Source organism: Cannabis sativa, chromosome 4, assembly GCF_029168945.1.
Source record: "Cannabis sativa cultivar Pink pepper isolate KNU-18-1 chromosome 4, ASM2916894v1, whole genome shotgun sequence".
Taxonomy (NCBI): Eukaryota; Viridiplantae; Streptophyta; class Magnoliopsida; order Rosales; family Cannabaceae; genus Cannabis; species Cannabis sativa.
The window spans coordinates 78,592,210-78,664,119 of NC_083604.1; the positions used below are offsets into that span (position 1 = coordinate 78,592,210).

Genomic DNA, 71,910 nt, shown 5'->3' on the forward strand with positions numbered 1-71,910 from the left:
CATATTGATCTACCCAGTCTCCATCTTGATGACTACTCGAAGCCATAGCAAAAACTCGAAACAACAACGTCAAGGACAAAGATACTCTCAAAACATGTCAAAAGACAAGACTTAGTAAAGAAATTTTGACTTTATTTTAATTAGGTGCATTGTAAGCCTTATGTATTTAATACTTTGTTTAATACATAATTGGTTAGAACAAAATGTGTTATATGATTTATGAAGATGAAAGGCAAAGCAATTAAGCCAAGGCTCATTATTAATGAATCACTGAGGAGCCAAAGCCATGCATTGCTCATGACTCATGCTCATGATATTTAAGAAATTTTTTGTCTTACTTGGTAAGGTTTTCACATGGCTGCATGTGAAGAGTTCTATACAAAAAATTTTTGTGTTTGTTATTTTTTTTTTTTTAAAAAAAAATGTAATAAAATAAATGCACTCTCAAGAGACATGATTTTGCTATCAACTACATCTTGTATTCAATTCCGCCGACTTACCAAAACAAATGGAGAAAAATCATATTATTTATTTATGATTTATGACCATGAATATTTCTATGCCACAACTTATTTTATTTTCAATTTTTAATTTTTAAAATTTTAATTTTTTTGGGTGACAAATGTAGGGAAGGACAATAAACAAATGGGGTATGTTAGAGATGGAGCAAAGTAACTATACTACATGGGAATTGAAACTTGAATATCTCTCTTCCATGCCTAAGACTTGATTTCATGTCGGTTTGTTTCTTTAATAAACTACATGTTGTAGGAGGTAATCTTAACTTGTTTAAAATCAACCAATAGGAATTCAACATGTCACATTATAATACCAAGTAACAAACAAACAAGTAGTTCAAAACTTGACCTTTTAAATAAGAAAAATAGACATGTTTTGAAATAGTAAATGTGTATTTATTAAGCCTTGTAATTACATTATATTTTTGTATTAGTACAAAGTGTTTAAATATGAAATGATAATTATATATAAATTTATATTTAATTAAATAGTTAGTAATTAGTTAGGAAAATATTTTTTTTAATTAATATTTACAATAGAAAGTTTTAGGAATTACATAGTGTAGTTACAATCATTTTTCATAGAGTGTGTAATTGGATCCGTATATTCGTATATTACCTCAAATTATAAAATTACGGTATAATTATATAGTCAAATAAACACATCAAATTATATAATTATATTTCCAATTATACTAAAATTTAATTTCTCATGGCTCTCCAAATGTAAGAGATACGTGTCAAGCACTACAAGAGTAATATATTATTATTGGTGTATTTTAATCTCGCTAACTATTATAAATTGACACTTAGATATGATGTTTAAAATTCAAAGTGTCAAATCTGAATGCTCTTTAAATAAATTAATTAAAAAGTGTATTTTAAAAATTAAAGAAAAAACAGAAAAAGCATAAACGATGGTATATTTACTTAGTTATTTATCTATGAATTGAAGAGGCAATTAAGTGCACATGAATTTCTACATCCAAACACAACCACACTCCACACACTAGCTTAATGAGAATTTTAACAACACAAAAATTCCCACATTTTCTTCAATAATTTTGTTAAAAACATACGTTTTATGTATTTTTCTTCATTTCTTTTACAATATGGCAAAAATCAGTCCATACATTACACTATATGCAAATTGTGGGGGTAAGTTGAAAAATACCACTTTTATTAATCAATTAATCAAATTTGGCTCTAATTTTATATTTATTTGAAACATACCTCTTTTTATATGTATTGTACCTAAAATACTCTGACATAAGAGAGTCACATGGAGAGTATTTTGAAGTGACAATGACAAAATTGGTACAATATTTAAAAAAAAAAAGGTAAAAATGATAGACTTTAAAAAAGAGGGTAAAAATAAGATAGGACAATATAAAAAGGGTATAGAGTCTAATTTCCTCCAAATTGTGCTTCTTACAATTACAACACCATATTCATTTCATCAGAGGCCCAGGCCCAAGGCCAAGCCCAAGCCCAAAGAGTTTTTGTTTTATTTTTCTTTAAAAGAAAAAAGAAAAGAAAAAAATTGTTTCCCTCCTATGTGTTTCTCTCTCTGATATCTTATTCAAACTAGCATATGAAAACTTTGGCAAGTGTAAAAAACTCCTTATGTGAAAATGAAAAGAGCTCTTCTTTTCATTCTCTCTTCAAACCAAAATAAAAAAAGACACTAAAACTTTTGTGTTTGTGCACAAAATGATATATCAATATCAACAACGAGCATCAAGTGTAGAAGTTTGATCAATCTCTTGAATACCCTTTTTCTTGTTGTGAAACAACCATCCAATTATAGGCACTAATGGCTTTCTCTTATTCTTCTTCATAGAAGGAGATCTTCTATCACCACCAAACTCATTACTTGTAACAATAACTTGAGCTAGTGAAGGTGGACTTGCAAACTTCACATTTCTCTTCCTATTATGATCAAAATATCCCTTACCATCATCATCATCATCATCATCTTCACTCTTTTCGGTTTTGATTTCGATTCTTTTCGGGGTTTCTATGAATTTGAGATCTTCAATGTCAGGATTAACTGCCTTTAACTTTTGTAGTTCTCTTTTTGCTTCTTGTAACTCTTCTCTTAATGTGTTTATGCAATATGCCATTAAATTGGTCTCTTCTTTAGCTTTTTCAAGACTTTGTTTTGTGTTCTCAAGCTCTAATGTTAAAGCTCCAATTCTTGATTGACCATTTCCTTTCTCAGCTTCCTCGGCTTTAATCTACACACATCAAAATTGCATATTATTTCCATTACAATAAATAGTTGTTAGTATCATTTTTTTTCCATGCATAAAAAACCCATTACAAATTACAAATATGAGAAAATCAATTCAACATATTTGTCCTACTTGACTTGTACATTTTCATGTCAAATATTCCTAGTGTTGAAAATGAAAATATCCCAATTTGAACTTTCAAACACAAATTAAGATACAAGAAAAGAAAAATAACCTCTTTGAGTTTGTTTGCATATATTTCACCAACCAAAACTTTTTCTCCAAATAGAGCAACTGCTTCTCTAACGGACTTGAAAGGCGCTCTAGTGTCAATCTCGGCGCGCCCAATGACAACTAGGTTGCCCTCTTGCTCATGCTCTTGGTGTTGATGATATTCTCCGTCCATTATTTTTGCTAAGAAGTTTAGTGTAGAAAATTTTGTCAAACACTTGAAGAGCACAAACTATTAATAGAGAACCAAAAAGAAAAACAAAGAAGGAATGATTGTAAAGAAGGTGACAAGAATGTCCCCTTTTAAATAAAAGAGGGGTTTGTTGCTAATGGGATTTGTTTCATTTGATTTTTGCTTTTTTATGATGTTAAGAAAAGGGTTGTTAATAAAATCATGTTGGAGAAAATTAATCTTTTGTGTTTTTCTTTGCGTCCACTACACTTGAATTTTGTTAATTGAAGTTGACATATAATGAGTTGGGTTGGTTTGGTTGGACCATCTTGATCAAAGATTGTTTTTTTGGGGTTAGTTATAATTGAAAATGCATTCCTTCTTCTCTTGATTATGACCTCTTTATTTTTTTTTTTATTTAATTATTATTGTATATTTATCTAAATATACTTTCTTCATGGACCCCAGCTTCCATTTCAGCACTGGTGGAGCCCAATTGACACTTGGAAATAGCAATTCCATCATGAAACCATGTCTTATGCATACCAAAACTAAAAGCACGATTGAATTTATGGAGTGATCTTTGTTACATTACATGTGTATTTTAATTAATATTTTAAATTAATTTTATAAATATTATTGTTTAAAATAAGCAATGGTGATATGACATTATTTAATTTTTTCTTTTAAAGTTACTTTATTAATAAAGAGTATATGTTATTATAAAATTTAATTAAAAAATAGTATATTAGATTATGGTGGATAATTTTTAGAGTTGTTTATAATTTTTGTAAAAAAGTGTGTCAAATCTTATGTGAATAGGAGAGAAAATAAAAAAAAAAATATATATATATATATATATATTAGGATAATATGTGTATTTTGATAATTATAGGTGTTGTCTCCCATTAGAGATGCTAAAAAAATTTGGAGAATGCTTATTGAGGTGAATAATTTAGTTGGCAAAATATAAAGGTACTATAATATTGGAAAGAAATAAATGTCATTCTAAAAATTTAGATTGATGCCAAATAGTGGCATTGATACACTATTTTTTTTTTTCATTTAAATAAAAAATTATGAAGTTGATGTAATACTACACTAAAATAGGGATTTAGAATTTAGTAACATTTATAAATGTTATTATTGCTTAATTTTAGTAACATTTATGGATTTAGTGACATTTTCTAAAAATGTAAGATATAACGGTGTGAGCAAAGATACAAATGTTACTATAATCTCTTTGGTGTCATTTGAAAAAATGTCACTAAAAATAATTAAAAAATATTTTAAAATATTATTAAATTATATATTCTTTATTTTTTAAATTAAAAAATTAATTTTAATATAATTTAGAAAAATGTACTAGATGATATTTTAGAAAATGGAATTTTTAAAAATTTATAATTGTCGACATATTCATAAAATAAAATTTATAAATATTTTCATTAATTGAAACAGATTAACATTACAATAAAATGTCATATGTATAAAAAAACATCCCCAATAAACACATAAATTTATTATATTACAAAAAAAAAAAAAAAAACTAAAACCAAATACTAAGGGCTCGTTTGGAACGCCGTATTAGGTCGTATTGTATTGTATTGTATTATATTGAATTGTATTTTATGCAATATTTTTATGTAAAACTATATGTGGTAATAATTTTTATGGACACCTAAATATATAATATTTTAGTATAAATTAAAGTTTAACATAGTATTATATAAAAATATGATATATAATCCAATTCAATATAATACAATACATGTTAGAGATTTTATAACAATGGAAGAAAATCAAGACATTACAACACTATTGCAATATAATACAAGGATCAACAAAGAGATTAAATAAATGTTACAATACATAATATACAATATATATAGATATTATATATATATATATATGAAAGGTAGAAGAGAAGATAGATTACACAATATTATATAACACATACATATATATAATATGAAGAAGAAAAAGAAGATCACTCACTCACAACCTTGAGTGTAGATTAGTGGGGATCACCATGGCTTGAACAAGGTATTACACCTTTGTCCAAAAGCTTATTTCCCCCTATCTCTAAGCACTAAGGGAACTCTCTAGGAAATAGCTTTGGGAATTATCAAGCATTTTAGGGTTTTCTAGCAAAGTGCTTTCTTGATAGAAAACTTCCTCTCCAAAATGAGCACCTTAGACCTCTTTATATAGTGTTTAGGATATCACCATTTGAAATTCAAACTCATAACCCCTATAGATGTTATGGACTCAAATGTAACTCTTACACACACCATAACTCCTATAGCATTAAGAATTTCAAATAAAGGTGTGTAACATCTTTTACACTCTTAATGTTGGTGATAATGGTGGAGGTTACTCATAGTAACAACTCCCCAAATGTTACAAAAAGATGACAACTAATATAGTCATATGTTACATATTATTAGTTTATTACACATATTTAATCTATATATTATATTATTATAAATAATATAACAATCCCCCACTAGATTAAATATTATCTCTTTAGTAACAAACTTGTAACATTTGTAACATTTATTTAATCAATAAAAAATATTATATCAAAATATAACATTCCCCCACTTTGATTGACTAAATACACACTTCTAAAGAAATCTTGCTTAGGTGCATTAGGTAAAATGTCTTTCGACTTGAATTTTACCTTAGTGTAGTTACCACAAAGTTTGATGAAATTTTGGTTGTCGTAGCATTGAACCATTATTCCTTTAATACAAACCGGTGATAACACACACACCCTCGCTAATGCTCACTTGAGACCGCATGTCTCGCTCTTGCACCGTTAATGGCCATGTGCAAAATTCCAATTCATGGACTCTCTAGAGAATAACTCCCAATTCTCATAAGAGGCGGCACCACCTCTAGTCCATATAGGTGGAGTTTTAGTGTCTCACCACTCTTTAGACACTTCTTAAGCTTAAGTGAGTTTTCTTAAGCTTAAGCTCCATTAAAAAACTTTTCGATTTTAACCCTCAATTTTCACCACATGTACTCATCCATAGATGGGACAATTGAGTACCATATTCACTCTATTGACTTGTTAGTACCTATTGAACTTAAGACTAGATGTTTACTAGTGTTAAGATAGGTTACTATCAATGAGCAAAACACTAAGGGAGTTTAGGTCCCATCCCTCGAAAATTCATGCTTTAATCTTATACGGAGATTAAGCGATTTGTTATAACCTCTCACTATTGATTCCATGTGAATCATGCATGCCGAAATATAGTGTTCACTTTGTGACCACTTTTCTCCTTAAGTACTTAAGCTTTGAAAATTCAATCATAAAAGATTAATTTTCACACAACTCAAATTCTCAATAATTTTGATACCAAACATATCAAAAATACACCAATTTAGACACCAAACATGTCTAAATTCTCATTCTATTTTTAGACACCAAGTTTGTCTAAACTTTCTCATATTAGAGTATACACCCCCACACTTTCACATTTCATTATCAAGACAATATCTTGATTTTAAAATATAGAAGACCACTTTGTCTCTATAACTCTTTTAATTAATTTCCTTCTTGAAATTATTTTCACTTAACTTTGACACCAAAATATGTCAAAATTTTACATATACACATAGCCAAATTTGATTTAGAATTTGAATTCAAAATCAAATAAATTAATCAATAATGTCTCAACATATTTTGATTAAATTTGTGGCTCACCCCCACATTTTTACCATAAAGTGTATATAAAATATCACTTTTGTGCATTTTCCTCTTCAAATGACTCTTTAAGGCCACTTTAAAAATACCATTTGATATTTTTAGTTTTCTCAACAAAACTAAAATACCAAACTCACATTACTACTCATAAAATAATGTGATTATTTTTACTCATAATTTTAAGGTTATCTCCTTATTGAGATTAGCCCAAAATTATACCAAAGTTAACAAAATTCTCATCAATTTTGTTCACAACTTTGATATTTAAGATTCAAAATTGCTTCTCCAATTTTGTTATCTTTTCACTATTTTTGAATCCACATTGATTCATTTACTTTTGAGTCCAAAATTGCTCTTCCAATTTATGGCTCATTTCACAAGTTTGGATTCACTTTTAATCCATTTGTTCTTGCTTATGACAATGCAAGTCCAATAAAAGTGTAACTCTCATAGTCCACTTTTCCTTATCTCAAATATGAGATGCTTATCTCTTATAACCCAATAAAAGATGTAACTTCTCAAAAGTCATCTTTTATTATCTCATAAAGTGAGATGTTCACTACCAAATTGAAAAAGAATTTAAAATATTCTTTATTCACAAAATAGATGATAATAATTTCCACATCAATAGCAATAAAAAAATATTATATTATTACTATCAACATTATTATCATACTATATAACTCATACATTAATATATTATGTATGTTACTAATCAACATCTTATATGTAACATACACATGAGATCAATATTAAATTTATAATATATATGTTACATATCTCATATATATAACATATATACTATAATATACATATATATCATATACACATAATATATACATTAATTACACAACTATATATGTTACATACCTCACACATATATAACATATATATACACATTAATATACATGATATATATTATATACACATATATAACATATATTATGTATGCATGTCTCATATAAATACATAAAAATAATTATTTCTACATATTTAATCTCACTAATATATATTATATCACATGCTCTACATATATATAATATATATTACTCATATATATGTTAGACTTTTATTTGGGCTTACATTAAATTTTATTGGTTTTATTAAAACTTGGGTTGATTGGATAGTTCTTTGCTGAGTTAGCCCATGTTGTTGGTGATCAATTGTTAATGGGCTTAGCATCTGTGTGTAAAGTCTAGGTGAAGCAGAAGTGTGGGCTTTTCTAGTTGACTGAAGCCTTTGATGAGCAGGCCCAGCCCAACTAGGGTTTTGTAGCTAAGTCCCCTCCCTAACTCTATAAATACATATTGTCTCATCACAATTGTATACCTTTTGATAATCAGAGAAAATAAACTGCTTCTGATTTAGAGATCTAGGGAGGAAGACTTAGTTGATAGTATTGCACTATCAAATTGGAGTAACTGTTGTGGATCAATCAGAGATAATTGCTATGGATCAATCAGGTACACATACCTAATTATTATATCTTATTATTGTGTTCTATGTTATATACAAATAGATCTTGGGTTAATTGTTAATTTATATAACATGTGGTATCAGATTGCCTATTGTATATGATTTAGAACCTATAATTTTTTATAACAATTAATATGTATATGTTATTTTTTTTCCAATTACATATTAATTTCGTTATTATTTTATGTTGAATTTTTTATTTTTCGATCTTAAAAGTTTAGGGGTTTTATTCCTCATTAAATTCTCTTTCTTTTGATATATTACTTGCATAAAATCATTGAGTAACTTAGGAGAATTTTAAGATTAATTTTTTTTTTAGGGTTTATGTATTTTTCTTTATGAAATTCAATTTGGGTTTTTTGATTCTATTGTTTATACATTAAAATTGATGGTGCAAATCTCATTACCAACTAATTTACAATGTTTCTACATCGTTTAATTTGAATTCGGCTGCAACAAAATCAAAATCGGGAATTTTTTTTTTTTTTTTGTTCTTAGTTTTCGGATTGAAAACAATCCGATCGAGACCCATATCGTTATTTATACCCGAAATTAATACAATAGATCAACTAGAAATTTCATCCCGAGCAAAACCCATCAAAAATCGCAAGTTTTCGTCGTGGTTTTTGCCCGGAATTCGTCCAGACCCGACTGCGCTGGAACCGGGTCGCGCGACCCGCCTGGAGATCCGGCTGGAGGAAGAAGATGGAGTCCAGCCGCAACGCCCACTCGCACAGCCGGCGCGTGGGGGCGCGTGCGGCACCGCCAGGTGTCGTTTTTCGACGTTTTTTTTTCCAGCGTCCTTAAAATTTAATTTCTGATTTTTCTATGATTTTTAATTAATTTTTTGACTCCGTTTAATAATTATTATTATTTTAATGATAATTATGTAGTTAAAAAATTATTAAAAATAATTTTTGATGATTTTTTAAAATCCGTCAATCATAGAAATTTTTTGGGTTTCTTCTCGTTCCATATGACATAGTCACTCTCTTATTTAATTTATTTTGACTATGTAGTCTCCACCAATTTTCTCATTAATCACATCTTTTGATTATTTGTTGTTCTAAAATTATAAAACTTGGTTGTTTGATACAAAAATAATGTGTTATGGTGGACACTTTATTTTTTTTATTATCAATATATTACAAGCAATTTATATATAACTTCTTGGAAATTTGGTTGAAAATTATTAAATTTTTAATGATTATATTATTACCAAATTTCATATGTTATAGAAAATATTTATTTTGGTTGGCTATATGTGTAATTACTTGCCCAAAGGTAGTAGTTATACATATTAGTTCACATTCCATGAAGTGAGTTAATATTAAATGTGTATATTTTAATTATTTGCCCAAAGGTAATAATTTAAATATATATATTTATTATTATTTTTTGATTGAATTAATATATATTATTTAAGAAATTTATTTGCCCAAAGGTAATAAATTCTTAATTGATATGTATTTTTTTTCTTTATTGTTAACTTCATGAAGGTAGATCATGTGTGTGTTATATTCTCACCCCAAAGGGGAGTTTATAATGACCAGTTGACTCTACAATATTTTCTAATTGCTTGGCTCATATGGCTTGATCAAGTTTTAATTTTTGGATTTTTCGGTCTCCTTTCTGCGAACAACAATAACGTTTTCATCTGAATTCTGAATGCTTCAACTTTAAGACATGGAAACGAGATGTGAAAATTGCTTTAGGCATAATAGATTTGGACTTATGCTTTCGAGAAGAAAAATCTGCTGATCTTATTCTAATATCAGAATTGTTGCCCAAAAAAAAAAAAAAAAATTCTTCATGCACATTGGAAAAATTCAAATCATCTTAGTCTCATTGCTATGAACCGTTTAATTCCTGAACATCTTTTGATGGTTTGCCAAACACCACAAATGCTAATGAATATTTCAAAACTATTTCACACTGGTGAAAACGCTGAAGCTGGACATCTTATGGATGAAATGACAACCATTAAGTATGATGAATTAAAAGGAGTGCGAGATTTTATTCTGAAATTGGTGAATGTTCAGTACAAGTTGAAAGATTATAATATTCCTCTTCCCGACTTTTTCATTATTCATCAAGCTCTTCATGCACTTTCTGCCTCTTTCAGTCTTATCAAGACAGCCTACAACACTTATAATAAAACATGGAGTTTTAGTGATCTAATTTCTCAGTGTGTAGCTGAAACAAGCAAGCTAACAAAATGAAAAGAATGAGTCTTCTCACTTTGTTTCTCAACTCAAGCCCAACAAAGGATAAAGAAAATATGAAGAGAAACAACAACAACCAGAGGCTAAGGGATTTCAAGAAGATAAGTGAGAAGGAGTCAAAGCTTAAAGTGGCACTTATGTTGGAGTTGATGTAATCTATATTGGCACACTTATTCTTGAATTACAGTTTAGTGTTCAGATTGTTTTGAACAGTACTTTCTTGATTCCTACTTTTAAAGTAATTCAGTTTCGCTTCCGCCTTTAGTTAAACAATGATTTTCTTTTTTTGTTTTGCCAATTATAGTGTTGACATTATGTTTGACTCCGAATAATTGGAAACTGTTTTTACTCTGATATTCTTTTCAAATTATCATTGACTTCCTTAGCTTCCTTTTTCAATATTGTGAATATTGTGAATAAGAAATCTTATATTAAGATAACATCCTTATTATTTTGGCACGATAAATCGGGTCATATTTCTAAAGAAAGAATTGATCGATTACTTCTAGCTAAAATTCTTTCTCCTATTGATGTTTCTGGTTGTGATACTTGTGCTGATTGTACTGGTGAAAAATTGACTAAAATAAGAAAGAAGACTGCAAACCGCAGTCAATCTTTATTGGAAATTATCCACACAGACATCAGTGGTCCTTATTCCACCACGTTGTGCAGAAACAAGTATTTTATCACTTTTATCGATGATTTTTCTCGTTATGGATTCACCTATTTAATCAAAGAAAAATCTGACGCCCTTGATAAACTCAAAATTTTTCGAAATGAGGTTGAGAAACAATTAGGAAGAGTCATCAAAGTTGTTCATTCTGATCGTGGAGGAGAATATTATGGTCGTTATACAGAATCTGGACAACACATGGGGTTTTTTGCAGAGTACTTACAAGAAAATGGTATAGTTGCTCAATACACTATGCCTGGTTCACCTGAGCAAAATGGCGTTGCTGAAAAGAGAAATCGCACTCTCATGGATATGGTTAGAAGTATGATGAGTAGAACAAATCTTCCAGAGTTTTTATGGGGTGAAGCACTTATGACTGCAACTTATATTTTAAATCGTGTTCCCAGTAAATCTGTTCCCAAGACCCCTTTTGAGTTGTGGACTGGGCGGAAGCCTAGTCTTAATCATCTTCGAGTATGGGGTTGTCCAGCTGAAGTAAAGATTTATGATCCTAATTTGAAAAAGTTAGATCCGAGAACAAATCGCTGTTATTTCATTGGTTATCCAATGCGCTCAAAAGGCTATCGCTTTTACTGTCCTACTCGTGGTATGCGAATTGTTGAATCTCAGACTGCTAAATTTCTGGAATTTGACGTTGCTGAAAAAATTCCTTCAACATCTCTTGAAATGGGGGAGTCATCTAAAGGAATTTGTATTCCTATGTCATTTTCAAGAGATGATTATAGTAGTCTCCATCCTACTCCAGTTGGTAATGCTCCCATTGTTGATGAATACGTTGCTCCCGATATCGAAGATGATGAAGGTCCTATTATTGATGAAGGGCCTATTAATGATGAAGCTCCTATTGCTAATGAAGATCCTGTTATTGAAGAAGGTTTTGTTGTTGATGAGGGTCAGAGAAATCTAATTGTGGAATATGCCATTCAAAATGATGGTCAACAAATAGAGGTTATTCCAGAAGTACCTCCTATATGGAGATCTCAAAGACAAAAGATGTCAATAACGTGTGATGATAATTTTATTTACCTTGGAGAAGGAGAATATGATACTGATCATTTTGTGGATTTTGTCACTTTTAGTGAAGCACTTAATAGTCCACATTCTTCAAAATAGATAAAAGCTATAGATGGTGAGTTTAAGTTCATGGACAAAAATAATGTATGGGAGTTTGTTCTATTACTTGATGGTTTTAAACCAATAGGTTGTAAGTGGATTTTAAAGACTAAAAGGGATAAAAAGGGACAGATTGAAAGGTTTAAAGCGCATTTAGTGGCTAAAGGCTTTACTCAAAGAGAAGGTATTGATTACACTCAAAATTTTCTCACCTGTTTCCACTAAAGATTCATTCAGAATTATTATGGATTTAGTTGTGCACTCTGATTCAGAGTTGCATCAAATGATTGTTAAAACTGTTGTTCTGAATGGAGAATTGAGTGAGCAAGTCTATATGTCTCAACCTGAAGGCTTCGAGGAAAATGGAAATGACAACTTGGTTTGCAAGTTAAAACGATCCATTTATGGTCTCAAACAGGCATCTCACCAGTGGTACTTGAAGTTTGACAAGGTTGTGACATCGTTTGGTTTCGTAGAGAACAAGTTTGATCAGTGTATTTATATGAAGATCAGTGGGAGTCGTTATATTTTTCTTGTTCTTTATGTAGACGACATTTTACTTGCCAGCAGTGATTTGTCATTACTAAATGAGACCAAAAATTTTCTGTCTTCCAATTTTGATATGAAAGATCTTGGAGAGGCATCCTATGTTTTGGGGATTGAGATCCATCGTGACAGGAATCGAAAAGCTCTTGGCTTATCTCAAGAAGCTTACATTAATCGTGTGCTCAAAAGGTTCAACATGGATTTGTGTAAAGCTGGTTCTGTTCCTATTCTGAAAAGGGACAAGTTCACTAAGCAACAATGTCCTAAGAACGACTTAAAAGAGAAGCAATGAAGAATATCCCATATGCAAGTGCAGTAGGGAGTTTGATGTATGCTTAGGTTTGCACTAGACCTGATATTGCTTTCATGGTCGATGTTCTTAGGAGATATTTATCTGATCCTGGCCATGATCATTGGGTTGCAGCCAATAAAGTTTTGAGATATTTGCATAGAACGAAGAGTTTTATGCTTGTGTATAAGCATGTCAACAATCTTTAAGTTGTTGGTTATTCAGATTCAGATTTTGGTGGTTATGTAGATGATTTAAAGTCAACTTCTGGCTATATTTTCACTTTTGTTGGTGCTGCTATTTCTTGAAAAAGTGTTAAATAGACTTTAATCGTATCATCTACTATATATGTTGAATTTGTCGTATGTTATGGTGCATCTTTGCAAGCTCTATGGTTAAAGAATTTTGTTTTTAGAGATACGACTAGTTGATCCTATTTCCTCTCCTATACTAATTTATTGTGATGATAATATTGTTGTTTTCTTTTCAAAGAATAATGAGATTAGTAGTGCTTCTAAATATAAGGAAATAAAGTATCTCACTATTAAAGACTTGGCTAAGAAATGAGACATTGTGATAGAATATTGAAAGACCAAGTTGATGTTTGCAGATCCTCTAACCAAAGGATTAAGTGCCATATTGTTTGATAAACATGTTTTTGATATAGGCATTTTATAATCTTTTGCTCCTTTGGGTTAGTGGGAGTTTCTTGCTTTATCTTTTGAGATTACATTTATATGTAATTTACTTGTTGATGTTATGAACTACTTTGTGGGCCAATACTTTTTTTGATTATTGGATGTTTATGCTTTCAGTTAGGCTTTGTTATATTCTCGAGAATAATTGAATTGAAAGCATGTAGTTCATATCTTATTGTGATCATTGTATTTTAAGTATATTTACTAAATGACAATGATATTTTGTTGGCTTAATGTTTTAAGCAAGTATAGTGACACTTACTTATTTTAAGTGGTGTATGATGAATTTCACTGGCTTATTTATTAAGCATCACGGTATCAGTGAAATTGAGGACTGATAAGGATATTATGTTATTTTAAATTGATCACATGTTGAACATAATTCCTTACCACACTACTAGACTTATTGACCATGTCGATTTAATACTTTGGTATTTGTGATTATGAATGTCTTTTGTTGATTTAAAAACAATATGACTGTCATAGTTCATTATCAAAGGTTAAATTGGACCGGTATGTTGAGATGCTATCAGAGAACTATCATTTTTTAAAGTGGCCACAAATGTTTTCCTGTTGTTCAACCCATGAGTCGTTTTCAAACAAAATTATTTTGATATATAATATATATGTATTAAAATCAATGTAGCCCAAGTGGGAGAATGTTAGACTTTTATTTGGGCTTACATTAAATTTTATTGGTTTTATTAAAACTTGGGTTGATTGGATAGTTCTTTGCTGAGTTAGCCCATGTTGTTGGTGATCAATTGTTAATGGGCTTAGCATCTGTGTGTAAAGTCTAGGTGAAGCAGAAGTGTGGGCTTTTCTAGTTGACTGAAGCCTTTGATGAGCAGGCCCAGCCCAACTAGGGTTTTGTAGCTAAGTCCCCTCCCTAACTCTATAAATACATATTGTCTCATCACAATTGTATACCTTTTGATAATCAGAGAAAATAAACTGCTTCTGATTTAGAGATCTAGGGAGGAAGACTTAGTTGATAGTATTGCACTATCAAATTGGAGTAACTGTTGTGGATCAATCAGAGATAATTGCTATGGATCAATCAGGTACACATACCTAATTATTATATCTTATTATTGTGTTCTATGTTATATACAAATAGATCTTGGGTTAATTGTTAATTTATATAACAATATATACATGTTATATATTATATATCTCACATATATACATAAAATAACATGATATAAATTTCAAATATCATATATATAATATGATATAAACACATGATCACATATATATATAACTCATATATATATAATATATATTACTGTTATATAAAATATAGTAAATCACATAATATACACCCCCATGCTCACCCATGAATGGTTTTTACATAAAATCTCATATCCTTGTATTCTCACAATCTTGATTTATCACCTCTTCCATTGAAAAGGGATAAGCTTTTGATTGTTAGAGATTTTATAACAATGGAAGAAAATCAAGACATTACAACACTATTGCAATATAATACAAGGATCAACAAAGAGATTGAATAAATGTTACAATACATAATATACAATATATATAGATATTATATATATATGAAAGGTAGAAGAGAAGATAGATTACACAATATTATATAACACATACATATATATAATATGAAGAAGAAAAAGAAGATCACTCACTCACAACCTTGAGTGTAGATTAGTGGGGATCACCATGGCTTGAACAAGGTATTACACCTTTGTCCAAAAGCTTATTTCCCCCTATCTCTAAGCACTAAGGGAACTCTCTAGGAAATAGCTTTGGGAATTATCAAGCCTTTTAGGGTTTTCTAGCAAAGTGCTTTCTTGATAGAAAACTTCCTCTCCAAAATGAGCACCTTAGACCTCTTTATATAGTGTTTAGGATATCACCATTTGAAATTCAAACTCATAACCCCTATAGATGTTATGGACTCAAATGTAACTCTTACACACACCATAACTCCTATAGCATTAAGAATTTCAAATAAAGGTGTGTAACATCTTTTACACTCTTAATGTTGGTGATAATGGTGGAGGTTACTCATAGTAACAACTCCCCAAATGCTACAAAAAGATGACAACTAATATAGTCATATGTTACATATTATTAGTTTATTACACATATTTAATCTATATATTATATTATTATAAATAATATAACAATACAATACAATACAATACAACCTAATACGGCGTTCCAAACGAACCCTAAATGTATTATACAAATTTTCTTTCTTCTCCAATTTCTTTCATTTCTTCAAAGAAGTCTTCCAAGCTCTTCATTTTGAGTTATAATCTGCATAGCTCAAAATATATTTGGGTATGCTCTCTAATCTAGCCAGGTATATCTGAAGATGCCATCCTTGCATCACTATAATGAAACAATGTTTGCAAGCCTCCAAATAATAAATCAAAATGAGATGCCTACAAAGTACAAATCCAATCAAAATGAGGATGTTACAGTAAACATTATATTCATACACTGAAAGAAAGATTATAAGTCCATGCATGCTCTTTTACACTTTGAGCTAGCTATATCAACCCAACATGTTCTATATCAACCTCACTATTTCTTGAACACAATGCAATTTCAAAGGACTAGTGGAGCTCCTAGTGTCACTATATCATTTTTTCAAGTAAAAAATCTAATACAAGTGTGTCCATATACTTTTCTCTAAAATAAGTATAATTAGCTTAAGAATTTGGTCAAATGTCCATAAATACAATAAAACAATGACACACTAACTTAATTACTCTCGGAGTCTATTATTCTAAATAAATAATTACAAATTAGTCATTTTCGAGAGAGTCTAGTTGGATAAAGAATATCCTTTATATTTTCTTCTTCGCAAGTGAAGTTGACCCGAAGAAGGGCAGGGGAGGACTGACGGAGTTAAGCACACTACTTGAGGAAAAAAATATTGTGCACACATTTAATGCGACATGGGGAAAAGCATCTGACAACTTACGCTGAACATATGTGTTTAAGGGTTAAACCCATAATTTTTTGATTTCACGAGACCCTATATATCAATTGACATTGACTATTGCATAAATGAGTTATCAAGTCATAAATAAGGGATAAGTCAAATCCCACCAAACGTCTATAGACCACCCAAATACATTATAAAAGTAGGCAATCATGCCCTAAGATCAATTTTACGAAATTGTGCAAAGCATAGTTCATACAAACACAACAATAGTGGCCTTTTTTCACCATAATGAGCCTATAAATACCCTAATGATGTATAAAAAAGGGGATCGGTTGAAAAACATTGGTTGTCGAAAATTTTAGTCAATATTTTGGTGCTTTCAATGAAAGTTGTAGGAAGCTTGCCTAAAAAGAAGATCATTAATAACCACATGGTACAATGGTGATGACAAGGAACATTTCACGTCCACAACAACCTAACGACCTAGAAGAAGAAGAGGTAGCGTCTAGGGTGGGTGTTGAAAGAGGAGGAAATACTGATGACCCCGACAATACAAACCAAGAAGAGTATGAAGAATACGATGAAGACAACTATACATAGCTAGTTCAGCTAAGGCAAAAGGTTGTTGACCATGAGGCTGAGTTGGCAGAACAAAAAAAGCAAAAAAGAGAATGCAAGAAATATTGATTGCCATAAAAAGAGCAATGGAAAATGCGGGCATCTAAGTGGATCCAACTATAGTTTTGTTTGTACAAGAAAAGACTGGGGAAAAGCCCTCGCAACCCGAAGAAGGCCAAAAATAAAAGAATAGGGAGCCTAGTCCCACCATATACCCTCTAGAGAGGCCTGCCCCAAAGGAAAATCCCACAACTGTGTTTGGAAAGAACAAAAAGGCCTGTGATCCATGAAAGTTTGCTTTGATCTCCCAAAAGAGAAAGATCTGCAGGGGTAGATTTCCCAAAGGAAATAACTAGCCCTTAGGACTGTGGAGACTAGAGGAGCGTACCTATGCATTAAGAGCCAAAAAAAATAAAAGGAGTCTGCTAGGAAAAATCTCTAGGTCGATTTACGACATAAACTTAATGCCAAACATGGAGACTCAAGGGCACACCTTGATTAGAGGAAAAAAGCCGCACCAGCCTCCGAGGGTATCCTAAATGAGGGGATCCTGACCAAACTTGTTATCTTTCGAAAGGACATAGTAAGGGTCTCCCAAAGATGGAAGGGAGATGACTCAAAATCAGATTGTGAGGATTGAGAGCCTTGTGCGAGGAATATACTAGAGGTTGAACTCCCAAAAAACTTCAAACTACTAAAAATGACTATGTACACGGGTGACACAGATCCAAGTGATCACCTGTCTAGATTCAAAAGGGTTTTGATAGTCATGAGGGTCAGTAATGACGCCAAATGCTTATGTTTCCCATTAACATTGAGAGGGTCTGTAGAGGAATGATTCAAAAAGGTAGAGCCAGGATCTATGGATTGCTGGAATAAATTGTAAACTAATTTTAGAAGGAAATTTGCTGCAACTAGGAAGATAAACCTTAGAGTTAGTGCCTTGACTAACATCAAATAACTACTAATGGAAACCTTGAAGAACTTCATCAAGATGTTCAAAGAGGAGGCTTCCAATACTAAAAAAGTAGATGACGAACAATAATTAGCTTTGTTGCAAGCTGAAACCAGGACGTGAACTCTTTTATGGAATGAATTACAACAGGAAGGTGCAGCCAACCTTCAAAATTTCTAGAAGAGGGCCCAGAAATACATCAGTCTGAAAAAAACCCAAATAATATCTTTCGGAGGATATTACCCTTATAGAGGCATCATGTACGCTTTCGAAGTACAATTCCCAAGAATCACACTTTCAGCTGTTCCCTAAACGAGCGACATGCCAAGTGTGCAATTTCAAACAACACACAAATACTCACCAAATCCCACTGCGACACTCGTATTTGACTGTTTTTATTTCGTATCAAGTTGCACGATCTATTTTTCCAATTGCGCCTAATTTTTTCGAGCCTAACTCATAAACTTTGTAGTATGTCGAAACCCGTTTTGCGACACCTAAATTAAATTTCGTTATTTAATTATGTTTTTTTTTTCAACTAATTCCAATAAACAAATACTAAGTCAAAAAAAAAAAAAAAGGGTATAAAAGAGCAACTTCCCAAACCGGGAAACACATTATTTCGTCCCGATTCCTCAGAGTCCTAAAAGGACCTGAAGAAAACTTCACAGTACAAAAAAAAAAAGAAAAAATACGAGAGAAACGGAAACCAATTCCCACACAAAAACCCTAATAATTTCTCAGATTCTCTCAATTTTCATTTCTCATCATTTCTGATATAAATTTTAACAATAATCTGTAAGGTAGGCAGCTACACAGGGAAGGATTTAGGGTTTTTCTTACTCATTATTATTATTAGCAAACGCCATGAGTCCCATTCAGAACTTCGAGCAGCACTCGAGGCATCTAGTCGACCCCGAGCTTCGTAAACTCTCTTTCTCACTCTCTATTTATATTATATGTATAAATATATTATAGGGAAGTATTGCCTTGTTGTGTTTAGTTTGAATTTTGAATTTTGAGTTTTTTTTTTTGAAACGACAGCTATTCAGACGAGATTGCAGATGGCTATGGAAGTGAGGGACAGTCTTGAGATTGCTCACACTGCTGAGTACTTGAATTTTTTAAAGTGTTACTTTCGAGCATTTTCGGTGATTCTATTGCAAATTACTAAGCCGCAGTTTGTTGATAATCCTGAACATAAACTTAGAAATGTTGTTGTGGAGATACTTAATCGTCTTCCACACAGTGAAGTTCTTAGGCCTTTTGTTCAGGAACTATTAAAGGTTGCTTTACAAGTCCTCACCACTGATAATGAAGAAAATGCTTTAATATCTGTTCGCATAATCTTTGACTTGCTTAGGAACTTTAGACCCACTTTGGAAGCTGAAGTTCAGCCGTTCTTGGACTTTGTTTGTAAGATTTATCAGAACTTTAAATCGACTGTGAGCCATTTTTTTGATAATGTGGCTGTTGTTGGGGAAGATATTAAGCCTATGGATACTTCATCTTCAGACTTATCGATTCCTAGTAGTGGGTATTCTGGTTCTGGGCAGCTCAATCCAAGTAGTCGTTCTTTCAAGATAATTACAGAGAGTCCTTTAGTGGTCTTGTTTCTTTTTCAGTTGTATAGTAGGCTTGTACAGACCAATATTCCTCACTTACTTCCTTTAATGGTAGCTGCTATATCTGTTCCTGGTCCTGAAAAGGTTCCTTCTCATTTGAAGACTCATTTCGTTGATCTAAAGGGTGCACAAGTTAAGGTACGGGCTATTTACTAATAATTTCGTGTCGTTTACAAATTTTTGATTGCAAGGTTATGATATTTAGGCATAAAATGGCTGCTACTCTTGTAATGCTTTTATAGGTGATTAAATTGGCACAGTGAAGTCATTCTTTTGTATTTTTATTATGTTTATTAGTAATATGTAGTTTCTATTCTTATCAAAATAAAAAATTAAAGCTGGGAATATTCTCATGCTTAATGCCCCACATCCTACCAATGAAGCCTGTGTTTAAAAAGTTGCGACCCTATTCCGATAAATTACGGGTATATAGATGCTGTATTAAACTGGGCTTCTATTGTAAGCAAATAATTCCTGTTAGTTTTTCATGCAAGTGTAATACCAGTCTGAATGGCCACACAACTGTGAATGTTTAATTTATATTTAGTGCTCTGTGGGTGAGCCACATCTCCCTTGTTTTTAGGTATATTTGTTTTGGAGAACTCAAATTTAGCTGGAGGAGAGGTTTAAATTTTAGTTGTAAGCATCAAAACTACTAGAATTATCCTCAAAGAAATAGCTTCTCATGCTTAATGTTAATGCACCTTAAAAACAGTATTGCCCTTTTTCCACCAATGATGGGCAAGGAGGTTGTGTTACAAATGTCTTCTATGATAAGGAAATTAAACTTTAATGTCTCTCTTGCAAATGTAATACCCAATGTCAATAGTCTCATAATAGTGAAATTAAGGCCATCTTTCCTTTCCTTTCGTCTATAGCGTTGAATCGACCTTCAATTAAGATATTGGAAGATACTGAAGTTTCGACGTGTTTTTTTTAGTTCATTGATGTACCTGCCTTCAAGTTTAATAGTTTATTTTTCTGTTTCTTGCTCCAGACAGTTTCTTTTTTGACGTATCTGTTAAAGGGATTTGCTGATTATATAAGGCCTCATGAAGAAAGCATTTGTAAGAGCATTGTGAATCTTCTAGTTACATGCTCAGACTCTGTCTCAATTAGAAAGGTAAAATTCTGTCTTGATTTATTTATTGTACTTGACCTTTCTTTTAAGGAGAAATAAACACTTGATTATCGATGGAATAATTCCACAACTTTGAGAATAAAATCAGATTTATGGAAATTACATCAGAAAATTCCAGTCCCTTATTAACTCATTTAGCAAAAGATTTTTGAACTCTTTCACGTCACATAGCCAAAGCTACGCAAAGGCTAATTCCCTTCCACCAGAAGTTATCTAGTTGGTCCTCAATATTATCAAAAAAATCTTCCATTGCTCTCTAACCAAATAGGCCTGCAAATGGCCATTACTTCCATCTATCCATCCATTTTTCGTGTTACTTTCATGATAAGTGGTTCCCGAAATAATTAAGAGGCCAAGCTTCTACTTCACAACTAATGGAACTACCTAAAGCAGTAATCCAACTTTCTTCCACATTAATCCTCAAGCTTTGGCTTTAATGCAAATATATTTCAATTAGTGCTCTATGTCTCAATGAGACTGCGCTCGAGATTACCTTGTAAAAATTACTTGACATCTTTTCTGCTGTATGTTGAATAAATAAATAAACAATTTAATTTGTTCCATGCAGGAACTGTTAGTAGCATTAAAACATGTTCTTGGAACTGATTGCAAGAGGGGTTTATTTCCTTTGATAGACACACTTTTGGAAGAGAGGTAAATTGCAGACTGTACAATAGGTCCCCACAAATGTCAAAAAAGTGTTCGGAAGTTTTATCTTATATTTTTATTTATAATTACAAGTTGATTGGTCTATAATGCATTGAGAACGCTGTCTTCTCATGTTGGAAGCATGCAGTGTAGTTTATGTGGCTTATAGGCACAAGAGAATTTTTTTAAAAAAAGTTATTCAACGTGCATTGAGCTGTTTTTTGAACTTAAGGAAGCCTTCACCCAGTCCTCACTTTCTACTAGATGTTAATGCATCTGCAGTAGAAGGAATACTAATCAATGCCAGGTGTAGGTTTTTCTACTTTTAATAATCATATATGATGCTTTTGAAATTATGAAGAGGAAAATAACTTCTTGATTTTTTTACCCCTGGTGTGTTAAGTGTTGTGCAAGAGTGGATGTATTAGTTAGTAGTTACCTAAATTATGAAGAATGCCAATTATATAAGTGTTTTTTTTTGGAAAGATCTGCGGCACTTGTTTGTTGGTGCTTATCAAAGAGTAAAGGAAAGGAAAATAAAATAAAATGGAGTTTGACAGTTTATTGTTCACTTTTCTATTCTATCATCCTTGCATTTCGCTCTATATTGCTATTCAATTAGTTGGCATTTGTTGGATTTGTTGAATAAATCAAGCTCTTCTGAATCTTAACAAGTTTATAGTAGTGGCTGCAACTGCATACACTCTTGAACAAAACACTCATAAAAATAGTTTAAATATAGTTCTTTTGCTCCTGCAATACAATCTTTCCCTGTTATCTGTGTTGATTGTTTGACAGCACGCCATTATCTTTTATGTCTTTGATAATTGCTAAATGTCTAGAGTTATTTTGATATTGAATCACAAACCTTGTACTTTCTGTTTTGCAGTGTTCCTTTTTCTGTCTTATAAATAAATTTCAAGTTTGTCAGTGATTTTGGATACCTCCTGCACGAGTGGTCAGTTATTTAATGTTTATGCTTTTAATTTCTTCAGAGTTCTAGTTGGAACTGGGAGAGCCTGCTTTGAGACATTGCGGCCTCTGGCTTATAGTTTACTAGCAGAAATTGTTCATCACGTTCGTGGGGATCTTTCCCTGTCACAGGTACTCTACATGGTGTGAAGTGTGTGATACTTATGCTAAGATGCTTTTAGCTAGTTTTTAGATGCTTAAAGTGAGCACTATTGCATCTGTGCTATGTGTGTTTTTGATATTCTCAGCCTTTTAGCCATTTTGATTTTGTTAACAGTTTTTTATTCTTGGGTAATGCTGCTTTTATAAATTGATATTTTTTTTTTTCAAAAAATTTATTAAATGCTGTATTGGTTTGTTGTGTTCTTCCATACATTCTCTAGTTGCATTTGCATTACATGACATTGCAATTTATGTTCTGTCTACTGACAAATTTGTGAATTTTATTGCAGTTGTCGCGGATTATATACTTGTTTTCAAGTAACATGCATGACGCTTCATTGTCTCTCAGCATTCATACTACTTGTGCACGGTTGATGTTGAATTTGGTGAATATGCTAATCCCTTTTATAACAGATTTTTTATGGGATCTTGTTTCTTATTTTTATTGCTAAGAAGAGTTTTGGCCATTTTCAATATGGAGAATAGTAAGACTAGCATCCAACACAATTTATGCGTTCCCCTCCGTCATTAGTGAGTTGCAGTTGGCCTCTTCAGTAATGGTTAAGATGTACCAATCGTTTTTTAATTTTACTTATATAATTTTCTAGATTTGACTAATATAATTCATTATATTGATATTTGTTGCATGATTGTGGTTTATATTATTTAGTGCTTCTTGTGGAATATAGGTGGAGCCGATTTTTGAGAAAGGCGTTGACCAGCCATCCATGGATGAAGCACGAATTCTATTGGTGATTACTCTCTCTCTCTCTCTCTCTCTTGCTAGGAAGGGAACCCTTTAGTTTGTTGTTTTCTTTCTTAAACTGGTAAATTTAGTGGTTCTTATTTTCCTGTTTCACCACCTTTGCAAACGATAAACACTGGGTTGCTCTTTGGATCTTTAATACTAAATACTTCAAAAACATGTATTGGTTTGATTTGGAGTATTTGGTTGTAGCTTTATGATAAAACCTCCCATCTGTATCAATTGTGCAAGTAGGGGTCAAAAGGTGATTGAGTTTGGTGACTTGTGAGCAGGGGGTAACTTAGTCTTTTTATATCTGAACTTTGAATAGTGAGTTGGTGTACCAAGGCAGGGGAGTCAATCTTGTGGGGGTGAGGGAATTGCTGATGTGTTAGTGACTAGAGCTTTGCTCTTGGGAGAGACTAGGCCTCTCGAATTGCCTACATCATTGTAATTTATATCACCTTATGCTCAAGTTTGAATAAGTGATCTCAGCACACTTTTCTTCTCTATTCTGAATATTTCTCTAAGTTATACAAATTTTGCCAACATCTTGTCGTCTTATGTATTCTTTCTTTTTAAATTAATAATCTTCTTGTTTGTTTTAGAAAATAAATCATTCTTTCTGAATTTTGATGATGATGTGTATTTGGGTTTATGTTCTTGTAGGGGCGTATTTTGGATGCTTTTGTGGGGAAATTCAGTACTTTTAAGCGAACAATTCCTCAGGTAATTAATAGATTTCACAAACTCTTCTTATACATTAATTCTTTTAGCTGATAGACTAAGAATCAAAAGTTTAGATTTATTCTAGGCTTTTGTGTCATGTTGAATTGAGCTATAGAAATTGTTAGCTTCTGTTTTATTTTATATGTAGTTCTTGTAATGGATGGTTTGCTTTGTTACCACGGTTTTCCACCTCACTTATGGGCCCCTAATAAAATTGGGAGGAGGTTAGTCTAAGACATATGACCTTTTGTCTCTTTTTCATTTTTTTTCTTTCAGCTGATCTAGAATCACATGCAATAACTGCCAAGTAGATTAATGCATCATATCTTGCCCATAAGTGAGTTATGCTTGCAAATAAAGATTATCTACAATCTTCACGTTTGATATTTTGTGTTAAATGTTCAATTTATTTATTGAGAGGTTGCGATCGTGTACTACAATTATTTTGGAAAAAATCATTTCATCTTGTTTTATTTGTTTTCCCTTTCTTTCTTTATTGATTGATAGCTGTTGGAAGAGGGTGAGGATGGAAAGGATCGTGTTACCTTAAAGGCAAAGCTCGAGCTTCCAGTGCAGGTTTGTTGAACAATTTTATTTTAAATATTCATCATGTTATTAATTTATCCAATGTTACAATTTGCTTGAGTTTTAACCCGATAAGCGTATGTTCATTATTTATATTTACATGAGAATAATACCAACCATTTGGTGCCTTTCCTCCCTCAGTATTATATCATATCAGATTCTATTCTCTATTCTTTATCATCAAATCTGAAATAAAATGTATTTGCAGGCAGTTTTGAATGTGCAGGTCCCTGTGGAACACTCTAAGGAAGTGAACGATTGTAAGCATCTCATAAAGACATTAGTCATGGGTAATGGATCCTTAACATCATATTTTATTATAATATTCCGAATTTTGGGTCATTTTATTTATTTGCTTATTTGGTTATGTTTGACAAACAAATATTTGCTTGTCAGGAATGAAGACTATCATATGGAGCATCACACATGCACACTTGCCCAGGGCACAGGTACTGTCATTTTTCCTTTGGTACCTCTCATAAGTGGACTCAAATATTTTTTTTATCTTACGTAATGTTGCTGATGGTTTAAGGTTTCTCCTTTCGTGCATGGAACACAACAACAGGGGCTTGTTTCTCCAGCTAATTTGCAGGCGCCTCAAGCCTTCAAAGGGATGAGAGAAGATGAGGTATTACACTCAAATATTGTAAATTTTTTTAAATTGGTTTCAACCTTTTAAGAGATGATTAATTTGGTACATTTAACATTGATAAGGTCTTGAAGGCCTCGGGGGTTTTAAAAAGTGGTGTACATTGCTTGGCTCTCTTCAAAGAGAAGGATGAGGAGAAGGATATGCTTAATCTCTTTTCCCAAATTTTGGTTATTATGGAGCCCCGAGATTTGATGGACATGCTTTCTTTGTGTATGCCTGAGCTGTTTGACTGTATGATTTGCAACACTCAATTGGTTCACATATTTTCTACCCTTTTGCAAGCTCCTAAAGTTTACAGGCCATTCGCAGATGTTTTGGTTAATTTTCTTGTAAGCAGCAAACTTGATGTTTTGAAAAATCCAGATTCTCCGGCAGCAAAACTAGTTTTGCATCTTTTTCGCTTTATATTTGGTGCAGTTTCCAAAGCACCTCCAGATCTTGAACGAATTTTGCAGCCTCATGTACCTGTAATTATGGAAGTTTGTATGAAAAATGCTACTGAAGTTGAAAAGCCTCTAGGTTATATCCAGCTTCTTCGATTGATGTTCCGAGCGCTTGCTGGTTGCAAATTTGAACTTCTACTACGGGACTTGATACCCATGTTACAACCTTGTCTTAATATGCTCTTGACTATGCTTGAGGGTCCAACAGGAGAGGACATGAGGGATCTATTGCTGGAGTTGTGTTTAACCTTGCCTGCACGTTTAAGTTCATTGTTACCTCACCTTCCCCGTCTTATGAAGCCTCTTGTTTTGTGTCTTAAGGGAAGTGATGAACTTGTGAGCTTAGGTTTAAGAACACTCGAGTTTTGGGTTGACAGTCTAAACCCTGATTTCCTTGAACCAAGTATGGCCAGTGTTATGTCTGAGGTGATTTTAGCCCTGTGGTCACACTTGAGACCTGCCCCCTACCCTTGGGGTGCAAAAGCTTTGCAACTTCTTGGAAAATTGGGTGGTCGTAATAGACGATTTCTTCGAGAGCCCCTTGCTCTTGAGTGCAAGGACAATCCAGAGCATGGACTACGTGTGATCCTTACATTTGAGCCCTCAACTCCATTTTTGGTTCCACTCGATCGATGTATCAACCTTGCAGTAGCAGTTGTTATGAACAAACATAATGGAACTGATGCTTTCTATCGAAAACAGGCTCTAAAGTTCCTACGTGTGTGTTTATCGTCTCAGCTTAATTTGCCTGAAAAAGTAAAGGATGAGGGATACACACCGAGCCAGTTGTCAACGATGTTAGTTTCCACTGTTGATTCCTCTTGGAGAAGGTCTGACACCTTAGATATAAAGGTTAGCTCGGCATTAAATGCTATCCCCTCAATTTTTTCTTTTTGTTTTTTGCCACGTGTTTCTTAAATGCATTTATCTATATAACTATGTACAAATAAATATGTTATAGGAAACAAAGTGCAAAAGATAACAAACTGTTATGTTGAATTATACATACAAATTGCAGTCAATTCATTGCTTAACCTTTTTGAATTAAGGTTTAATCTCTTACTTATTTTATTTTTTAAAAATGATATGAAACAAGATTTACATTAATAATAGACGGCTGGGTATAATCTGTATTACAATTTAATATCACAAAAACTTTCATATTACAGCCACAGATACCAATCATAAGTATTGAGAAAGAATATGCCTTAATGTCCTTGTTATTATGTTCATATAGCCACCTTATGCTTAATTATATCCCAGAAAAAACCCAAATCATCTTCTACATTGTTGAAGATTCTATTGTTTCCTCTCCAGTCTTACTGCCCTTAATCTTATGATTGAATAATTTCAGGCTGATTTAGGTGTAAAGACGAAGACCCAACTTATTGCTGAAAAATCTGTGTTTAAGATTCTCTTAATGACCATTATTGCTGCCAGTGCTGAACCAGATTTGCTTGAACCCAAGGATGATTTTGTAGCCAATGTATGTCGCCATTTCGCAATGATTTTTCATGTTGATTCTTCAAGTACTACTTCAGCTGTTAATTCTGCACTTGGAGGTCCTATGCTTGCATCCAATGTTAATGCTGCTAGCTCACGGACAAAGAATAGTAATTCTTCAAACCTCAAAGAGTTAGATCCTCTAATATTTTTAGATGCTTTAGTTGATGTGCTAGCTGATGAAAATAGGGTCCACGCAAAGGCTGCTCTTAATGCTTTAAATGTGTTTGCTGAAACACTTCTTTTACTTGCTCGCACAAAGCATGCTGATGTGTTGATGTCAAGAGGCCCTGGTACTCCCATGATTGTTTCCAGTCCTTCAATGAATCCTGTATATTCACCTCCTCCAAGTGTTCGTATACCAATTTTTGAGCAACTTTTGCCCCGTCTTTTGCATTGTTGCTATGGAACTACATGGCAAGCACAAATGGGAGGTGTTATGGGTCTTGGTGCTTTAGTTGGCAAAGTCACTGTTGAGACTTTATGCCTTTTTCAAGTAAGAATTGTCCGTGGCCTGGTTTATGTGCTTAAAAGGCTTCCTGTTTATGCTAGCAAAGAACAGGAAGAGACAGGTCAGGTGCTCACTCAGGTTCTTCGTGTAGTTAACAATGTTGATGAAGCAAACAGTGAGCCTCGCAGACAAAGTTTTGAAGGAGCAGTTGACTTTCTTGCTTCTGAACTGTTTAATCCAAATGCATCTATAATTGTGAGAAAGAATGTGCAGTCATGTTTGGCACTTCTAGCTAGTAGGACTGGCAGTGAGGTGTCTGAGCTGTTGGAGCCTTTGTATCAACCACTCTTGCAGCCTCTGTTGATTCGACCACTCCGGTCAAAGACTGTTGATCAACAGGTATTATATTTGGTATTTTCATTTTTGTACCTTGTGGTTTTGATGTAATGCAACAAATTGCTTACTGTTTCTTGGAAATAGGTTGGCACGGTGACTGCATTGAATTTTTGCTTGGCCTTGAGGCCCCCCCTTCTCAAGTTGACCCAGGAATTAGTAAATTTTCTTCAAGAAGCATTGCAGATAGCCGAGGCTGATGAAACTGTATGGGTTGTGAAGTTTATGAACCCAAAGGTGGCTACATCATTAACCAAGCTTAAAACTGCTTGCATTGAGCTCCTCTGTACAACAATGGCCTGGACAGATTTTAAAGCTCCCAATCATGCTGAGTTGCGTGCAAAGATCATTTCCATGTTCTTTAAGTCTTTGACTTGTCGAACACTGGAAATTGTTGCTGTTGGAAAAGAGGGTCTGCGACAGGTTTTTGAGATCTCTTTCTTATGTTTTTACTTTTCCTTCTCAGATATTGACAAATGCTATGTGACTATATTTTCTTAGGTCCTTTCAGCTTAAGTATGCTATTTTAGACTTGTTTAGCAATTGGTAATTTGGTTTGTAGCTCTTGCCAATGCCTTATCTGGTCTCTCTCATACATTTGCGGATGTAATTTGTGGATATAAGTCTGTCCTATAATGTGGTGAAGAAAGTGTTAAGAGTTCTAAAGCCACACAAGTTTGTTTCTCATATCTTTTGATGTTTGATTGCATTCCAGGTTATTAATCAGCAGAGGATGCCTAAAGATCTTCTGCAGAGCAGCCTAAGGCCTATATTGGTAAACTTGGCTCACACAAAGAACCTTAGCATGCCTCTCTTGCAAGGTCTAGCTCGTTTGCTTGAATTACTGTCCAATTGGTTTAATGTTGCCTTAGGCAGTAAGTTGTTGGAACACCTGAAGAAATGGTTAGAGCCAGAGAAACTTGCACAGAGCCAGAAAGCATGGAAAGCTGGTGAAGAACCGAAAATTGCTGCAGGTAGTATATTTAAATCTCTTGCCTACTTATGGTACTAGTTGCTTATTTCCTAATTGCATTTTTGTTTATAGATGGCATCATTTGATTTTAACATTCATGCAGCTATTATTGAGCTTTTCCATTTACTTCCCATGGCTGCATCAAAGTTCCTTGATGAACTTGTTACGTTAACCATTGAATTGGAAGGAGCTCTCTCTCCTGGACAAGTGTTCAGTGAAATAAACAGTCCATATCGTCCTCCCCTTACCAAATTTTTAAATCGCTATGCAACACTTGCAGTTGATTATTTTCTTGCTCGACTAAATAGTCCGAAATACTTCAGAAGGTGAAAATTTTGTCATTTTTTTAAGACTTTCAACACTTGTTTTTGTTTCTGATTTTGTCCCATAATACATGTTTCCCTTTTCCTTTGTTGATGGGACATTTTCTGCTTCAATTTCATTTGATTTCCTGTTAAAAATTCAGGTTTATGTATGTTATCCGGTCAGATGCTGGCCAGCCGTTAAGAGATGAACTTGCAAAGTCACCTCAGAAGATACTTGCTAGTGCCTTTCCAGAATTTGCTCCAAAGTCTGATGCAGTGATGACTCCCTCGTCGTCAACTCCACCTGCTTCAGTAGGTGAAGAAGGTCTTACTACACCCGCACCAGAAAGTTCTATGTCCTCACCCTCTGCAGCAACTTCTGATGCTTATTTTCGGGGACTTGCACTTGTTAAAACTTTAGTTAAACTGATACCTGGGTGGCTTCAAAACAATCGTATTGTGTTTGATACCTTAGTACTTGTTTGGAAGTCCTCTGGTAGAATATCTCGTTTGCAGAAGGAACAAGAGCTGGACTTAGTTCAGGTGAGTTGATTATGAGTTAAGTTACTAACTATATTTGTAAATAGCATAACAACCAAAAACGTTAGTATTTGTACAACAATCCACACCAAAACAATTCTTAGAGAGACAAGAGCCAGCAATGTAAACAAACTTCAAAGTCACAATAAGCAACAGAAAAGCTTCCCATTGGATGTGTATGTATATATTTTTTATTGTTTCAAACTTATCTGCTGTTCAAAATTTTATCACATTCCATATATAATCTATGGATGAGTTTTATTTTGTCGGAGGTTTCTGATAATGCTCCACCACAGTTACAAATTATCATCTTTTCTTTCCTTATTTATTTTAGAACTCCTAAAAAAAATTGAGTCATGACTCATAATGACTTCTTTGAATAGTCCACTCCATTCAAAATTTTGTTAGAAACATTGCTGTAGGTTCGCCACAAACTCACAATGAATTGAGAATTATATACTATTCTTCTTCTTTTTTAAAATTCTTGTCGGGATATTTCAGTAGTAATTTTTTCAGCACTTATACAGGTAAAAGAAAGCAAATGGCTGGTCAAATGCTTCCTGAATTATCTACGACATGAGAAAAATGAAGTGAATGTTCTTTTTGATATACTCTCCATCTTCTTGTTTCAAAGTCGCATTGATTATACCTTTTTGAAGGAGTTTTATATAATTGAGGTATTGTAACTGAAATTAATTTGCTTCAACTACTCATTTTTTGGTCATATCATATATTATATTATGGTTGATGAATGCACAACTGTTATTCTGTCTTTCAGGTTGCTGAAGGTTACCTTCCTAACCTGAAAAGATCACTTCTTTTGCATTTCTTAGAACTTTTCCAATCGAAACAACTTGGTCATGATCATTTGGTTATCGTGATGCAAATGCTCATTCTTCCAATGCTTGCTCATGCGTTCCAAAATGGCCAAAGTTGGGATGTTGTTGACCCAGTCATTATTAAAACAATTGTCGACAAACTTCTTGATCCTCCAGAAGAGGTGATTTTCTAGCTCTTCTGTATGATTTGTGTTTCTTAGTTTCTTTTTTACGATATCCTCAACATACCACAACATGCTCTCTTTTTCACCTATATTCCTGCATCTTCGTTGTAGGTTTCTGCTGAGTATGATGAGCCGTTAAGAATAGAGCTTCTTCAACTTGCAACTTTGCTTCTCAAGTATCTTCAGAATGACCTTGTTCATCATAGAAAAGAACTTATCAAATTTGGCTGGAATCATCTCAAACGTGAAGATAGTGCCAGTAAACAGTGGGCATTTGTGAATGTTTGCCACTTTTTAGAAGCCTATCAGGCCCCAGAAAAGATTATACTTCAGGTATGGAAAATGATAGTTGCACTAACTCTGCACTGTTAATCCTATGTACTTGATTTTTACTAAGCTGAAACATACGTACACACAGGCAGGATATGGGCACTCCCCCACAATCAAATTGCTTTTGTCCTTGAGAAAGTTCCTAAAGATCATTTTTTGGTTGCAGGTTTTTGTAGCGCTTCTTAGAACTTGTCAGCCAGAGAACAAAATGCTAGTCAAACAAGCCCTTGATATACTAATGCCAGCACTTCCACGAAGGTTGCCTCTAGTTGGGGATTCGCGTATGCCAATTTGGATCCGATATACAAAAAAGATTCTCGTTGAGGAAGGTCACTCAGTCCCTAATTTGATTCACATTTTCCAGCTCATTGTACGCCATTCAGATCTCTTCTACAGTTGCAGAGCCCAGTTTGTGCCTCAAATGGTGAATTCTCTTAGTAGACTTGGATTGCCATATAACACGACAGCAGAAAACAGACGCCTAGCCATTGAGCTTGCTGGTTTGGTGGTTGGCTGGGAAAGGCAAAGGCAAAATGAGATGAAAATAGTGACAGAAAATGATGTACCCAACCAGAATGCTGATGGATTTAATCCAGGTCCTGTTAATACCGATTCTAAGCGTTCTGTAGATGGGGCTAACTTCTCTGAAGATACATCCAAGCGTGTCAAAGTTGAGCCTGGTCTCCAGTCACTTTGTGTCATGTCACCTGGAGGTGCATCATCAATTCCTAATATAGAAACCCCTGGACTGGCTAGTCAACCTGATGAAGAATTCAAGCCCAATGCTGCTATGGAAGAAATGATTATCAATTTCCTTATAAGGGTGAGACATTCACCAATTTGTTATTTTACTTGTGAATAAATAGTTAGATCCATTATACTATGTTTGGTAGAAAGGATGGATAGGTGGATGGAGAGGGGTGGAAGGAGAGTTGAAAGGAGAGGAAGAATCCCTTGTTTGGTAAGAGGGAAAAAGGAAGGGAGACTTTCTCCCTCCAAAATTTAAAAATTCAATCCCTCCATTTTAGGAAGGATTGGAGAAAAAAACAAAATGTACACACCAAATACCAAAATTATCCTTAAAAAAAAATTACAAATATCTAAACTAAAAAGGATACTATAGTAATTTTAATCATAACTTGCTCTCCATCCTCTCACCTTTACTCCTAATACCAAACAACACAAAGGAGAGTCACTATCCTCTCCATCCTCTATAGAGTCATCATCATTCTTACTCTCCATCCATCCTACTCTCCTTCGTTCCTGCCAAACATAGCCTTAAGGATGACTTTATGTGGAAAATCCGTTACTTCATATTGCACAGGTGTATTTTATAAAGTTCTGCTTCCTTCATTTTTATTCTTAATAGAAATTACTGTACTTAAAAATCTATTTTATGTAGTTTACGTAAGCAGATACATTATTTTCAATTTTAATTTGTTGTTTATAGATTTATGCTGAGATAGTTGTTTAATGTTATTTTTTTTTATTGTGAATGAACACATGTATTTTGAGACTCTTGAGTGTGACCATATATTATGATTTAGAGACATGTCCTTTGATGTCCCAGTCAATCAGTTGTCAATGCCTCTCATGTTTACTGTTTTGTGATTTTCATGCCTTCTTGAGACAGGTTGCCCTGGTTATAGAGCCCAAGGACAGAGAAGCAACTGCTATGTATAAACAAGCTTTAGAATTACTTTCACAAGCTTTGGAGGTTTGGCCAAATGCCAATGTTAAGTTCAATTATCTTGAGAAGTTGTTGAGCAGCATTCAACAATCTCAGTCCAAGGATCCTTCTACTGCCCTTGCCCAGGGTTTGGATGTCATGAACAAGGTTCTAGAGAAGCAGCCACATTTATTCATTAGAAATAACATTAGCCAGATTTCCCAGGTATGCAGTGTAATGTTTGTATCTATTTGTTTTTTCAACAAGTAAATCTTGATATTTGCTTCTTTTCTTACTGTTTGTTTTTTATTTTTGGGGATGTGGGGAAATTGGTTAACAGATACTTGAACCCTGTTTCAAGTATAAATTACTAGATGCTGGAAAGTCGTTGTGCTCCCTGTTGAAGATGGTTTTTGTAGCTTTTCCTTTAGAAGCACCTACCACACCTCCAGATGTGAAGCTCTTATATCAGAAAGTTGAAGAATTGATACAAAAGCATATTAATGCTGTCACGGCTCACCAAACATCGAATGAAGAAAGCACTTCTAGTCCAATAAGCTTCATTCTTCTTGTGATAAAGACCTTGACGGAGGTACACAAGAACTTCACTGATCCTTTTATCTTGGTTCGTATTCTTCAACGCCTTGCCAGAGATATGGGTTCATCATCAGGCTCTCATTTGAGACAGGTATGATGCATCTTTTTTCATAGATTTTTGTCCTTGGGGTCATTGGTCCCTCTATCCGCTCTATATTAGTAGGTCATACCTTGCCATTACATACAAGTTGTAGTCTTTTTTTTCTCGCATTACTATTGTTTTGTGGAACTTTTCAAGGAGGTTCTAGGCTGTCTCGCATGATAGATGCATGCTTTTGATTTGGCATCTTTTGCTTTAGGACATCATGTTTATCAAATGTTCCCTGTTACTTTCAACTTGTTTATCTTTCATTTTCACAAGAGGTAATGAATTTTACACTTAGAAACAGAAGGTGAAACATATGGATTGAGAAATTCTTTAAATTTCATGGATTGCTTTCATCATATTCTAGCCATTAACAAAATGATCTATCATTGTCAGGGTCAAACAAAAGATCCGGACTCTGCAGTTAGTTCTTCACGCCAGGGTGCCGATGCTGGAGCAGTGATTTCCAATCTAAAATCTGTTTTGAAACTCATTAGTGAAAGGGTTATGATTATTCCAGAATGCAAACGATCCATAACTCAGATTTTGAATGCATTGCTCTCAGAGAAAGGTACCGAGGCTAGTGTGCTTCTTTGCATACTTGATGTTATAAAAGGGTGGATTGTAGATGACTTCAATAAGCCAGGACCAGTCATGTCAAATGCTTTTCTTACCCCAAAGGAAACCGTATCTTTCTTTCAGAAGCTTTCACTAGTTGATAAGCAAAACTTCTCCCAGACTGTTCTGGAAGAGTGGGAGAGGAAATATCTTGAGCTAATTTACGGCATTTGTTCAGATGTAGATAGGCAAGTAAAATATTACTTTTGTACTTGGAATGTTATATTGCTTTTTAGGGTATCAATTTAACTTTTTAAATGTTATTGATTTCTAGATATTCCCTACAACTGCGTCAAGAAGTTTTCCAAAGGGTGGAGAGACAGTCCATGCTTGGATTGCGGGCAAGAGATCCTGAAATGAGGATGAAGTTCTTCTTACTCTATCATGAATCCCTTGGGAAATCTTTGTTTTCAAGACTGCAGTACATTATTCAAGTTCAGGACTGGGAAGCTGTGAGTGATATTTTTTGGCTCAAACAGGGTCTTGATCTTCTTTTAGCGATCTTAGTTGAGGATAAACCTATCACAGTTGCTCCAAACACTGCAAGGCTACCGCCACTTGTGGTTTCAGGGCATGTTCCAGATTCTTCTGGGATGCCACACCAGGCTACTGATGTGTCTGAGGGTTCCGACGATTCTCCTTTGACATTTGATACTCTCGTGCTAAAGCATGCACAGTTTCTGAACGAAATGAGTAAACTAAAGGTTAGTGTAGTAATTATCAAACTGGTCATGTTTGTATAAGTACAATTCTTATTTGTTCTAATTTTTCCTTTTAAAATAAATGATTGTGCTCACGAACTATGCAATAGCTCAGTGTTTTCTGAAGTTGTTGGTTCAATCTTAAATTAACTTGAAATATGACAGTACAGTAAAGACCTAGTATGTGTTTGATTGCAAATGGAAATTCTGACCTTTTTCACCCTCTTCTAGGTGGCCGACCTTCTCAATCCATTGAGGGAGCTGGCTCATACTGATGCAAATGTTGCATACCATCTGTGGGTGCTTGTGTTTCCGATTGTCTGGGTGACTTTGCAAAAGGAAGAGCAGGTTACACTAGCTAAACCAATGATTGCTCTCCTCTCAAAAGATTATCACAAGAAACAGCAAGCTAGTCGGCCTAATGTTGTGCAAGCACTTTTAGAAGGGCTTCAACTGAGCCATCCTCAACCTCGGATGCCAAGTGAACTCATTAAATATATTGGGAAGACATATAATGCGTGGCATATTGCATTGGCCCTGCTAGAAAGCCATGTCATGCTATTTCAGAAAGAAACAAAGTGCTCTGAATCTCTGGCTGAGCTTTATCGTTTGCTAAATGAGGAAGATATGAGGTGTGGATTATGGAAGAAGAAGTCAGTTACTGCAGAAACCAGGGCTGGACTATCATTAGTTCAACATGGTTATTGGCAGCGTGCTCAAAGTTTATTTTATCAAGCCATGGTTAAGGCAACTCAAGGGACATATAACAATACAGTACCGAAGGCTGAGATGTGTCTTTGGGAAGAACAATGGCTTTACTGTGCTACACAACTAAGTCAGTGGGATGCATTGGTAGATTTTGGCAAGAGTATTGAGAATTATGAAATACTTCTGGATAGTTTATGGAAGTTGCCTGATTGGACTTATATGAAGGACCATGTAATTCCAAAGGCTCAAGTAGAAGAAACTCCAAAACTTCGACTTATTCAAGCATATTTTGCACTGCATGATAGAAATACGAATGGTGTCGGGGATGCTGAAAATACAGTAGGAAAAGGTGTTGAACTTGCTTTGGAGCAGTGGTGGCAGTTACCAGAGATGTCTGTTTATTCCAGGATCCCTCTCTTGCAGCAATTCCAGCAACTTGTTGAGGTTCAAGAGTCTGCTAGAATTCTTGTGGACATTTCGAATGGAAACAAACTCTCTGGAGGTTCTGTCGTTGGTGCACATGGTAATCTTTATTCAGATCTAAAAGACATTCTCGAGACTTGGAGGTTGAGAACTCCAAATAAATGGGATAATATGTCAGTTTGGTATGATTTGCTTCAATGGAGGAATGAAATGTATACATCAGTCATAGATGCGTTCAAGGATTTTAATACCACAAACCCACAACTTCATCACCTTGGCTTTCGTGACAAAGCCTGGAATGTTAACAAGCTTGCTCATATTGCTCGTAAGCAAGGCCTTTGCGATGTATGCGTGACAATACTTGACAAGATGTATGGTCATGCAACTATGGAAGTGCAGGTACTACTAGTGTTATGTTGGTTGGAAATGGAAGGGTTTTGCTTTCCTATGGCTGTCCATCTTTATCTCCTTTCATTGTTTGTGTTTTTGCATTACTAAAAAATATTGCATAAAGACAAGAACTGTGATTTTACTTTTGGGTTCTTGTAATATTCAGACAATAAGAGTGAATAGTTTTATTAGATAAGTCAATTTGTGGACTGTAAAGGTCCAAACGGCACAAGCGTGTTTTTCAGAAGCTTACATCTTTGTCACTGTAGTTCGATGCTTCTTTCTAATTAAACAGTTTCTAATCTCTCCTTTTGATCTATGCAGGAAGCGTTTACTAAGATAAGAGAGCAGGCACAAGCTTATCTAGAAATGAAGGGAGAGCTTACCAGTGGTTTTAATCTGATCAACAACACTAATCTTGAGTATTTTTCTGTGAAACACAAAGCAGAAATATATCGCTTAAGAGGGGATTTCCTGTTAAAGCTAAATGACTCCGAAGGTGCCAATCTTGCGTACTCCAATGCGATAACCCTATTTAAAAATTTGCCAAAAGGATGGATAAGCTGGGGAAATTATTGTGACATGGTACTTATTTTCATGCTCCGCATTTATTTGGTCATTTCTTTACCTGATAAATTACTGATATTTCTTTTTCTGTTTTATTTTCTCTCCGTATACAGGCTTACAAAGAAACTCATGAAGAGATTTGGCTGGAGTATGCTGTCAGCTGCTTTCTTCAAGGCATTAAATTTGGCATTTCTAACTCAAGAAGCCATCTTGCTCGTGTTCTGTATCTTCTTAGCTTTGATACGCCCAATGAACCTGTGGGAAGGGCTTTCGACAAGCATTTAGAGCAAATTCCCCATTGGGTTTGGCTTTCATGGATTCCTCAACTCCTACTTTCTTTGCAGAGATCAGAAGCTCCTCATTGCAAACTTGTACTACTAAAAGTTGCAACTGTTTATCCTCAGGTTAATGTTCAATGTATTTGATACCTTAAATGAATTAGTTTACTACTTCAGTTCAAAAGAAATTTATTCTCTTGCATTCAAACTGCAGGCCCTGTATTATTGGCTGCGCACATATTTGCTGGAACGGCGTGATGTTGCAAGTAAATCTGAGGCAAATAGAATGGCTTTGGCACAACAAAGAATGCAGCAAAGTGTTTCTGGTAACATTGGTATAGTTGGTGATGGAAATGCTAGAGTACAAGGTCATGCTGGGGGTTCTTTATCCTCAGAGAACCAAGGACACCAAGCAACTCAATCCAGTGGTGGCATTGGCTCTCATGATGGTGGAAATGCTCATGGGCAGGAATCTGAGAGGTCCACTGGGGCTGATGGTGGCATGCATTCAGGAAATGACCAGCATATGCAGCAAAGTTCTTCAAGCATCAATGATGGTGGTCAGAATGCATTACGGCGTAATGGTCCTTTGGGTTTTGTGCCTTCTGCTGCTAGTGCTTTTGATGCTGCAAAAGATATAATGGAGGCTCTTAGAAGCAAGCACGCAAATTTGGCCAGTGAACTTGAGGTGACTATTGCATCTCTGATTTCTTTTAATTATGTATATATATGTTTGTTTAAATTCATCACTTCATATTTGTAGTCAAAGTTGCAAATATGTGTACTGTATACAACATTATTTTTCTGAATCCCGAAAAGTTGTATATGCGAGTTTTGTGTAATTTTCAACTTTCTTTAGTCCCCCCACTCCTTTTTCTATTTTCTTTGTTTTTCTACTAACTCAGTGTTACATTCAAATCACTTTTCAGGCTCTGCTAACTGAAATTGGATCGAGGTTTGTCACTCTGCCAGAGGAGAGACTCCTTGCTGTGGTAAATGCACTGCTTCACCGCTGCTACAAGTATCCAACTGCCACCACGGCTGAGGTTCCCCAGTCTCTTAAGAAGGAGTTATCTGGTGTGTGCAGAGCTTGCTTCTCTGCTGATGCTGTTAATAAACATGTTGAATTCGTGAGGGAGTACAAGCAAGAATTCGAACGTGATCTTGATCCAGAAAGCACCTCCACCTTTCCTGCCACCCTCTCTGAACTGACTGAGAGACTGAAACATTGGAAAAATGTTCTTCAGAGCAATGTTGAGGACAGGTTCCCAGCTGTGTTGAAGCTGGAAGAAGAAAGTAAGGTGTTGCGAGACTTCCATGTAGTTGATGTGGAAGTTCCAGGACAGTACTTTAGTGATCAGGTAATCAAGTCGGTTTGTACATTTTTGTTGCTGAAAATCATAATATGTTATTTAACGGTTTATGTTATTTGTACCATTTGTATACACAATCAATGCAGGAAATTGCACCAGACCACACTGTGAAGTTAGATAGGGTTGGAGCTGACATTCCAATTGTGCGTAGACATGGAAGTAGTTTCCGTCGTTTGACTCTAATTGGCTCCGATGGCTCTCAGCGTCATTTTATTGTCCAGACATCTTTGACCCCCAATGCTAGAAGTGATGAACGCATATTGCAGCTCTTCCGAGTATTGAACCAAATGTTTGATAAGCACAAAGAATCAAGACGCCGCCACATCTCTATTCACACCCCAATCATTATTCCTGTTTGGTCACAGGTTTGATTTTGCATCACATATGCCTTTGATTTGTTTCAAATTTTTATTTGTTTTGCTCGAATATGTATTCTTGATCTATTGAATTCTTTCCCTATAATATATATGATGAACTTTCTAGGATCTTTGATGTAGTTCTGGGTTTTTACATACACACACTTTTTGCTTTTCCTCGAGGGTTGTTATAACCCGATCTCCACATGAATTCTAATAAGCAATATTTCTCCACATGATGACAGGTGCGCATGGTGGAAGATGATTTAATGTACAGTACCTTCCTCGAGGTGTACGAGAACAATTGTGCAAGAAATGACAAAGAGGCAGATCATCCTATTACCTATTTCAAGGAGCAACTGAATCAGGCTATATCTGTTCAAATTTCCTCAGAGGCTATTGTAGATCTTCGGGTTCAAGCTTATAGCGACATAACGAGAAATCTTGTAAGCGATGGGATCTTCTCTCAATATATGTACAAGACTCTCTTAAATGGCAACCACATGTGGGCTTTTAAAAAGCAATTTGCCATCCAGTTGGCACTCTCAAGTTTCATGTCTTACATGTTGCAAATCGGGGGAAGATCACCGAACAAGATTTTATTTGCAAAGAACACCGGGAAGATATTCCAAACAGATTTTCATCCTGCATATGATGCAAACGGAATGATAGAGTTTAACGAACCAGTGCCTTTCCGTCTCACAAGGAATCTGCAACATTTTTTCTCCCACTTTGGAGTCGAGGGCCTCATTGTGTCGGCAATGTGTGCGGCATCCCAGGCTGTTGTTTCACCTAAAGTGAGTTTTGCTTTGGTACAACAACTTAACGTTATAGATTTGATAATCATTATCAAAATTCTCACTTTCTTTTCTCTTTCTTATATTTGCAGCAAAGTCAGCACCTCTGGCATCAGTTAGCCATGTTCTTCCGAGATGAATTGCTGTCTTGGTCATGGAGAAGACCCCTCGGAATGCCTATTGCTCCTCTGGTCGGAGGGAGCAGTAGTATGAACCCCATGGACTTCAAGCAAAAAGTGACTACAAATGTTGACAACGTCATAAACCGGATCAGCGGTATAGCTCCACAGTATTTCTCCGAAGAGGTAAAACTCATTGCTCAAATTTCTTTTCCATCATGCTTTTTCCTTGAATCTCTTTTCCATGAAAGCTGAAAATTCATTTACTGACTGGTTTTGTCTAACTGGATTCAGGAGGAGAATACTGTAGACCCACCGCAGTCGGTGCAGAGAGGAGTGACCGAGTTGGTTGAAGCTGCCTTGACCCCAAGAAACCTTTGCATGATGGATCCGACATGGCATCCTTGGTTTTGAGTAGTTCAATCATAACTTTGTAGAGTTATTAATTAACCTTAATGGTTTCAGTTATTAGCTTCTGTTAATATACCTCTTCTTGTAAATATTAATCAAGCTGTGTACATATGACCATTAACATTTCAGGTTTAACTTTCTAAGTAGAGTTCGAATGGTTCATATTATTAATCTTACTTTTATCATGAAGGTTGTAAGAAATCGTATATATTAATTGGATTATTATAGTTATTATGATTTTCTTTTGTATCTTTTACTTGGATTATTACAACATACTTCACAGAATTAAGCTAATATTTAAAAAATTAAATTACCATCCTTCCTAAAATAGTTATTTATTATGTTTACAACATATGAGGTAAATATTTTACTCTTACCAAACAAAGGATTCGACATATCCCTCCATGTTTTTTCTTCTACCCCTTTCCATATCCATTCTTCTTTCCTTCTTACCAAACATGGTGTAATGGAGTGTTTGGGGTAAGAGAGTGAGTTTTAGTGTGAGTGGTTGAGATTAACAATATGTTTGGTGAAAGGGAAGGAGATTAGGAAAGAGGGAGAGTTTAAGAATGATGGAGTGTGATGGAAGGAGAGGATAACTAACAAGTCTCCATGTTGTTTGAGTTTCAAAGTAGAAGGATGAAAGATAATTATTTATTAAAATTACTATATTATTCTCTTCAAATATATATTATTTATTTATTATGAAGAGTATTTTAGGATGAAAGATAATTATTTATTTAATATACCTTATTTTGTCTATTTTTCCTTTCCTTCCACTTTTGAAAGGATTGGATAATGCATCCTTCTATCTTTTCTCTCCCTCTTACCAAAACATAATGTAAGAGAATGTCTATTTTGGATAGATCTCAATCGCACATACGTAGTATATATTTAATTACCAAAAGGAATATCTCATACTCGAGTATTTAAAGGGTTTGAGCTTACATTGTAGGATTCACACAAACATAAACCTTCCACTAAAATCATACCAAATAGATTTCGTTTTACATTATAATCCTAAACAAACGCCCCACCCCATAAGTACTTTTTGAAAGGAACTTTTGAAGTCAAGTTTTTGAAAGGAACTTTTGAAGTCAAGTTTTGGCTTATATCAACCCTTTTTTTTTTTATTTTTTATTTTGGAGTTGTCACATTCAAACTTTTTTATTTTATTTCCCTATTTTCTAGTTCTTATTATTTTGGCCGGATCTTCTTTTTTAATACATATTTTTTCTTATTGATCACTTGTTTTAGACTACATTTGGTCAATTCAGATTGTTATGCAGTAGTTCTTAATTAAAGCCTCTTACATGGTTTTTTATAGACATGGAAACTTGAATTTGGGCAGATAAACCCCAAAGGACCCAAACAGCTTGAAATGGTTTTTCGACTCTCCCCGCAGCAGCCATGGAAATCCATTTCTGCTATGCCAAATCACCGCATCCGTCCCCCCAACTCCATTTCTGAAAGGTCTTATCAACGCAAGGAAACTTCCTGTGTTGAGCTTTCCACACACACAAGCACTGGTGGCTGAAAGAACCAAATGAAGACAATTTAGCTATCCTGGCATGAACAACAATGAGCTTTTCTTCATTGTTGAAAACCAAGAGAGATCCTTCCTAGACGTGTCGCAAAATTTTATCCTTAAAAAGTGACATAAAAAATGTAAACAAAAAAGAGAAGCTTTTCATTGATCAAATGTGTTATTTTTAAGAACATTCCAATTCAACCACAAAAATTGTGGCTTTAAAATCAAATTATAAATCCCACCCAATCATAAGAATCACCGAGTAAATGACAAAACACTTCAATAATACCAAACTCATTCCTCACTACTCTCCTTCTCTACATCAAGAAACCTAAGGTGCTTCCCCTTAGGAGTTGGCAGACCATTCAATCTCAAAACACTTGGTGAAGAAGCTCCATCAGCCGCCGAATCCACGCAAGTCTCCTCTTCAACCTTAACAATCTGATCTTCATCATCACTATCATACACAAACTTAGTTCGTTTCCCTGCAAACTTGGGCAATGTTTTCTTCTCATCCATACTTATTTTGCTAATACAATCACACAGTTCATCAACTAACTCATTATGCTCCTCCTCTTCTCCAAACTCCTCCACTTCTTCGAAATCATAGTCCTCTTCCTCTTCAAAATCCTCTTCTTCTTCTTCATCATCGTCCTCGCCAAGAGTACTAGCATTCACCTGAGTAGACCAGATAGAAGAACTATCATCATCCGGTATTGATTTTTCTTTGCTCTCTGCTTCTCCTCCCCCATCTCCTAGTTGTGTCACCACAGATTCACAGCTATCAGATTTCTCTGAAAAATCTAGGAGTAGAGACCTTGTTATGATGCTCTTTAGCAACTCATTACAACTTTCTTCTGCCTTCTCATCACCCACCTGCCCAATCAACCAAATCAATAAACATGTTCTCATAAACCAACAAAAATTAAGCATGTTCATCACCCACCTGCCCAAAAATCGATAAACATGTTCTCATAAACCAACAAAAATTAAGCATGTTCTCATAAGCAAATCGATTTGATGAACATGTTCTCATAAACCAAAATAGGTGAAAAAGAAAAGACATTTCATGAAAATTAAACAAGAAAATTACTCATTTGTTCTACCTGAAAAACAACTGTTCTTTCTACCCAATTAAGACAAAAGACATTTGAAAAAGAATAAACAAGAAAATTGCTCAATTGTTATACCTGAAAAGCCAACTGTTCTGCTACAATGGGAGAAGGTGCCTCAGAAGATAAACCATTGTTGTTATTCATGTTAACCTCATCACCACCTGAAAGATTTAAGATTTGTGGTGTATTCACCGGAGTAGGGGCGAGAAGCCCGGCTGGCGAATACACAAGTCCCTTAAGATGAACAAAAGGGCGGCTTTCGAGTGTGAGTTTCGAAAGCTCAGCTTCTTCTTCAACTTTCTGTAAAAGGGTCTTAACTTGACCCCTAAGCAAGGCCTCACCAGACCCAGGAGTGTTCTTCATGGCTTTTTTCGCCATGGATGACAATGGAGTCTCCAATTTTCCCGATGCTAACCCAACAATCGGAGAATCGTTGGTTATATCAATAAGCACAGAACGATCTTGTTTTCCATTTCTTTGCCTCGAATTCGATAAACCCTTTTCAAAATCTATAAAGATTGAATTTTTATTAAAAAGAACTCAAAAAACTAAAGTGGGAAGAACAGTAAATTGAAAAAATAGAAAGAAAATGACTCACTTGAAATTGGAATACCATTGCCGTTCTGGGTAGCAAGGGTTTGAGATCGTGTCACTCTTCTTGCTGATGATGGAGTTTCCATTGTTGAATCAATCAAGAATATTTGGCCGGAAAGTAAACTTGGGTTGTCGGAAAACAGAGAAAAGATTTAGTTATTTCTTTAGCGAAATCGATTACAGACAAATCAGAGAGATTAAAGATGTTTTTGTTTTTATGAGAAAGCTACAATGGAGTTTATATATATAAGACAACACGCTCATATGAGAATTATGACCGTTGGCGCGTGCACGGCACCGAGGTGTCTAACCCGTTGGCGAAAACTAGCCGTTGGATGATTATTTGAATAATCATGGGTTAGGTTACTAATACTGTGGGCCTTATTAACTTTTTAGATTGGGCTTAATTGGTTAATTTTTTTAATGGGCTTAGTTGGCTACTCTTTTTTTAGGGATTATTTCATAAATATACAAAAAAGATACAACTTTTTACAAAAATATGAAATGTTATTTTTCCGTTGTTTCATAACAATGTTATTTTGACTTGTAAAAATAAAAATTCGTAATAAAAAAAATTGTATTGTGTAATTTTTTTATCTTTTTAATGGACTTAATTTAATGGATTGATAATAGATTTTGAATTTAGGAGTTCTTTTTTTTTTTTTAATAATGGATTTAGGAGTAATTTTGTCTCAACAAAATAGGCATAATTTTGATGATTCTATTTTCTTTTTCTACAAAATCATAATCAATTCTCTCTCTCAAAAAAAAAAAAAAAAATCATAATCAATTAAAAAAAATCTGCTTTGAAATCATCATGAGCTGATTAAGTAATTTTTGATTGGTTAATTTTGTTAATTCATTAAAAAATACATACAAAACCCAATTAAAAAAACAATTGGTTTAAGATTACACTTTAAAACAACCATGATATATAAATTGATATTCTAAAGTGATTTGGAAACAAAAATTTAGATTTTATGTGTAGAAAAATATGTCTAAAATTGTGATTAGTTGTAGTGTGATTTAATGCTTTTTAGTTTTAAAAAGTTGAATTTATGTTTTCAAGTGGGTTCCATTTTTTAAATTAAAATGGTGGTGATGTTAATTCACTCCACGCTTAGTTTTCATATTCCCTCTAAGTCTACTCTTCCTAACTCAAACTCATATAAAATCACTTATATTATGTGACATTTGGTTAGAAGGAATAAAAATACAGTTAAAATAGAAATAACATTCTAATACTTTAAAATAAAAACCAAACTAAAAAATAGAATAAAAATTATTTTATTTCTGTTTCATTATTTCTAACTAAACGCCACCTTAAAATTTTTTTGATTCCATAATATAAAAACATAGAAAACATAAAAAAAAAATATTTTTGTTTTTTAACTTAAAACTCAAAATAATATTAAGTTTTTGTTTCTAAAACACTCAACCAATCAAAAATTTTTTTTAGGACCCAGCTTTTAATTTTCAATAAGTGTTTTCAAATTCTTAACCAATTAATTGGTGATTAATAATATTTTTTGAAAAAAAAAATACAAAATTAAGCGTATGTTTGACATCATAACTAAAATATATATATATATATTTTTTTGAAAATAATTAAGTGTGTTTGGCGTTGTTTTTTTAAAATAGTTTTTAGAAAATAAAGTTACAAAAAATAAAAATTTAGAGTAAAACGAAATGTTGTTTTCTGTTTTAAAATATAATTCATTTTTTGTCAATATTTTTTCTCCACTTTATCTCACATCATTATACACATTATTTTTTCATATTATTTTCTCTCTCATCGCTTTCTCATTCATCATTTCCTCACATTATTTTCTCTTTCATTGCTTTCTCTCTCATCATTTTCTCACACTTTCTCTCTCATTATTTTCTCACATGATTTTCTCTCTCATCACTTTATCTCTCTTCATTTTCTCACATTATTTTATATTTTCTTATTTTCTCTCTCATCACTTTCTCTCCTCTCATTTTGGTTCGGGTCGGGTTGGGCTGAGGTCTAGGGTCGAGGCCTATAGGCCTGGGTTCGAGTCCGAGCCAGGGTCTGGGGCCACGTCGAGGTCGGGTCCGAGGACTGGGTTTCGGTCCAGGATCTAGATTCGGGTCTAGGGTTTGGATCCAGATCTGGATCTGAAGTCCAGGTAAATATTAGCCAAACATGACTTGTGTTTTGAAAATCTTAAAAATTGTTTTTTATTCTTATTTCTAAAATTATTTTTTGGAAAAAAAAAAATAGAAAAAATGCTAAAATGTTAAGTCAAGTCTTTGGTAAGCACTTGACTTATTGCATTTACCTAGGGGTGTTCATCTAATTCAATCCGCACTATTTTACTCATAGTTCATCTGATCCGCACTAAGTGTAGATTTTATTTTCTGGATCCAATCCAATCCGCACAATAGCTCAAATCCAATCCAATCCGTAAAAGTACAGATTGGATCAGTTATTTTGGATTGGTTTCTTTTTAATATTAAATCATTTAATATTTATGAAAAAAACCGCATAACTAGCAACAAAATAAAATAAATTATAATTATTTTATGTCTCCAACCACACATTAAAATAAATAAAACAACAAATAACAAATTCAAAGGAAGAAAAAAAATTATATGTATAAAAAATGTCTACTTTTATTTTAAATTATATGTAGAAAAAAAATTATATATAAGAATAAAATATACATTTGATATATTAAGTTTCAAAATATAATTGTATTATATGTATTAGACTTTTAAATTACTATTTTTTTTACATTAAAATATTATTTGTATGTATAATTTTTTGATATTTTTTATAAAGATGTGTGGATTGGATTAGATCGGTTACTTTTACATATCAATCAGGATCCAATCCGCACAAGTGCGGATTTTAAATTTTCTCTGCACTTGTGCAGATTGAATTAGATCTGGTCGTGCGAATTAGATTGGATCAGTTATTTTATGAACACCCCTACATTTACCTAAAATTTCGCAATTATGCCATTACTTCATTCATCCGATAATATGTATAAACATGAATTTTGTGTGTGTGTGCGCAAAAGAATTTCAACAATAAATTAACTTAAAAAAGGTTGTGGATGTGAATTATCGGTTTTTTATTTTTTATTTTATATATTTTAAGGATGATAATTTTATCATCAAAAACCTTTTTTCAAATATGTGGAGAATATTCAATATAATAAAGTGTTTCACTTGAGTAGGGTAATGATAAATGATATTTTTGTAAACTTTTTTTTTTCTTTAAAAAAATGTTTTCTTAAAAAAGGGAAAGAAATGAAATCCATGTGCTACAAATACAAAGCACATACGTACTTTATGAGGAAAGGGCCTGAGATGAGAAGTCCATGTGCCATATATTTTTTTATTTTTTATTTTTTGTGAAAATGAAAATTAAATGAAGTTAAAATTGGATTATTTAAGTTAGATAAATAATAATCAAGAACACTTATATAATAAATTGTAATATATATATATAAATAATTTTTTAGGGAATAAATTGTAAAAATATATAATATAGGATTTTATATATTTGTATTTAAATTATAATCCGCTATTTAATTAGAATGTGCATTATCTTAAAGAAAAAAATTTCTTTCAAGAGAAATGCTATGGGAGATCTTAAAGTATCAAAGTATATATACCCTTATTAATATAATTTTGTGGAAAATTTACAATTAAAGTTCCAGAATTAAATTAACTAAACTTTAAACAATCAAACAATTAGCAATAACAAGATTGAAAAATTCACAAACAATAATCGAATGAAAACGGAAATAATGAACAGAGTAAAGAAAAACTAGAAAACAATTAAAGCAGAAAACAAAAAAATCAACACCAAGATATACGTTCAAGACCGATAGATCAATATGATCTATGACTTTACTCCAGTTCTAGAACACCACAAAATTCTCTTTATTGATTGAGCAAGAATAGGTACAATACATTCGAGATCGATTCTCTAATGAGTTCTCTCAGAGTGTTTCAACTCTCACACTATTAACTAAGAATTTTCTTTATTTACAGAAGATTCTTCTTATAAAACTCAAACTCAATCTCTCTTTTTTCTCTACACCTCTCTCTACTGATCTCAATCTTTTCTCTCTCTATTTCTCAATCTGAATCTTATCGATATTTCTGAAATGATAAGTGTAGGTGATATTTATAGGCCCTAGGATCAAGATCTTAAAGTCAGTAGTTGCAAGAAGTTAGGTTGTTAAGTTAGTTAGGTAATAACTAACTTAACCAGCTCTTATTTAAGCGAGAACTCCATGTCACCATAAATAAGAGTGCATCCAGGAGTGAGAATGAGGGCTCCTAGAGTCACGGACCAAGGTACTTGTGAAGGACCTACGCAGATTGGAACAGGGCAGCTGGAGTTGACTGTCTGGGAGAAACAACTAGCCATATGAAACTCCTTTTCGGAAGAGGACTAGTTTTCTTGAAGACCCTTCCTAAAAGAATAAGCCTTCTAGGACTGGCTTCCACAAGTCAACTGCTTTCCAAGAATGATAAGAAACTCTTGAAGACCTTTTTCATTTAGAGCAACTATACTGCAAATTTAATATTGGGTCTTACATATTTTGATTTAGTAAATAATATAAGAAAACTTCAAAGATAATTACATATAAATATTTTTTGTAAATTTTTTATATTTTTACGTTCAAAGATTTTCTTTAATATTTTTGCGGTAATCTATAAAAACAATAAGAAAACTACATAAAAATAATAGAAAAATAACATCTAAACAACAACAAAAAATAACACACAAAATAACAAATTAATACGAGTACACTATAAAAATACATCAAAATATTGTATTTTCTGTAAATAAAATTATAAAAATCGTAAAAATATTTAAAATTCTATATAATCGTATTTTTATAAATTTTTTATTATTTTTATGTATTTGTGAAATAACTTCAAAAATTAACGTACGATATTGATATGGCGTTAGACACTATCATATGGTGTATAATAACAATAATCTTCAAATAAAAAATAACAAATTCCTTGTTATTGGTAGATATATAGGTTGGTGCACATAATCACGTGGTGCTACTATACTACACATCTACCATACCTTATTTATATTCTACCTTCTTTTACAACAAAAATATTTCAAAAATAAAACGCCAAAAACCTTTAATTTCCTTTTATGTATTAATCCATGCACAATTACCTTCCCTAACTATAAGTCTCTTTGATTAATTGAAAAATATAGCTATGGATATACCATTAAAGGGTATCATGCTTGTTAAAATATAATAATATTTTGATATTAGAGTTAGTCCCGTATTATTAATTTATAGAAATAAATTGTTATATATAAGATAATAGACTACTCGTCTTATTACTAATTAGTTTTAAAATAAAACTCATGTACTTTAGCCACTTTCATTCTAAATTCTAACAAACTATAAGATTACTATTACTCAATGTGTTGCACATCAAATAGTGATAATAATAGGGGTTACAATTGGTATTTACAGCTATATGCTCAACTCAAACATGACATGTATAATAATTGTGTAAAAAAATGACACTCAAATATTATTTATAAACGAATTGACAAAAACACGGTGTAATTTGTTTATAAATAGATTTTATTTATATATATATATCAACCCATATGATAAAGTACTAAAATAATTTTAAATAATTTATTAGCGGGTCAATTTTTGACACGATCCAAACTTATTTAAGGCAAACTTAAATCCGTTAACTTTCGTACAAATTTCAAGTCGTATTACCGTGTGTGACGTATTTTATCGCCCTTTAAGTAATAAATACTCATTATTGGTTGGTGCTCCATAATCCAAAGCAATTTAATATAATGTATTTATTATGTTATTATTTGGAAATGCATAGGAGATAGATATAGCATATATAGCCGTACTCTTCTTTCAATGAAAGAGGAATAATAACAATTTTGGAAAGTTAGGTAAGTTGAGAAAGAGAGAAATGCAGCTTTACTCAAGAGCCACCCTGATTTTGTATGGTAGCTCTACCAGCCACTCTTCTTCTCTGTCCATTGGTGGAACTATGTGTCCTTGTGGAGTGGCCTTGGCCATATGCCCCCCCTAATTTTTTAGAAGAAAAAAACTATATATAAGTTATATAAATTAAATTAGGGTAATTAGATTTTAGTTATTAGAAAAAAAAAAACCTCTTATTATAAGCACAATGATGAATTTTTAAGTTGAAGATATATAAAAGATAAAAGCCCAAATCCACTATTGTTGATAAGAGTAAGATTTATTATTTTGGAAAATTGTATGGTGCACCTTTTTAAAAGAAGTGCATTAATGAAACTTTATTTGTTTCACCGTTTAGAAAATATTTTTAGTATAATTTTGTTATATAATCATGTATATTGTGATTATTTAAGATATTTTATAAAATGTAGAAAAATTCGAAAAAGTTAACACAACGAAAATAAAGTTTAAATAATCTGTTGTACATTAAGCTTTTTTATTATATACGCTTGTGAAATAAAGTGTTTGAACATATTAATTTTCTATTGTAAATTATTTTTAATTTCTTATAATTTTACAAGATGTCTTAAATAACTATAACGTATATTGCCATATAAAAAAATAAGACAAATTTTTTTCTAGATGTCGAAAAAATAGAGGGTGTATCAGTGCATTATAGAAGCTCCCATTAATTTATATATTACTACTACTTGTTCAAAACACTATATATATTTATATTTATATATATATAAACTAAAAAAAACAAAAATTAAGTGGAAATACACTTTATTTGACTCATCCTTAGTGTGTTGTCTGGTTTTGCCACTGTCTCTGTCCATACCTAAACCCAAATAATATCAGTATTGCTATGGTATCTACCACTACGATAAAGTGTCGCTTTATAAGTGATCAATAATTTTTTATAATATTTATTAAAGTAAAACAAGCCGTACTTGATATTGAGTTGCACCAATAATAATATTACACTTACAAGGATGCTGAACACTATAGGTGTCCTTTAACAGTTCTCCAAATACGTATCTATAAATATTATTATTGACATAATTACTTATCGAGTTTCACATTAATAATTATAATAGAAAATCACTAACTATTTTATCTTGTGGTGATGTTCGATAATTGTGTGTAAAAGCAAGTACTCTAAATAATACTATAAATTATGGTGCTTTTATAATGCATCCCTCAAAAAATAGTGTATCGATGCATCTTCTACAGTTGTGGTATACACGACTATATAAAAAAAAAAATTGGACTAAAATTTTTTAATAAATGGCAAGATAGTTAGAGTGGCATCAATACACTTTTAATGAGGTTCAAAGCATTTTAAATAATTATAACATACACAACTATAAAAAAATTAAACTAATTCTTTTTTCGTACATCAGTGTATATCTTTTTAGGGGCATTATAGAATCACCAAATAATAATAATCTACCTAAAAAAAATTATATTTTAAAAATAAATAAATAAAATATTGAAATCACACGTTTCTTAATTGTGGTTCCCCCATTCAAACAAATAACACTTTTCCTTCTCCTCCTCCATTCAAACACTTCTCAAACAAACTCACACACACTTCTCTCATAACCAATTCTCACACCATAAATATACATATACATACATAATATATATATATATACACACACAAATACACTTACTCATCCACATCTCTATAATCAAAGAGAGAGAGAGAGTAGTGTTCTTCTAATAATATGGCTCCAACAACAATATCAACCACCACACTAACCGATTTATCAGCAGAAAAAACTCTCCAAACCAAGTTCGTTAGAGACGAAGACGAGAGACCCAAAGTCCCTTACAACAAATTCAGCACTGAAATTCCCATAATATCCCTCGCCGGAATCTCATCACCGGAGAACAGATCCCACATTCGTAACAGAATCGTTCAGGCCTGCGAAGAATGGGGTATATTTCAGGTGGTTGATCACGGCGTCGATGCCTCACTCATCGGCGATATGACTGATCTTTCTCGCCGATTCTTCGCTCTTCCACCTCAAGATAAGCTCCGTTTCGACATGTCCGGTGGCAAGAAAGGCGGTTTTATCGTCTCTAGCCACTTACAGGTATATTATATTAATTGCTTCATTCATCCACTTTTTATGGAGAAAAAAAAATGGTGATAAACAACATGAAATCGGTTAGATCATCTGCTGTCACTCTTTGAGAGTGTCAAAAAACTCCATATTATTTGAAAATATATTATTTTATTTCTTTTTCATATTATTTTTTTTTTGCACCTTTTGTTCTAATAAAATAGTGGATTAATAGAAACATGCCCCATATACTATTTTTTTAAATTTATGGTTTGGGTTTCTAAAGTGGTTGTAGTTGCAATATGGATTTTTATACATTTTTTTTTTGTTGCAATTTAGGTTGCAGCCTAATAGGAGTTTCTATATAAAATTTCGTATAAATACAAAAAAAAAAAATGAAAAAGCCCTAGAAACATCTCTAAAAATTATTAAAATAGTATTATATTCTTATTTATTATATATTAAATAAACAAATTTTCTTAGTTATGATAAAATAATATCATAATAAAATAAGAAAGGGAAGATATAAAGAATACTATGGTATGATATTTTTTTGAGGTATTCTTTTTCGTTCCAATAATAAGTATTAATTAAAAAATACTAAAAATATATCCATGTCATCAAACATCCTTCTTAAGATTGAGACACATAGGATGATATAATAAACTATTTTTTAGAGCATATTGTGATTTGTCACATTATTTATCAAATAAAAATGTTAAATTAGATATTCAAATGTACTAATGATAGTATTTATGTACCATTACAAATGACACTTCTTACTGTTTGACATCTTATAATACCACCTAATATTTTTTTAAGCCGAAATAGGATCTTTATGCTCATACATAATATGTACATTTTTCGGTATTGATTAAAAAAAAAAAAGCTTAATTCTTTCTTTTTTAATAAAATGTAACAATAAACAATATATATTGGTAATTAATTTTGATTATTATGTGTAATAATAGGGAGAAGCAGTACAAGATTGGCGTGAGATAGTCACATATTTCTCGCAACCGCGGCGGTTGAGAGACTACACGCGGTGGCCGGACAAGCCGGAGGGATGGATTGGTGTGACGGAGCAATACAGTGATAAGTTAATGGAGCTGAGTTGCAAGCTTTTGGAGTTGTTATCAGAAGGGATGGGGTTAGAGAAAGAATCCTTGAGCAAAGCTTGTGTGGAAATGGACCAAAAAGTTGTGGTCAATTACTATCCCAAATGCCCTCAACCGGACCTTACTCTTGGGCTTAAGCGCCACACAGACCCCGGGACAATAACCCTTCTTTTACAAGACCAGGTTGGCGGTCTCCAGGCCACTCGCGATGGCGGTAAGACCTGGATCACCGTTCAACCTGTTCAAGGAGCTTTTGTTGTCAATCTTGGCGATCATGGTCATGTGAGTATTTTCAGTTTCACTACCCTCATTACTTAATTTTCTTCTAAATTGATCCCCATTTGAAATGATCAAACATTTTATTCAATGCAGTATTTAAGCAATGGAAGGTTCAAGAATGCAGATCATCAGGCGGTTGTGAACTCGAATTGTAGTCGATTATCGATAGCGACATTTCAAAACCCTGCACCGGAAGCGGTGGTGTATCCGTTGAAAGTGAGAGAAGGAGAGAAATCGGTGTTGGAAGAACCGATGACGTTCATGGAGATGTATAGGAAGAAGATGAGTAAGGATGTTGAGCTTGCTAAGCTCAAAAAGTTGGTTAAGGAGAAGCAGTCTCAACACTTGGCTAATCTTAATAATAAAAATATTTCCCAACTTGAATCCAACCCTATTGATAAGTTACTTGCTTAATTAAAAAAATTATACATATAAAAATATATGCATTTGCTTTAAATAAATTGTTCGAGTTGATCCTGAATTTTACATGTTCATGTTTTTTCCTTTTGAAGATGTAATGAGTTTTATGTTTTGAAGCTTATAAAGTTCTCTAATTAGAATATCATAAATTAATCTATATTAAAATAATAAATTTCTAAAAGAGTTCTTTACTATTATGTCTTACATAGCTAAAATGTACCATAAATTAAAGTTATTTAAATTGAAAACCAATCAAACCTGCAATTTTTGAAGTGTTTTGTAAAACTGGTTACTAATCTTTTATTTCAATTCCAAACTTGTTACTAAAATTACTACTAATACAATGACATCATTCTTTCTATTTTCATTTTATTTTCAGGTACAAAGCTAAAAGTATCCAAAAACAAAATCCCAAAAAATTAATCAATAGGGCATTAAATTCGGATACAATTCAAAGAAACTTACAAATAACTAATCATGATCCTTAATTAAAACAACATCCCTTAATGTCGTCCTTGTCGTGGTGGTGGTGATCTTCATATTCTTGATCACTGTCGTCTTCATCGAAAGGCTTCTGTTTATGGAAAATACAACATTTTTTCGAACTTTTCTTCTGCATAAACTCGTTGTCCACAGTCCCTTCTTTCCAGGTTACTTGCTTTTTCTTTCGGTTAAGGCGAATCGTTAGAGTATTTGACTTCTGCGGCTGACTAGACGACGATGAAGAAGATGTTCCCTCCGGATTCTCCAATGTAATGGTGGCAGTCGATGAACCTACAGCTGCTCTGGTGGCAGAGCTCACAGGTCTAGCCATGGTGTATGATTATCTTCTGTTAATCGGTTGAAAATGAGAATAAAAATGACAATTTTGTGATTTCAACACAGCTTCTGACTCAATCGAATACTTGTGTAATCTGCAATTTCAACACTCATATGAGAATCTATTTTATAGCAAAATCAATTAACATATAATGATAAAACAGAACTTCAAAAAGTCTCATAAATAATGATAATAAACTTCAAAATCAATTAAGTACCAGATACACCATAACCTGATATTAATGATTTCTTCCTAATATTTCATATGAATTAATAATGATAATGATATTGTACTACCTTGCTACTTACTCCTATAGATACAAAACTATGGAAGTATTAATCAAAGCACCAATTGAAGAGATATTGAGTAGCTAATAAAATTTAGACTCTGGTTAGCAAGAAAACATAAATTAGAAGATAATAATGCAATTTTTAGGTATGGAACTCATTTAAGAAACAATTTGCTGTGAAATCTACAGTAATTTCCCAGTTCTTTCTTTAACAGGTTGTCATTTTTTTACCCCGGCCCCGGAACAAATGAACAGTAAATTTGTCTAAATTTGTTGGATGTTTGATGTGATCTGGAGACTAAACTGTGATTTGGTAAGTATCAATGAATCAAAAGTGAATAAATTACACCGAATGAATCAAGAGCCGATAAATTACCTCTATCGGTAGGGGCAAAAACACATGGCCCCATATAAGAATTTTCCTCTATAAAAGTAAAATTAAGATCCCTTTCGAGAATAAATCATCATCGATAAGAAAGAGTAAAAATTCTTGTTAAAAGACCAGAGCAGGTCTTCAATAGTTTTGGGGCCATAAGTGTCACCCAATGAAGCAACTCTAGCACCTCGAGAGTGAGCCTTAACTGAAGGTAGCTGACACGCATCTTCAATCTGGACAACATAACTTTTATAGAAAAATCAGATTCAAAATTGAGCTCGGGAGAAAGCCCGTGTAATGCAAATTTGGCGTAGGCAAGTAACCTGACCCGCTGTGAAGCACCCAACTTCTTTATTACAGATCTCAGTAGACCGTCTGTGCGTAGTATTCTAAGGAAATCGGGTGGCAAAGATTCCATAAATGAAGATATGTCTTCCATCTTTAGAGAAGTCAGCTCCTTTTTCAAGTTACTTTTCTCCACAGCTGACATTCTCCCATCAAGAACTCGTTTACTGTCAATAGTTGTCCCCGTAAAGATGACTGGAAAGTATCTAAAGTACTTTGCAACACCGAATTGTTCCCCCAATAGCTTAATTTTATTCGAGTCTGCAATAAGCAGAGCTCTCCAAAGTTCACAATATTTTAACCTGAATCCTTCGTCTAACTGTTTATATATTCCATGATCTAATAGAACCAGGGAAAACCCATGTGGACCTACTGGACAAACTAATATGTTACCAGGGTGAGGATCACCATGCACAAAACCATGGACGAAAATCATCTCAGCAAATATTTCCACCAATGCTTTTGCTACCTTGGTTGGATCAATTCCATGCTCTTTCATATATACCACGTCATCAACCTTCTGTCCTCTACAGAATTGCATAGTCAGAACCTGATCGGTTGTCAAATCCCAAAACACACGAGGAATCTTGAGCGTGTTGTTGTTTTTGAAATTACGGGCGGTTCTCTCAGAATTTCTAGCCTCTTGAATGAAATCCAATTCAACAATTATGTCTTTCACAAATTCTGAAACCAACCAATCAAACCTGTAATCAGGGAAAAACCACGAAACAGATGTTGAAAGGAACGACATGGTTGCTATATCTATATTCAACTGCTGCAACAACCCAGGGTACTGAACCTTGATTGCTAATTCTTGACCATCCTTCAAAACAGCGCGGTGCACTTGAGCAATAGATGCAGCAGCAATTGGGTTTTCATCAAACGATGAAAATATTTCTGACAAATCCTGTCTCAGGTTGTAAATTAGTACCTTTTTGATAGCTTCAAAAGGGTAAGGTACTGCCTGATCTTGTAACACAGATAGAGTCAATGAGTATTCTTTTGGAACGTTTCGCAAAGCGGCAACAAGTTGACCAGCCTTTACATAGAAGCCTTTATTGGCTTCACATAGTTTCAAAATTCTCTCAGCCGAGCGCAAGTGAACCTCAGATAATTTACGCCGATAATCATCAGAGTCCATTGGTGATCTACGCAAAGAAAACTTGTAGTCGACGGCAGTAAGAGTGATAGCAAAGATTGCACGAGAGGAGCGAAGAATCCCATGAATTGTGGCACGGATTTTCTCGGGGAAGATAGAGGACTCGGGAGAAAATGAAGAATAATGAGAATTGAAGTAGGTTTGGAAAGTAAGGCCAGTGGATGTGGCAGTGAATAAGAAAAGAGTGATTTTGGACTTCAGCATTTTGTACAAACGGTTGGCTGGTTTCTTCGGCTTAGAAGGGTGGCGTAAATCGAGAGTTTTCTACAACTATGTGGGGGGCTTATAATTGTACATTGGTATTGAGTGTTGGATATGTATTTTCTCTATGTTTCTTCTGAAATAAATTTCAAACAGAATACAGAGATCAGAGAGAAGCCTTAGGTAATAAGTTTGTTTTGAATTTGGCTAAATGAGTTAGTTTATGACATTTACCTAATAAACTCTACAAATTAAGTCCTAAAAAACCAGAACTGAATCCACCAAACAAGAACACCAGATTTTCTTCCAAGTTCAATCTTCAATTTAGAGATTTACAACCCAGTGTCTGTTAAAGGCCAAATTATAACAATCCATAACTCATCACATAATCCTTGGAAATTCATCAATATCTAATTTAAACAATAAAACCAAAGAAAACCCAGACATCAAACTATAAGATCAAAGCTATAACAGCAAAAACCACATCCACAAAATTAAAAATAATCAGATAAAATCATTAAGAATCCCAAACCAAAAATTAAAACCCTTGAACAGAAATTAGAAAGCCCCAAAATCTAGGGTTTGGGTTCATTAAAATCACACACGATAAATATGCAAATTACAGCAATAATTCAAGAAAATATATTTATATAAATATATGCATAACGCATTGGAATGGAGTTCAAAATCATGATAAACAATTAGATGTTAGAATGAGAAGAAGAGATGATTACCGTGAGAATCAAACTGATCGGAGAAGCGAAATGGTTTGTCGAAAAGTGGGTAAGTTTTTATAAATTATTAAGTAATTAACATAGTTGCGATTTTAAATATGTATTAGTTTTCGATGTTTAAACATTTTAATTTATTTTAATTATTTATTAATTTATTATTAAGTAATTACGAAAATTTAAAATGATAAAAATAAAAACATAAATTTTAAAAGGGAAATTTGATTTTATATGCTTATAAAATTAAAAAATTTTATTATTAAACCAAAAATTTAAACCCTTAAAAAATTATGCTTTTTTTTTTTTCAAAACTCCAAAAATATTCCCCTCACAATTCTCTCTCTCTACATCATCTCTCTCTATCTCACATCCCAACCGCCCACCCTCACCACCACCTCCGACCCTCACCGCGACCTCCGACCACCCGCACCAACACCCCGACCCAGCCTCACTCTCTCGGACCGCCTAAAAGTCGCACCCCGAAATCTCTTCCTCTCTCTGAAATCGCAGAAAAAAAAAATAAAAAAATTGCCCCCAGGTCTGATGGTCGGACCATGGGGTCCGACCAATCGGACCCATGGTCCGACCATCGGACCTGGGAGCAATTTTTTTTTTCTTTGCGTTTTCGAGAGAAAAATTGCTCCCAAGTTCGATGGTCGGACCATGGGTCCGAGTCCGATGGGTCCGATTGGTCGGACCCATGGTCCGACCATCGGATCTGGTGGCAATTTTTTTTTTTGGCGTTTTCAGAGAGAAAAATTGCTCCCAGGTCCGATGGTGTTGGTGCGGGTGGTCGGAGGTCGCGGTGAGGGTCGGAGGATGGAGGTCGGAGGTGGTGGTGAGGGTGGGCGGTTGGGATGTGAGATAGAGAGAGAGAGAGAGAGAGAGAGAGAGATGATGCAGAGAGAGAGAATTGTGAGGGGGGTATTTTTGGAGTTTTGAAAAAAAATGCATAATTTTTTAAGGGTTTAGATTTTTGGTTTAATAATAAATTTTTTTAATTTTGTAAGCATATAAAATCAAATTTCCCATTTTAAAATATCTAAATTAAATCATCACTTTTAATCATGAACACATTCAAAGTCGTTTATTATCATCGTATCTTATTTATGTAGTCATCAATATATTTAAAGTCGATGTCAACATAATATTTCACTTTTAGTTACTATTATATTAAAAATTATTATTATCACCGTATTTACTTGTAGTCACTACTATATATAAATTTATTGATTAAAATGTTAATTATTTTTTCTTTTAGTTTCTTTACTGAAATTGTTTAAAAGAACGAGTGGGTATTTTTGTTCTTTTAATTTCACCTTATTTATAAAAGAAAATACTTCTTAGTTTCACTAGTTAATCAATCTCATCCTGTGAATGAGGACATAGTTAAGGAAGACAATGAGTTTTTGATAACCTAGTGGTTTCAACAAGAGTCTCAAGTTTGAATTCCTCTCCCCTAATATAAAAATATATAATATAAAAATCATTGGTAAAAAATATCAAACTAAGTCATTGGCAAAAATAAATCACATAACATTAAATTTCACTAAACATATAAATGTAAGGACACGATTTTGTCTCGTAATGTACTTTTATGGAATGTATTTCGTGATGTTAGGCAGTCGTTAGATAAGGAACTTATTTGATCTGAGGGTTGGGCCGCTGGGGTTGATCTAGCAGTAATTTGAGTTAAAAATGGTAACGTACCCTAAGACCCATCTAATGTACCACGGAATACATTCCGTAAAAGTACATCACGGGATAAAATCGTGTCCCTATAAATGTATATTTTTAATTAAGAAAAGTGGACTAATATAATTAATGAGCTTTTTTATTTTTACATTTCAAAACAGGTTTTTTTTTTTTTCTTTGCATTTTTACAAAATTCTATATAGAAATCCTTATTGCAACTAGCACTGCAACCAACATTGCAACAAAAAATCGTATATCAACCCTTATTGCAACTAGCGCTGCAACCACTTTAGAAATCCAAACTATAAATTTTAAAAAAATAAAAATAAAAAAACAGTATATGGAGTAATTCTCCTATAATTAAACTAATGAGAAGTTATTAGGAGTGTAAAAAAATAGTACATATTTAGTAATAAAAAATATTTATTCAAAAAATAATAAAAAAAAAATAAAATAGGTTAAATGTTATTTAGATGTTGTGTTTTGTAAAATTTATTAATTTGACAGTATATTTTGTTAAATGGAAAAATAGATCTTATATTTTCTAAAATTGTACTAATATGATCCTGAACTGATTTTATGTCAAAATAAATCTCAATAATACTCCAATCTAGAAATGTTATGACAAAACTAGTTACATTTTCTGTATCTACTCATGTTAGAAATTGTCTTAAAGTTGATTATATTAAAAAATGAAATTATTAAAAGTGAGCTCAAGATTCTATTTTTACCATTTTAAAAAATATAAGCTTCATTTTATATTTAGCAAAATAAAATATCTAATTGATACTTTTACGAAACACATTATATTTAGCCAATAAAATATCATAATTAAAATATTTGCCTACCAAATAATTTGAACATGTTTTGGGCTTTAGGTGTAAAATGTGGCCCAAAAGCGGAAATAATTGAAAAATGAAGTTTGTAATTTTGGTACGGCCAAACCAAGGATTTGATTTTATTGTTAATTTTTATTAATTTAATTTGTAGTGTGTGAGTGAGCTTGATTAGAAGAAATGTTGACCTTTTCTATTAACTTGGGAATTGGGGTGAAGTGAAATAAAGGCCAACATTTCTTTACTTCAAAACACACTATTTTCTTAAGCTTTTCAATTTAATTATTATTGAAAGTACATTTCAAAATTCACCACAACAAGATTGTGACCTTTTTCATCATGATCAATTTATCAAAATATGTTATTATATTTCAACCATATCACCTTTTTTTTTTAATCTTTATTTTTCTTCTCCATTGAAAAAAATATAGAAATGGAATATAATAAAATGAAGAACAAGAAGATACCTTGGGTTGTAATTACAAATTTACAATATCAAAAGTAAAACAAAAATAAAACACAAAAATAAAATCATCAAAGTGGGACCGACCACCCCCCTCGTTACCAAATACTAATAGTTCCGAGCAAAGAGCAAATATATCATAGAGTTAATAATTGTATGTTTAACATTATTTATGTGAAATATCTTTGTTTATAATTCATGAGTAATCATATTTTTTTTTTTGTATATTTTAAAGATATTTGTTGTAGATACTTTTTTTTCTTTTTTTTATATAAGTACGGTATTTTATTGAAAGAAAATTAAACCAACATAGTAGCCATAATGGGGTCACTTTTTTTTTTTTTTTTTTTTTTTTTTTGGAAGAACAACAAAGTTCATTAAACTAGGAAAAGAACATAGGAATCACAGGGGGGATTCCTTCCCCTTGAACAATGCTAGCTGATAGGCTAGAAATTCTAGCACTCTTTGCCAGCGAGTCTACACAGACTAAAAACTTCCTAGGCACAAAATAAAAATTACAACACTGAAAAGAAAAAAGCGCATCCAACACTAAGAAAGATGAATGATAACATTTCCAATCGGAAGGGCATTTCCTCACATCAAAAGCTTCTACAGCGAGAAGCGCATCTGAGATCACAGCTAGATTTTCCCAGCATTCATTCTTGGCCCAATTGAGAGCGCACAACATGGCCTGAATCTCTGCGTCCAAGGCTGAAACCGCGGTAATATGAGCAGAGTTCGAAGCCCACAAACCAGTAGCAGGCTGAATCATGATCACTGCAATACCAACAACTCCATCCTTCCACGACGCGTCCGTCATGAGGAGATAGTCATAAGACTTTCTCGGTTTAAATGAGAGTTCCCTGCGTCGTTCACTTTCTCGGGTCACTTCCAAATCAGAATTTTTGACATTTGCCACTCTAGCCCAACACGCTAGAGAATCAGCAATAGAATTCTCCGACTGAGGAATAAATACAACAACTTTCTTAAACGACTTACAGAGATTCAAGCAATAAGAAAACGAAGGAAAGGTACTCCAGCCAAAAGGTATCACACCAACCTTAAAGGCATGCACAACAACCATAGAATCAGATTCAATTCTAACATGATCTATCCCTTTGTTCCTTGCCATCTGCAGAGCCAAAGCAATACCATTCAACTCATTTTCGAGCACACTAAAAACTGGCCCAAAATCCACAGCAACCCAAGAATCTTCAATCCCTTGCGCATTTGTTGTAAGTAAGGGTGTGCATAAATTGATCAAATCCAATGCCAACCGACCTATCTAATTATAACTCACTGCCAAACATTAGATATCCAATTGTGATCGGATCAGATTGGATGTTATTTTTAAATATCCAATCGGATCGAATCGGATGTCGGATGAAGTGCCTAAAAATCTAATACATCCAACATCTAATCGAACTAATTAATATTTTCATTTAGTTTGGAAGAGTAATTAGATTTTATATTATTATACGTAAAATATATATGTATATATGAAAATTAACATTAATATTTGGGATATTGGCGGCTAAACCACCTAAATTTTACGGTTTGTAACACTTAACCACCAAAACTAAATTTTTGGCAGCTAAACTACCTAAACTCTGGTTCCGTTTTGCTCTGCACACCTCCGTCCAAAAATCAGCGTTAAGTGCCACGGTTAATTTGTCCACGTGTACACACTTGTACACGTGGCAAATTTTTAGTGGTCCACCTAATATTAATTTTAAAAAATAATTATAAATATTAAAAAAAATTAAAAAAATAATAAAAATATTTTTTTTTACTTTTTTTTTTTCTTTTTCCTTTTCTTTCCTTTTCTTTCTTTTCTTTTTTTTTTTCTTCTTTCTTCCTCCTCTCGCAGATCAAACACCCACACCCACACCCACCCACTCCTTCTTCTTCTTCCTTTCTTCATTTCTTCCTCTTCTTGCAAAATTAACACAAGACACGATCACATCACCCTCTTTCCTCTTCTTCCAGAAGACACGACGTTCTTGGGCTTGAAGGATTCTGGGACTTGGGGAACCATGGGGAAGTCGACGGGGTCTTCGCCTAGGCCAATGACGGCCGACGGTGGTCTGTTCGTGGATCCGAGGATGGGGGTTTCAGGAAGTTTAGATCTCTTCTTTTTATTTATTTATTTATTTATTTTTTTGAGATATTAATTTGGGTTTTTTGTGGGAAATTGGGTTTGATACAGAGATTTTTTTTTAGTTTTATTTTTTGTTTTGTGTTATAACAGATGGACATATTGATTTCTATTTTTTAGTGTTAGATTTGGATTTGAGATATAGGTTATGGTGATGGGTGGTGACAATGGTGATGGAGGTAGTAGCTGTGGTGAAGATGGTGGGTGATTATAGCTTTATTTGATGTTATGTGTGGTTGTACAGATTGTGATGGAGTTGCTAGTGGGATTTGGGTGTTGACAAGGTGAATGGAGGTAAGGGTGATGAAGAAAGGAAGAAGAAGAAGGAGTGGGTGGGTGTGGGTGTGGGTGTTTGATCTGCGAGAGGAGGAAGAAAGAAGAAGAAAAAAAAAAAAGAAAAGAAAGAAAAGAAAAGAAAAGGAAAAAGAAAAAGAAAAAAAAAAGTAAAAAAAAATATTTTTATTATTTTTTTAATTTTTTTTAATATTTATAATTATGTTTTAAAATTAATATTAGGTGGACCACTAAAAATTTGCCACGTGTACAAGTGTGTACACGTGGACAGTCCACTGTGGCACTTAACGCTGATTTTTGGACGGAGGTGTGCAGAGCAAAACGGAACCAGAGTTTAGGTAGTTTAGCCGCCAAAAATTTAGTTTTGGTGGTTAAGTGTTACAAACCGTAAAGTTTAGGTGGTTTAGCCGCCAATATCCCTTAATATTTTACTCTTTTTTTCTTGGATTGGATTGATCCAATCCAATTCAATACATACTGGACTTAAAATATTATGTAGATGCGATCTGATCCAAAACATACTAAGTCTAAAATATTGGATAAACTTAATACATTCAATTGATAAATACGATCCAATCTAACATTCAATAGATGTTAGATCAATTGGATAATCGAAACTAATTGGATCAGATCAGATGATAAAATTTAACATCCAATATATAATTGGATTAAATCTGGATAAGCCTAAAAATATTGAATGTGGTCCAAAAAACACCCCTAACTGTAAGTACTTAAAATTTTGAATTTAGAACCTACTACCACTCACCAAATATATTTATACAACCCTCACCAAATATAAGTACCAGAGAGCCCTTAATAGGAAGTTTAACCATAATTATATTTTGACAACATATAAATATAATGAAAATAAACCTATAATTCATGAGTATAATTATACAACCCTAATTCATTTAATATAATGATAACAATAATAAATATTAATTAACCCTTCAATTAATTACTTTTAATGACACAGCCGGTGCATATGGTATAGCTCAGAAATCACGTGTTCCTCATGTGATAATTAAGTAGAAGTACTATTCCAATTTCCAAGCTCTTAAAAAAATTCATAATAATAATAATAGGGGACTTATGAAGTCCCTCACTATATTTTGAGGTGTGTAACACCTCTAATGAGACAAAAAAAAAAAATTATTGTATCAAAATTATTTTGACTTGCTAGAACCGGTTTTGTAACCGGATTGTACAAATTTTTGTGTAAATAATTTTTTTATTGGAGTTCTTTTTATTTATTAATAAAATACAGTTTTAAGGGTAGTATTGTAAATATGATTTTTTGGTGAGATGTATCTTTCCTCAACTCATATGTATTATGAGAGAGAGAAAATGTTTTTTAAAATTTAACATGTTTACAAGTATATAAATGGTTTCATTTGGTATCAAATATGTTTTTCTCTTAATGCTTTTGATGATTAGTACTAATTAATTTGATTGAGTAGCTAAGATTATGATGTTGTTGGATAATTTAATTTTAAATGCCCATTATACAATATGAATGTATTTATTTTTGGCTAATTAAAATTTTTGTTTCTTAAATTTTGACATGTACGAAATTATGTTCTTGAACTTTTTAGACCATTAAAAATTTATGTCAAACTATTGAGATTATTTGATTTAATGACTTCTTTCCAATTTCATTCAATTTTACTAATGTGGTAATTGTTTATATATTTTTTTTTTGAAATGTGGTAATTGTTTATATATTAAATCGTGCTCTATGAACTTTGATATGTATCATATCGTGCTATCCAAACTTTATTATGTACTAAATTGTATCTCCTAAACTTTCATCCACGTTGGACTTCTGTTAATAAAATTTGACAAAATTCTTAAATCTAAAAATTTTAATAGTTTGTGTTAAATTATTAACCACTTGAAAAATTCAAAAGGCATAATTTAATACACGTCAAAATTCAAGATGCTTATGTCAAAAAAATAAAAAAAAGTTCAAGGACTAAAATCCTTAACTATCATTTTTTTTTTGTTATACGTGGTAGTTGTTTATATTGATCGATTGTGACATTTGTATTTGAATATGTTTTGTTTTTATTTATTTTTTTTAAGAATTTCAATAATTTTATTATTACTACGTACTATATTAATTAGTGTACTAATTTAATTTTTAATTTTACTTATGTTGGTAGGTATTTTACATAGTTTTATTGTTTAATTTTTTGGGGGCGATTTTCGTTAATTTGGACTGACATTTTTTTTTTGCCACCTTGAATTTGGCTAAGCATATCATTTGGCTATCCTTTACCGACCAATAATATTTACATCGTGAATTCTTAAAGTAATTTTAATCACTCCTAAAAAAATGTTTGATTGTTGAATAACTTAGTGGTAACAATTATTTAATTGTTATTAATTTTTGAATAAATAGATAAATTTTCATTTCAACTATTGCAGAGAAAAACACACCCATTGAACTATTAGTGATGTTAAATTTTCCCCCTTAATTTTGAACTTTAGTAAAATGTAAGGTTCAACTATACTACTATAAAAAATACTTTTAGTTACGAATTTTTTCAATCACTAAAAAAAGCGTATAGACATAGCTAAAAGGAAAAAAAAAATTGAACATATACGCATTATGAACAAATGATCGAAATACCTCCAGTCATTAATTCTTTGAGCTTTGATTCCACATCAACTTTGAATCTACAAAAAGAAAAACGAAAACTTAGTTAGTGTGAGTATTTGAGCTTTCAAGCCCTCTTTAACTCTCTTAGATACTATTTTTTACAAAGTGAGCACTGAACTTGGGGACCAGTACTCTATATTTATAGGTGAGATACTCTATTAGTATCTGTGACACAATTAATTATCAGAATATTTTGACAACTAATTCAAGAAATTAAATCAGGTAATTGAAATATTTGATAATTAATTTACCATAATTAAAATATTTTGAAAAATATAATTAATTATATTTTATAAATCAGATAAATAATTTATTTCCATATGAATAATATTCTAACAAGTATTGTTGAAAAATTAAATAAAAACAATTCAAACAATAGAAAAAATATATAATTTAGTGATTAATTTATTAACTGTAAAAAAATAATAGAAAACTGGACCCTAAATTTGAGCCCATATAAGAAAATAGGTTGACCCATTTATGAAAAATAGGTCAGCTTGAGCAATGCATGACACAAGTCCGAGCACGACACGAAAATATAGACTTATGGATCATGAGGGGCTAATCTTTTAAAATATTGGCATGACACAACACGACACGACACGACCCATATCTCTTTATGGGTTGGCACGATACGACACATACTTTTACGAATTTTTTTCAAAATATGGGCTAGCCCGATCCATACACATATTTACATACTTTTACTGCTATTTTCTTTAGTAATTATCAACTCTCTTAGAGTGGTTATTAATCGATACCAATAGAAGTATGCATTAGATATTTTTGCTGCAAAAAAAAAAAAAAGAATATTGGCTGGAAAATTACCCGAACTATACGATTTGTAACACTTAACTACATAATTGATTTTTTGATGACAAAACCTACCAAACTCATACTTTATTTTACTCTTTACAATTCTGTCCACAAGCCTCTGTTAAGTGCCAAGTAGGACATGCCACAGTGTAAAAATTTACACATGGCACATTTTTAGTTGTCTACATAATGTTAATTATTTAAATATTATAAAAAATCATTTAAAAAATATAAAACAATAATTAAAAAATTACATTTTACTTTTTACTTGTTCTTTTTAGTTTCTTCTTCTTCTTCAATACCCAAAGAAAAGATCCCTCTTTTCACACATTTTTACCCTAATTTCTCAAAGCTCAATTCACAACAATGGGGAGCAGCCAAGTCGTTGTCTCCTTCATCACTAACATCGTACATAGTCAACGGTGGTCAGCGTGCCGTCCTCTTCGATCGGCCATGAAAACTCGAGGACCACCATCTTACTGCCATTAATAGCGAGTCTCCCACAATAGGAGACGAGGGCTATTTCTAGCTTCAATGACCATGAAAAGTTGAGGAAGAACTAGATCTCCACTCCCTTGTGTTTTTCTATTCCGCCACTATTAGTGACTCACCGAATCTCCCCTCTCACAACCAATGTTAGCTCGCTGCCATTAATGGCGAGTCTCCCACAACCAAGAAGAAGAAAAGAAAATGTGTGGAAAGAGGGATTATAGGGTATTTTTTTTAGAAAAGAAAACCTTAACTTGAGTTTTAAGAACAACTTCTCCTTTTTCTTCGGTCTCAGTGGATTTTGTCTCTCCCAGAAGCAAAAGGCACGAACTTTACAAACTGGAGAGAAGAGAACTGTAGGGAATTGGCGGGGGGAGAGTGCGAGAGAGTTTGGGTTTGGCGACGTTATTTCTTTGGGTATAAACAAAACATACAAGGGCTTGGGATAATTCTTGGAGATAGAGGATTGAAATGGCGGAAGTGAAGCTCAAAAAAATAGAACTTTGCTGAGAGTAGCCATGACCGCCATTGGAGCTAAGCTCAAGTTTAGAGAGAGAGAAGGATTTTTTTATTTTTTTTTAGGGAAATTTGGGGTAAAAGTCCCTAAAAAGTTCACTATGATGCAGATTAGTCCCCAACCACAAAAGATAGCAGCAATAGTCCTTAAGGTCACATTTTTTATGAGCCCGTTAGTCCTAAATTTAACGGATCTGTTAAGTTATTTATAATTGCAACGTGTTGAACAATTATTGGTCCAATAAAAAATAATTGAAAATTTAAAATAATATTTAAAATATATTTTTTTTTTCTTTTCCCCTTCCTCTTCTACCTCCAGCCACACTTGACCCCTTTTCTTCACTTTTTTTTTTCACAAACTCAATCCTCCCATACCTATGGAAGAAGTGTGAAAAGACAAACCTTTAAGTCCCGGCCCCAATTGCAAGGCCCCAAATCTCCCTCTATCTCGGGACTCAATGTTTTTTCACCACCGATGAAGTCTCGTCATCGAAAATGGAGGCCACCATGGGCCTTGACGTCGTTCTCTAGACTCAAGGCCACCATGGCTTTTGTCGAGTTTCAAACCACAAGCTCTGAGGTTCCCGTAGCTCCCTTCACTGCTCAGTCCCCGTTAAAAAGCTCCTACAGTAAAAAGTTTTGGGTCTGGTCTAGTCGTATTTGAGATCCATTGAGTAAAACGACTTTTAAAAATGTATTCTATTTGTAAAGATCTTTTAGATCTTGTTGATAGGTTCTGCAAGCTTCGCCGTCGACGGTAGGCAACCACCGTGCGCGGTGGAACTCCGGTTAGCTCAGGGACCGGAGTGTGGCTTGAGATGGAGGTGAATCGGGGTCGGGGTGTGATTGGAGGAAGAAGACAAAGTTGGGGTGGTGTGGGTGGAGGAAGAAAATGATGTGGGGTGGTGGGGGTGGACTGCTGGAGGTAGAAGACGAAGGAGAAAAACGAAAAAAAAAAGAAAAAGAAAAAATTATATTTTAAAATATTTTTTAATTTTTAATTATTTTTATTAAAATTATTATTTGGACTAATAATGGTTCAACATGTGGTAATTATAAAAACTTAACGGATCCGTTAAATTTAGGACTAAGGGGCTTACAAAAAATGTGACATGAGGACTATTGACGCTATTTTTCGAGGTTGAGAATTAATCTGCATCATAATAAATTTTTTAGGGACTTTTGTCGCAATTTTTTTTTTATTATTAACATAGAGATCTAAGGATTAGGAGAGAAACAGAAAGAAAAAAAAAAATAAGAAAATAAGAAAAAGTTAAAAAAAAAAGATATTTTTTTATTATTGTTTTATTTTATATATTTTTAAATGATTTTTTATAATATTTAAATAATTAATATTACGTGGACCACTAAAAACTTGCTATGTGTAAATTTTGTACACTATGGCATGTCCTACTTGGCACTTAACAGAGCTTTGTGGACGAAAGTGTAAAGAGCAAAATAAAATGTGAATTTTAGCCGTTAAAAAATCAATTTATATGGTTAAGTGTTACAAATCGTATAATTCAAGTGGTTTTTACCGCCAATATTCCTGAAAAAAATTGGGAGCTAAACTAACAGTTGTCGATATTTTATCTCTAATGATATTTTGATCAATACTTATTGTCTAGTTGGATAAATATATTATAATAAAAATTATAATTTTTTCTTGCTTTTGGTGGAGATAGATGATTCAACAAAAGATTTTTTTTTTTTGGTAAGGAACAAAAGAAAAATGAAATTGCTGGAGGATACCTTGATAAAAAAATAGTAGAGAATAAAAATACAGGGATATGATTTTGTCACGTTATTGTACTTTCACGGATTGTAATCCGTGTACAATTCGTGATGTACGGTAGCCGTCAGATGAGGGAGTTATTTGATCTGACGGCTGAGATTGATCTAGGGGTAATTAGGGTTTAAAAGTAGAAACTGTTGGGTTTTATGCCCTAAATAAAACTCATTTCAATATAATCAGATTTACTTATTAATATAGATCAGAAATAACATTTAATGTTCCATGGTTCACATGATTTATTTCATGATTATATGTACATAATGTATGAATTCATCTGAAACCCTTTTCACATACTTGATCCTGTTTATTGTGTCGTCAACACATTGGAAAGTAAACATGACTATGTGAATAAAGTTTCCTAGATTTATCAGACATAGGGTTTTACTGATATGATAATCTACAACAGAGTTTACTTGCATTTGGAGAAGTGCTATGTTCTTTCCAGAGCATTGGTTAAAGTAAAGCTCAGGTTGGATGCATGGAGTATGCATCGGAAGGGACCGATATTGAACTTTGACTTAGATTTATTAAACTTACCGTAATATCTATTCAAGTCAATATCGCCTAGTTGATCCTAGATCAAATGATCTTAATCCTGATATGATTAGGCTCAATCTCGAGAGGCTATTCGTGTTCTTTGATTTGTTAGTTAAGCCTACTTTTAGGTCAGGGTGATACCTACATTTTGGGAACACGGTAGTGCAATTGAGTGGGAGCGCTAACATAAACATGGAATCTATAGCTTCTATCTGGCGAATAGTAAGCAAAGGATGATCTCCTTCGAGCTTGACCAAACGAACATAAATGGTGGAGTACTCATTTCACATAAGCTGAAATATCATTTATACGGGGTCAAGTGTTTTAAGGAATAAATACATTGTAGGGTGTAACGGTAATCTAATCCCTTTACAGTGTAGATCATTCATATAGAGGATCATTGATCACATTAGGATTATAACAATGGATAACTAATGATGTGTCTATATGGTGGAACATATAGAGCATTCTATATAACTGAGAGTGCAATTCTAAGTTCTATGCATAGATTCAACGAAGAATTAATAAGTTAGTGAATTTTAGTAATAAATTCTTGATCTACTTATTGGAAGCTCGGTTATATAGACCCATGGTCCCCGCACTAGTTGAGATAATATTGCTTGTAAGACTCATATAATTGGTTTTGATTAATCAATTATAATTCTCAAATTAGACTATGTCTATTTGTGAATTTTTCACTAAGTAAGGACGAAATTGTAAAGAAAGAGTTTTAGGGGCATATTTGTTAATTATGATACTTTGTATGGTTCAATTAATAAATATGATAAATGACAATATTATTTAATAATTATTTATAGTTATTAAATAGTTAGAATTGACATTTAAATGGTTGAATTAGAAAATTGGCGTTTTTGAGAAAATCAGATGCAGAAAAGGTAAAACTGCAAAATTGCAAAAGTGAGGCCCAAATCCACTAAGCATGGCCAGCCACTTTTTTAGGGAATTTAAACTGATATTTTCATTATTTTAATGCCAAATAATTCAAACCTAACCCTAGTTGAATGCTATAAATAGATAGTGAAGGCTTCAGGAAAATTACACTTAAATTTTCTATTTTTCCTTCAGAGAAAAACCTGAGCCTTCTCTCTCCCTATCTTTGGCTGAACCCACTCTCTCTCTCTTCCTCATTGAGATTTTGAAATACTTAGTGTATGAGTAGTGCCCACACACAGCAAGTGATACCTCAATCATAGTGAGGAAGATCGTGAAGAAAGACTTTCAGCAAGAAGGAGTTTCAGCATCAAAGATTCAGAGAAAGAGATCCAGGTTCAGATATTGATAATGCTCTGCTACAGAAAGGAATCAAGGGCTAGATATCTGAACGGAAGGAGTCATATTATTCCGCTGCACCCAATGTAAGGTTTCCTAAACTTTATATGTGTTTATTTCATCGTTTTAGAAAGTTCATATTTAGGGTGTTAATAAACATACTTGTGAGTAGATCTAAGATCCTGGTAAAATAAATTCTAACAGAAACGTACCCTGACACTCATTTAATGTACCCTAAGACCCATCTAATGTACCACGGAATACATTCCGTGAAAGTACATTACGGGACAAAATCATATCCCTAAAAATACATTTTGGCAAAAAAAACTTGCTTCTAACATTTTGATTAGGGGAAACACTTTGCTTTTACCTTAAATAGTTTAAAAAAATTATTTTTAGTACAATAGAGAGATCAATTCTATCAAGTTGCAGGTTTACTAAAAAGATATACCCTTACTTTTATATGGATATAGACTCACCATTGGATACCAAAAATTTACTTTGCAAATCCAAAGGCTCACATCCATATGAGGTATTAAATTCCTCAAATATTATTGAGGTTTTACATAATTTGCCATAATAATAATAATAATAATCTGATAATTAAATTA

The 71,910-nt window shown here is 33.0% G+C and overlaps 6 protein-coding genes across 9 annotated transcripts; 2 read left to right on the top strand and 4 right to left on the bottom strand.

Moving 5' to 3' along the window:
• Nucleotides 1–1,975: 1,975 nt before the first annotated feature.
• LOC115714293 (WEB family protein At1g75720) lies at nt 1,976–3,462 on the bottom strand. The gene is made up of 2 exons (XM_030642938.2): nt 2,991–3,462; nt 1,976–2,758 (listed from the first exon to the last, which is right to left on the bottom strand). The coding sequence occupies exons 1-2, from the start codon at nt 3,159–3,161 to the stop codon at nt 2,246–2,248; spliced, it is 684 nt and encodes a 227-aa protein (XP_030498798.2). The 5' UTR covers nt 3,162–3,462; the 3' UTR covers nt 1,976–2,245.
• A 15,557-nt stretch (nt 3,463–19,019) lies between these two features.
• LOC115712626 (uncharacterized) lies at nt 19,020–40,945 on the top strand. Of its 2 annotated transcripts, none has more exons than XM_030640929.2 (35): nt 19,020–19,341; nt 19,461–20,179; nt 21,039–21,164; nt 21,751–21,836; nt 22,826–22,934; nt 23,255–23,350; nt 23,654–23,716; nt 24,379–24,438; nt 24,946–25,014; nt 25,232–25,313; nt 25,420–25,472; nt 25,556–25,651; nt 25,738–26,970; nt 27,473–28,471; nt 28,553–28,888; nt 29,181–29,439; nt 29,542–29,764; nt 29,905–30,286; nt 30,811–30,960; nt 31,062–31,283; nt 31,398–31,619; nt 31,783–32,439; nt 33,250–33,510; nt 33,626–33,973; nt 34,364–34,773; nt 34,860–35,289; nt 35,518–36,816; nt 37,132–37,392; nt 37,488–37,778; nt 37,867–38,340; nt 38,582–39,013; nt 39,112–39,390; nt 39,627–40,178; nt 40,271–40,483; nt 40,592–40,945. In XM_030640929.2, exons 1-35 carry the CDS (start codon nt 19,284–19,286, stop codon nt 40,709–40,711), a joined length of 11,670 nt encoding a protein of 3,889 aa, XP_030496789.2. In that variant the 5' UTR covers nt 19,020–19,283; the 3' UTR covers nt 40,712–40,945. The 2 variants fall into 2 exon arrangements, with proteins under 2 accessions (XP_030496789.2, XP_030496790.2); XM_030640930.2 differs by having other exon boundaries at nt 25,589–25,651.
• A 1,432-nt stretch (nt 40,946–42,377) lies between these two features.
• On the bottom strand, nt 42,378–44,259 carry LOC115714712 (uncharacterized). Its single transcript, XM_030643470.2, has 3 exons — nt 43,953–44,259; nt 43,430–43,863; nt 42,378–43,115 (listed from the first exon to the last, which is right to left on the bottom strand). Exons 1-3 carry the CDS (start codon nt 44,032–44,034, stop codon nt 42,534–42,536), a joined length of 1,098 nt encoding a protein of 365 aa, XP_030499330.2. The 5' UTR covers nt 44,035–44,259; the 3' UTR covers nt 42,378–42,533.
• A 7,189-nt stretch (nt 44,260–51,448) lies between these two features.
• On the top strand, nt 51,449–53,973 carry LOC115712997 (naringenin,2-oxoglutarate 3-dioxygenase-like). Its single transcript, XM_030641461.2, has 3 exons — nt 51,449–52,037; nt 52,979–53,407; nt 53,498–53,973. Exons 1-3 carry the CDS (start codon nt 51,666–51,668, stop codon nt 53,816–53,818), a joined length of 1,122 nt encoding a protein of 373 aa, XP_030497321.2. The 5' UTR covers nt 51,449–51,665; the 3' UTR covers nt 53,819–53,973.
• A 188-nt stretch (nt 53,974–54,161) lies between these two features.
• On the bottom strand, nt 54,162–57,883 carry LOC115712995 (uncharacterized). 3 transcript variants are annotated; one of them, XR_009687517.1, is made up of 3 exons: nt 57,749–57,882; nt 55,310–57,150; nt 54,162–54,738 (listed from the first exon to the last, which is right to left on the bottom strand). XR_009687517.1 is itself a non-coding variant. In XM_061114615.1 (2 exons), exon 2 carries the CDS (start codon nt 57,015–57,017, stop codon nt 55,398–55,400), a length of 1,620 nt encoding a protein of 539 aa, XP_060970598.1. In that variant the 5' UTR covers nt 57,018–57,150; nt 57,749–57,883; the 3' UTR covers nt 55,243–55,397. The 3 variants fall into 3 exon arrangements, 1 of the variants encoding a protein (XP_060970598.1); XR_009687518.1 differs by lacking the exon at nt 57,749–57,882 and having other exon boundaries at nt 55,310–55,542; nt 55,638–57,730; XM_061114615.1 differs by lacking the exon at nt 54,162–54,738 and having other exon boundaries at nt 55,243–57,150; nt 57,749–57,883.
• On the bottom strand, nt 54,309–54,638 carry LOC115713820 (protein phosphatase 1 regulatory subunit INH3-like). The gene has a single exon (XM_030642305.2). It carries the CDS (start codon nt 54,636–54,638, stop codon nt 54,309–54,311), a length of 330 nt encoding a protein of 109 aa, XP_030498165.2.
• Nucleotides 57,884–71,910: the final 14,027 nt, after the last annotated feature.

Bases quoted from the DNA above. Each gene is read 5' to 3' on its own strand.
- LOC115712626 (XM_030640929.2), top strand. From the start codon at position 19,284: ATGAGTCCCATTCAGAACTTCGAGCAGCACTCGAGGCATCTAGTCGAC. The intron at 29,440-29,541 runs GTAGTATATTTA...ACATTCATGCAG, and splicing joins AGAACCGAAAATTGCTGCAG to CTATTATTGAGCTTTTCCAT. The intron at 29,765-29,904 runs GTGAAAATTTTG...TTAAAAATTCAG, and splicing joins AGTCCGAAATACTTCAGAAG to GTTTATGTATGTTATCCGGT.
- LOC115714712 (XM_030643470.2), bottom strand. From the start codon at position 44,034: ATGGAAACTCCATCATCAGCAAGAAGAGTGACACGATCTCAAACCCTT. The intron at 43,864-43,952 runs GTGAGTCATTTT...CAATCTTTATAG, and splicing joins CAATGGTATTCCAATTTCAA to ATTTTGAAAAGGGTTTATCG. The intron at 43,116-43,429 runs GTATAACAATTG...TTGATTGGGCAG, and splicing joins CAGAACAGTTGGCTTTTCAG to GTGGGTGATGAGAAGGCAGA.
- LOC115712997 (XM_030641461.2), top strand. From the start codon at position 51,666: ATGGCTCCAACAACAATATCAACCACCACACTAACCGATTTATCAGCA. The intron at 52,038-52,978 runs GTATATTATATT...GTGTAATAATAG, and splicing joins TCGTCTCTAGCCACTTACAG to GGAGAAGCAGTACAAGATTG. The intron at 53,408-53,497 runs GTGAGTATTTTC...TATTCAATGCAG, and splicing joins ATCTTGGCGATCATGGTCAT to TATTTAAGCAATGGAAGGTT.
- LOC115714293 (XM_030642938.2), bottom strand. From the start codon at position 3,161: ATGGACGGAGAATATCATCAACACCAAGAGCATGAGCAAGAGGGCAAC. The intron at 2,759-2,990 runs GTTATTTTTCTT...TGATGTGTGTAG, and splicing joins ATGCAAACAAACTCAAAGAG to ATTAAAGCCGAGGAAGCTGA.
- LOC115713820 (XM_030642305.2), bottom strand. From the start codon at position 54,638: ATGGCTAGACCTGTGAGCTCTGCCACCAGAGCAGCTGTAGGTTCATCG.
- LOC115712995 (XM_061114615.1), bottom strand. From the start codon at position 57,017: ATGCTGAAGTCCAAAATCACTCTTTTCTTATTCACTGCCACATCCACT.